This window comes from Gopherus flavomarginatus, chromosome 2, assembly GCF_025201925.1.
Source record: "Gopherus flavomarginatus isolate rGopFla2 chromosome 2, rGopFla2.mat.asm, whole genome shotgun sequence".
NCBI lineage: Eukaryota > Metazoa > Chordata > Testudines > Testudinidae > Gopherus > Gopherus flavomarginatus.
Genome location: NC_066618.1, coordinates 131,148,606 through 131,219,303, shown reverse-complemented (window position 1 = coordinate 131,219,303; position 70,698 = coordinate 131,148,606). Strand labels below are relative to the sequence as shown.

The 70,698-nt window shown below is 50.9% G+C and overlaps 1 protein-coding gene and 1 non-coding gene across 5 annotated transcripts; one reads left to right on the top strand and one right to left on the bottom strand.

Annotated features, from left to right (window-relative positions):
- Positions 1–18,298: 18,298 nt before the first annotated feature.
- Positions 18,299–18,371, bottom strand: TRNAS-GGA (transfer RNA serine (anticodon GGA)). Its single transcript has one exon. It is a non-coding gene; the product is annotated as a tRNA-Ser (tRNA).
- An 18,459-nt stretch (positions 18,372–36,830) lies between these two features.
- On the top strand, positions 36,831–47,698 carry LOC127043975 (zinc finger protein 558-like). 4 transcript variants are annotated; one of them, XM_050938288.1, is made up of 4 exons: positions 36,831–36,881; positions 41,445–41,557; positions 42,227–42,353; positions 47,622–47,698. In XM_050938288.1, the coding sequence occupies exons 1-4, from the start codon at positions 36,851–36,853 to the stop codon at positions 47,633–47,635; spliced, it is 285 nt and encodes a 94-aa protein (XP_050794245.1). In that variant the 5' UTR covers positions 36,831–36,850; the 3' UTR covers positions 47,636–47,698. The 4 variants fall into 4 exon arrangements, 1 of the variants encoding a protein (XP_050794245.1); XR_007772359.1 differs by lacking the exons at positions 36,831–36,881; positions 47,622–47,698 and adding an exon at positions 39,157–39,284 and having other exon boundaries at positions 41,445–41,533; positions 42,227–42,323; XR_007772358.1 differs by lacking the exons at positions 36,831–36,881; positions 47,622–47,698 and adding an exon at positions 39,158–39,284 and having other exon boundaries at positions 41,441–41,533; positions 42,227–42,323.
- The last annotated feature ends 23,000 nt before the right edge of the window (positions 47,699–70,698 follow it).

Sequence of the window (70,698 nt, the reverse complement as noted above, 5' to 3'; positions counted from 1 at the left end):
GAGCAGCTTGGGCTGGGAGATTCTCCCAGAAGTTTCCAATAGCGGGAAAGTATGAAATCCCCATTTGACTGCTGGGGACAGAGCCCTAGAGTGGGGAGCAACTTGCCCAAAGTCCCCCAGGAAAAGGAAAACAACCAGCAGTGGAACCAACAGGAAACCCAGCAATGGAACTCAGGAGTCCTGGGGGTGTGCTAGGGTGACCAGATGTTCCGATTTTATAGGGACAGTCCCAATTTTGGGGTCTTTTTCTTATTTAGGATCCTATTACCCCCCACCCCGTCCCTATTTTTCATATTTGCTGTCTGGTCACCCTAGGGTGTGCACATGTGTGGGTCCCAGCTGCTCCCTGCCCCCATCATTGAAGCAGATGTGCAGGGTTACTGCCCTGGGAACTGCAGGGCACCGGTGGACATGGAATTAGCTGGCGGTAGGGTCTGGCTGCAGGCAGGGCAAGGGGTGCGGGGCTGGCTGGCCTCAGGCGGGGGGTGCATCAGGGGTTGGCTGGAGACAAGGCAGGGGGTGCGGGGCTGGCTGCAGACAGGGCGTGCAGGGCTGGTGCAGGCTGGGGGTGTGTGGGGGCTGGCTGGCTTTGGGCAGGGCCACAGGGGGGTGTGGCAGGAGTTGGCTGGAGACAGGGCAGGGGGTGTGTCGGGCTGGCTGCAGGGCTGACTGCAGGCAGGGCAGGGAGGATGCGGCTGTGTGGGCAGGGCAGAAGGTGCAGGGCTGGCTGGAGACAGAGGCTGGCTGCGGGCAGGGCAGGGCAGGGGGTGCAGGGCTGGCTGTAGGCAGGGCATGGGGCAGGGCCGGTGCGAGGATATTTCATGCCCTAGGCGAAACTTCAATCTTGCGCCCTCCCCTCCTGCACCCCCGCCCTGAGGCGCCCCACCCGTGGCAGCTCCCCCCCTCCACCCTGAGGTGCCCCTCTTGTGGCAACCTCCCCGCTCTGCCCTGTGGCAACCCCCTTGCCCCAGCTCACCCCTGCTCTGAGCATGAGTACCCCGAGTACGCCATGGACGCTTCACTTCTCCTGCCTCCCAAGCTTGCAGTGCCTAAGCCTGCCAGGAGTCAAGCACCCTCCTCTGAGCCACAGCAGCCCTGACAGCTGACAATAGAGGCACCTTAACCCCTGAGTTCCTTCAATGTGTCCCCCTCCGGGATCCAGCTCCGATCTCCAGATACTTGGGGTATGTCTATACCAGCTGCCGAATCGGTGGACAGCGATCGATCCAGCGGGGGTCGATATATTGCGTCTAGTGTAGATGCAGCACATCGAGTGCTCTCCTGCCAACTGCTGTACTCCATCATACCTGACAGGCGTGTCTGGACGGAGGCCTGAGGCTGGGTACTTTAAGGGAACTGCGTGGTTTAAACTTGTAAGTAACCAGTGAGGTACTACAGAAGCTGTTTTGTGCTGGCTTGGTAAATCTAAGTATTGAAATAACCACCAGCGTTTGGGATTTGTCTGCCCTGTTTTGTTTGCAGTTCACCCTGATTGAGTGACCTCAGCTGGCTCCCATGGGCAGCACCGTCACACCTACATCCAGGCTGTAGGGATCTGGGGGATCTTAGCGGCCTTGGGTGCACAGATACCTAAGTCCAGGCCGTACGGGTCCCTGAGGGGCTTAGAGAGTTTTGGGGGGGACACAGATACCAATCTCCAGGCTCTAGGGGTCCTTAGGGGGTTCGTGGGGTGCACATATTCCTACATCCAGGCTGTAGTGGTACCGGGGGGCTTAGGGGTTAGTGGGGCCATAGATACCTACATCTAGGCTGGAGGCATCCTAGGAGTCTTAGGAGATTTGTGGGGGCCCAAGATACCTATGTCCAGGCTGTAGGGGTAGCAGGGGGTCTTAGGAGTTCGGGTGGGCACAGATAGGTATGTCCAGGCTGTATCGGTCCTGTGGGGGTTAGAGGTTTCATGATGGGCGCAGAGATCTATGTCCAGATTGTAGATGTCCCTGGGGGGTTAGGGGAGTTGTGGGGGTACAAATACCTACGTCCAGGCTGTAGGGGTTCCTGGGGGATTAGTGGGTTTCTGAGGGGCACAGATACCTATATGCAAACTGGAGTGTCCTGGGGGGCTTCTGGAGTCTATATGGGGTACAGATACCAATGTCCTGGCTGTTTAGGTCCCTGAGGGGCTTAGGGGGGTTGTGGGGGGAAACAGATACCTAAGTTCAGGCTGGAGGGGTCTCCGGGGGTCTTAGGTGTTTGGTGGCAGGCACAGATAAATACGACCAGGCTGCAGGGGTCCTGGAGGGGCTTAGGGTCTGTCACGGAGTGTGGGGGAGTCTGGTCCTGCACCCCTCTTCCTGGGACTCACAGTGACTCTCAGCCAGCCAGTAAAACAGAAGGTTTTTTTGGCCAGCAGGAGCGAAGGATACAGCAGAGCTTTTGGGCACAACCAGGACCCCTCAATCGAGTCCTTCTGGGGGTTCAGGAAGCTTAGTTCCCAGTTTGGGAATCCCTGAATTCCAACTACCCAGCTCCAAACCAAAACTGAACTCACTCCCTCCAGCCGGCCCCTTCCTGTGTCCAGCCTCCCGGGCAAAGGTGCTGACCCCCTCCCCCCTGCCTAGCTCAGGTTACAGGCTGAGCACGTGTCCGGTCCTAAAGTCACCACCTGCTCTCCCATCCCCCACACAGACAGACCCCACTCCATCACAGTAATGCCCAGAGCATTTCCCGCATGGAGCAACAGTGACACCATGTGGCCACGCAGGGTAAGGCACAGAGCATCACACCTATGTAGAGGCTGTAGAGCTCTCTGGGGGACTTAGGGCTTGTGGGGGCACAGAGAGCTACGTCCAGGCTGGAGGCATTCCGGTGTGGATTAGGGGCTTCATGAGGGACACAAATATCTACGTCTGGGCTGGAGAGGTCCCTGGATGGCTTAGGGAGTTGTGGTGAACACAGATACATACATCCAGGCTGTAATGGTCCCTGGGGGTTTAGGGAGTTGGTGAGGGGCACAGAAACCTACGTATGGTCTGGAGGGGTCCCTGGGGGACATAAGGGGTTGTGGTTGCGCAGATACCTACGTCCCGGTTGGAGGGGGCTCTGGGGAGCTTAGCGGGTTTGTGTGGCATACACACACCTACAACCAGGCTGGTGGGGGCCCTATGGGTCTTAGGGCTTTTGTAGTGGGCAGAGATACCTATGTCCAGGCTGGAGAAGTTCTGGGGAGGGCTTAGGGGGCTCCTGGAGGTCACAAATGTCTACATCCAGGCTGGAGGGGTTCTGGGGGTATTAGTGAGTTGTGGGGGGGCACAGATACCTATTTCGAGGCTGTAGGGGTCCCGGGGTTGCTTTGGGGCATTCTTGGGTACAGATACCTATGTCCATGCTTTAGGGGTTGCTGGGAGGATCAGTGGGTTCATGAGGGTGCACAGATACCTATGTCCAGGATGTAGGGATCTTGTGGGGGGGTTAGGGTTTTGTGGGGGGCACAGATACCTTCATCCAGGCAAGAGGGGTCCTGGGGGCCTTAGGGGTTCGTGTTGGGCACAGATACCTGCGTCTAGGCTGGAGGCATTCCGGGGGGCTTAGGGGGGTTGTGGGGGCACAGATAACTATGTTGAGGCTGGAGAGGTCCCATCGTGGCCTACGGGGGTTGTAGGGGGCACAGATACCTGCGTCTAGGCTGGAGCGGTTTGGGGGGTCTTAGGAGGGTTGTGGGGGCACAGATACCTATGTCCATGCTGGAGGGGTCCCGTTGTAGCTTAGGGGATTCGTGGGGTCGGAGATACCTATGTCTAGGCTGGAGGGGTCCCGTGGGTGATTAGGTGTGTTGGGGGGGAACAGATACCTACGTCCCGATTGTAGGGGGCCCTGGGTAGCTTAGGCGGTTTGTGGGGGTCACAGATACAAACATCCATGCTGTAGGGGTCCCGAGGGTCTTTGTGGGGCTCTGGGGGTCACAGATACCTACCTACAGTCTGGAGGGGTCCTGTGGGTCTTAGGGGGTTTGTGGGGCGTACAGATGCCTACATCTGGGCTTGTGGGTTCCCTGGGGGGCTTAAAGGTTTGTGGGGAGCATAGATACCTTTATCCAGACTAGATGGGTCCCGGTGGGATTAGGGTGTTGTGGAGGTCACAGATACCTATGTAAGCAGAAGTTGGATGAACTCTACCCTGACATCTGGTGGTGAATTATGTCGAGTGTGGAAAAGAATTTCGGGGGCTGATAGTGTTTGCATAGACACACCCACCCCGCCTGACACGGCCACGGCAGCCTGGGATGGTTGCTTTGGTAGCTGTGGTATCCCCAGTTTATTTGTTGTTGGGGCGTGAGATGTGGAGTGTTGTCAACCTGATTGTATGGATGAGGAACTGTGAAACTGCTTTGAGACAGGGATTCTCACCATCAACTGAGTGGCACTCACTAGACAAGGGAGTGGGCTCCTTGGGTGAGCCAAAAATACTAATTGCACCTTTTTCTCTTTTTACAGATGAATAGCAGAGCTGATTTTTGATTCTCTTAAGAATGGGAGTTCCAGGTTCCTGAGCTGAAAGCACTAAAGAGCTGTGCTAACTAATGGGGGAGTCTGAAGCTATATTGCAGAGCAGAGTAGCTAATGGAGAGAAGCAGTTTGTGGGATGGTTGGAGTGGCCCATGGAGTGAGGTGAGCAGAGCAGAGCAGTTTTTGGGGACAGCTAGGGCAGATCACAGGTCGGCTGGAGGAGCAGAGAAGCTGGTGGACCGAGCTGAGCAGTTTGTGGGGAAGGCGGAAGCAGAATCCCACTGAGAGGCAGGGTAGTCGGCAGTGGACCATGTAAGGTGCTCCTTTCTACCCTGGCTGGCAGGGGGAAAAGCCCTGCAGATAGACTCTTGAACTCGGGCTGAGGGACTGTGGGTGATTTTGGGGTTGCTGGACTCTTGAAACATTTGAGGTATTGGACTTTGGAGTCTTGAGGTGGTTTGGGGATTGCTGGACTCAAGAACCCAGGGAAAAGGACACGGCCTAGTTGAGATATTTTCCCAATTTAATGCTATGTTGTTTCTCTCACGTTATTAAACTTTTTCTGCTACACCCAGACTCTTTGCTTGCGAGAGGGGAAGTATTGCGTCTTCGAGGCACCTAGGGGTGTGTATGTAAATTTTTCCCATGTCACTGGTGGGGTCAGGAGCTGACTTGCATTACATTGTAGGGAAGGGACCCCTATGTATTGAACCCAGTCCTTGCTGCTATCAGTTCAGCCTGGCAGAAGGGTTCCTCCTACGTCTAGGCTGTAGGGGTCCCTGGGGGGCTCAGGGGTTTGGTGGGGGGCACAGATACCTAAGTCCAGGCTGCAGGGGTCCCGGAGGAGCTTAGGGGGTGTCACAGAGTGTGGTGGAATCCGGCCCTGCACCCCTTTTCCTGGGACACACAGTGACTCAGCCAGCCAGTAAAACAGAAGGTTTTTTTGACCAACAGGTGCGAAGGATACAGCAGGGCTTTTGGGCACAACCAGGACCCTTCAACTGAGTCCTTGTGGGGGTTCAGGAAGCTTAGTTCCCAGTTTGGGATTCCCTGAATTCCAGCAACCCAGCTCCAAACCAAAACTGAACTCACTCCCTCCAGCCGGCCCCTTTCTTTGTCCAGCTTCCCAGGCAAAGGTGCTGACCCACTCCCCGCTGCATAGCTCGACTTACAGGCTTAGGTCCTGTCCCTCACCTAAAGTCACCCACTGTTCTCCCATCCCCCACACAGACAGTCCCCACTCCATCACAGTGATGCCCAGAGCATTTCCTGCATGGAGCAACAGTGACACCATGTGGCCACGCAGGGTAATGCACAGAGCATTTCTCTCATAGAGGAACAGTGACACCGTGTGGTCGCATAGGGTAATGCACAGAGCATTTCCTGCATAGAGCAACAGTGACACCGTGTGGCCATGCAGGGTAATGCACAGAGCATCACACCTACGTAGAGGCTGTAGAGATCACTGTGGCGGTTTGGGGTCATGGGAGTTACAGATAGCTACGTCTAGGCTGGAGGCAGTCCAGGGAGGCTAAATGAGGTTCGTAGGGTCACAGATACCTACATCCAGGATGGTCAAGACCCCGGGGGAGTTAGGGGGTTTGTGGGGGGCATAGGTACTTGCGTCCAGGCTGTGGAGGTCCTGGTGGGGATTAGGGGCTTCGTGGAGGACACCAATATCTACGTCCGGGCTGGAGGGGTCCCTGGATGGCTTAGGGGGTTGTGGAGAGCACAGTGATTGCTGGGTGTTTAGGGACTTGGTGAGGGGCACAGATAACTATGTATGTCCTGGATGAGGTCCCAGGGGGGGCTTAGTGGTATTGTAGGGGACACAGATAGCTACGTCCAGACTATAGGAATTCTGGGGGGGCTTAGGGAGTCGGGGGGCACAGATATCTACATCCAGGCTGGAGGGGTCCCGGGGGGCTTAGGGGAGTTGTGGGCAGCACAGATATGTACATCCAGGCTGGAGAGGTTCTGGGGAGGATTAGGGGGTTTTGCGGACAGCAGAGATACCTATCTGCAGGCTCTAGGGGTCCCTGGGGGGCTTAGGGTTTTTTTAGGAGGCACAGATATCTATGTCCATGTTGGAGTGGTTCCTGGGGGGGTTAGGGAGTTCCTGGGGAGCACAGATACCTAGGTCCATGCTGTCGGGGTCCCTGGGTGGATTAGGGGTTTTGTGGGGGGCACAGATACATACATCTAGGCTGTAGGGGTCCCTGGGAGGCTTAGGGGGTTTGTGGGGGGCAGAGATACCTACATGCAGGCAATAGGGCTTCCAGGGGGAATTAGTGTGTTGAGGGGGCACAGATACCTAGGTCCAGGCTGGAGGGTTCCGGGAGGGGGGGCTTAAGCAGTTTGTGAGGGGCACAGATACCTGCATCCAGGCTGGAGGGGTTCCTGTGGGGCTAAGAGGGTTTCTGGTGGGCACAGATACCTACCTCCAGGCTGGAGGGGTTCCTCGGCACTTAGGGGTTGTGGGTGGCACAAATACCTCCATCCAGGCTGGAGCGTCCCTGGGGGGCTTAGTGGGTTCAGGGGGGGCACAGATACCTAAGTCCAGGCTGGAGGGGTCCAGGGGGGGTTTATGGGGTTCGGGGGGGCACAGATACTTATCTCTAGACTGTAGGGGTCCCTGGTGGTCTTAGGGGGTTTTGGGGGGCCCCAGATACCTAAGTCCATGCTGTAGGCGTCCCTACAGGTGCTTATGGGTTCGTGGGGTGCACAGATACTTATTTCCAGGCTGGAGGGTTCCCGGGGTGGGTGTTGGGGTTTCGTGGGGGGCACAGATACGAACGTCCAGGCTGTAGGAGTCCCAGGGGGGCTGTGGGGGTACAGATACCTACATCTAGGCTGGAGGGGTCCTGGGGAGTATAGGGGGTTTGTGGGGGACACAGATACCTAGGTCCAGGCTGTCGGTGTCCCGGGGGGCCTTAGGGGATCGTAGGGGGCACAGATACTTAACTTCAGGCTATAGGGGTCCCAAGGGTGCTTAGGAGGTGTGGGGCACAGATACCTATGTCCAGCCTGTAGGGGTCCCTTGGGGGGCTTACAGAGTTGTGGGGGTAAAGATACCTACATCCTGGCTGAAGGAGTCCTCAGGGGGTTCGTGTGGATCAGAGATACCTACGTCCAGGCTGTAGGGATCGTGGGAGTCTTAGGGGGTTTCTGGAGGTCACAGGTACCTCTGTGCAGACTAGATGGGTCCCGAGGGATTAGGAGGTTTATGGGGTGCACAGATGACAACTTCCAGGCTGTACAGGTCCCTGGGGGGCTTAGGGAGTTGTGAGGGGCACAGATACCTATGTCAAGGCTGGAGGGGTCCCTGGAGGGCTTAGTGGTTCATGAGGGCACAGATACCTACATCCAGCTGAGCTTTTCCCTGGGGGCAGCCTGCGCGCAGCTGCGATCAGCTGTTTGCTGGGGAGGCTCTGCTGAACTGCTCCCCTCTCCCTGCTCCTGCGGGGGCTGAGTGATTCCCTCCCCCCAAACAGCCTCAGGGGCCGGGGTGGGCGGGGGTGCGGGTCCAGCAGCAGCACAGCCCGCCCCGCTTCCCTGGGGCTGCCCCGCACCTCTCGGGCTGATGGCTCTGCCATGGCCTCCGCGTGAATCGCTGCTCCCTGCCCGCCAGGTTCGGCTCTGGCCACAGCAGCATCGGGTGCCCCAGGGAGCCCGGCTAGGCTGGGGCTGGGGGCAGTGGGAGGTTGGGGGGAGGAGAAGCTCCAGATACTGGCAGGGGGTGGGGGGGGAGAGGAGCCGAGCTGGAGTGGGGGAGGAGAAGCCCCGGACTGGGCTGGAGCCACGCTGAAGAGGGGCCGGGGGGGAGAAGAAGCCCCGGGCCCCTGCAGGAGCTGCAGTGGGGCGGAGAAGCGCCAAGCTGGGGCAGGGGAGGAGAAGCCAGGCTGGGTTGGGAGGTGGTGGGAGAAGCCCAGATGCCAGCAGGAGCTGCACTAGGGGATGGTGAAGGAGGAGAGGAGCCACCCTGGGGCAGGGAGGAGAAGCCCTGGACCCTGGCAGAAGATGTGGGGTTGAAGTCCCCAGTTCAGGAGCCCCAGCCACCTTATGGCAAAAGGGTCAGGGCTTCAGCCTTGCAACCACTCTGTGTGGAGCTGGCCTGAGCCCCTCTCGCTCCCATCCCCCCTGTGGAGCTGGCTCTCACTCTCCAGTTGTGCAAAAATTCCGCCCCAATCTCCCCATGTTGGGATCTCCATTTCCCCCACCCCCGTCACCCAGCCATGAATGGATTTAGCCCAGGAGGCAGGATCAGCATTGGCCCCATTTGGCAGGTGGGCTCTAGGGCACAAGGAGGTGCTGTGACTTTCCCAAGGCTAAGCAGGGAGTCTGTGGCAGAGCAGAGACTCAAACCCAGAACACCTGAGCCTGAGTCCTGTGCCTTAACCACAAGGCAACCTTCCCACCGAAGGAGAGGGAACCTCCTCTGCCACTTTGAGTGTGTGGGTGGGAGCAGCCACTAGACAGAGCTGCCAGGAAGTGGGGGGGTTGGATAGTTGGGGAGGTGATTAGTGGGTCTGGGAGTCTCTGGAAGGGGCAGTCATGGGACAAGGAGCAGGGGGATTGGATGGGTTGAGGGCTCGGGGGGTGCCTGTCGGGGGGTGGACCAGGGTTGGGGCAGGCAGGGAGCAGAGGGAGTTGGATGAGTTGGGAGTTCTAGGGGTCCTGTCAGGGGGCAGGGAGCGGATGGATAGGAGTGGGAGTTCCAGGGGTCTATCTGGGGGCAGGGGTGTGGATTAGGGTCAGGGGGACAGGTAGGGGGCAGGGTCCTAGGGAGGCAGTTACAGTGGGGGGTCTCAGGAGGGGGACCAAACCCTGGGATAGGTTTTGCAGCAAGACAAGATAGCACAGTAGCCAATGGTTAACAGGTTACATAATGTCTCCACCGTTGATCTCAAGTTAGTAAGTTAACATTTCATTAACACTTTGATAAAACGTTATTAGTATAAAATATATATGTTGAATTCTGATTTGGGGTCCATAGGAATGGAGCAACTCCTTTGACTGTCCAACAGGTACATTCCTAGGGGTTAAAGCAAAGAAACAGTGAAAGTATATGGCAATAAAGATTGTTTTCTGTGTTTTCTGAAGGCAGGCATTTGTCTTTGGGAAGGGAGGTGGAAGGATGCCATATCTTATACTGACATGTGCCAACTTTTCATAAACTCAGGGTTGGATCTGTGGGAAGAACGTCTCCCTACAGAAGAGACTGACACAATAGGAACAGGGATTCTTTGTTCAATCTGCAACTCTGAATAAGACACAATTCTTTAGTTCTTAGCTCCAACACCTGGCAATTTGCTGACCAAGCCTATCTTAGCAAACAAGGCTTTCTGTTAACCCAGCTTTCTTTTAGCTGGTCACTATTTGCTAGGCTTCTCGTCCCTTGACCCTACTCTGGACTTTGGGTCTGGAAAAGAGCTGGCACAATCCATAGACCAGGTTGTTATACAAAATGCACATGAATTTTAACCCTTCACGTACAGTAATGGCAAAGTTCTTGGTTCAGGCTTGTAGCAGTGATGGAATAAACTGCAGGTTCAAATCAAGTCTCTGGAGTCCATCCACAGCTAGGATGGGTCATTCAGTCCTTTGTATAGAGATTCAGTTTGTAGCAATGTCCCTCCAGAGGTATGAAGCAGGATTGGAGACGAGGCATCAACCTTTTATAGTCTCTTGCCATGTGGTCTTTGCTTTCTTTGTCCCAAGGACACTCTATCCAGCACTTGGCATAGAAAAACCTTGGAGTTCTGTCCATAGGCAGGTCCCTGCATACCTTGCTGAGTCACAAGGCGTATCTGCCTTCTCTCAATGGGTCGATTGTATAGCTGATGGTCCTTAATGGGCCATCAGGCAGGCTAGGCAGAACTGACACCAACTTGTCTGGCTGGGGTGTTCCCCGGAAGCAGAGCACAAGTTTGAAATAGGGACAGCATAGAGCCAATATTCATGACATCAACTACAAAAATGATACACATCTAGAGATAGCATCATTATAATCAACCAATCAGAACCTCTCCATAGACCCCTTACACAACAACCTTTCTACAATTTTGGTTACAAATATAGAACAGTGGCTGCAACAGTGATCTATACAGTTACAGATTATGTCAATAACGCCACAGGAGGTGACACGGTGTCAGTGAGACTGATACTGGAATACTGCCTCCAGTTTTGGTGTCCTCATTTGAAACAGATGTTGTGAAATTGGAGCTGAAGCAGCAAAGAGCCACCAAATGTTCTGAGGGCTGGAGAAAAATGCCTTCTAGTGAGCTATTGAAAGAGCTCAACCTTTTTAGCTTCTCAAAAGAAGATTGAAAGGTGATTTCATTGAAGTGTTGAAGTGCCTTAATGGAGAAAAAAGATTGGGTGTTAAAGGGCTCTTTAATCGAGCAGAGAAAGACATAACAAGACCCAATGATTGGAAGGTGAAAAGAGACAAATTCACGTTACAATTAAGCCCCAAATAGTCAACAGTGAGGATGATTCACCACAGGAACAAGCTACCAAGGAAAGTGGTGGATTCAGCATCTCCTGATGTCAGTCAATGAAGACTAGATGCCTTTCTGGAATGTGTTTGCCCCAAAAGTAGCTCTTGTGTCATACAGAAGGCCTGTGATATGCAGGGGGTCAGATCAGATGCTCTACTGGTCTCTTTTGGCCATAAAGTCAACTAATTTCTGAAAAACTGAGTGTAGCATTGGGAGCAGCGTCTGATGTTTTCCTGTCTAACCGGCTTGCTGCCTAGAACGAACGCTCCTTGAGTGGGGTGATCCACAGGGAGTAGCTCAAACCTCCGAAGTGCCTGGCCAGGGGCAGGACATTGGCACAGCAAGGGAGGGGGGTGACAGTGACATCACAAAGGCCTTTTGCAGGACCTCAGACTATTGGTCAAAGGTGGTGGGGAGGTGGTGACCTCACAGAGAGATGCTGACATCAGCCAGGCAGGACAGGGGTGAGGGACCAGGGAAACCTCAGAGACCCCTGTGGCTTTGCTTCAGCAAGTCTCCTTCTCCAGGTCTCTCTTTGAGGACTGAGAGATTATTCGGGTTCACGGACGTGAGCGCCAGGAGGAACCTCTTTCAAGTTTTCTCGTTCCCTTGTAGTGATTTTACTAGAAAACAGCAGTCCCTGTTTAGAAGGTAAGAGCCTCCTCGAGGTTTGAAACCTGTTCAGTCTGATCCATCTGGTGACAGGTGAATTCTAGGCATGGAAAACACGAGCTTAAGGAGGCAGAATTTTATTCCACACCTGGGATTTTGTCCCTTAGAATCACTGGGGACACTAGGGTTTGTCCTTTTTGTTTCACCTTTTCCTCCATCCTTCCCTCCCTCCTTTCTCTTCGTCTCTTGCTTTTCTCCTTTCTCCTGTTCCCCTCCCAACAGCAGGAGAGGTGTGTGTGTGTGTGTGTGTGTGTGTGTGTGTGTGTGTTGCGGGACAGTGCTCTGCAGCTCTCACTGTGGAAGGTCCACCCAAAAATGTGAGGCTGAACTAGTGCTCGGGCAGTGATCCCCACCAGTGACCCTGGGCCATCCTTTGGGCTCTTTGGTGAGAACCCTCAGCCTCCCGTCCTCAGTCTCTACCCTGATTGGCTGAGCAGGGGGTTATTGACAGGGAGGAGACTCAGGTCCTTGTTGTTCTCTTTTAAGACCAAGGAAATAAGTCAGAACCAGTTCTGTGTTTGATGAGTTTTGCTGCTTCTCTGCATTAATTGTCTCTGAGCAGTTCATGATTCTCTCTAACATTGCAGTTCTCCTCAAATACTTGCTGAATAATTACTGTCACTGTCATTGGTCTGGAGCTCATCTGAGAGCACTTTATTCAGGTCATTCAATGTCTGAAATTCAAGATCCGATGCTTAGTTTGAAAATCAGGGCTCTGGGGGCCTATTCCCAACTCTGCCTCTGACTGGCTGTGTGACCTAACACAAGTCAATTCTCCTTTCTCAGCCTTAGCTTCTCCCTCTTTCAAGTAGGGATAATAATGATCCGCTCCTACCTACCTCACGGTGCATGGAGGTAGGGCTGGCTCTAGGTCTTTTGCCGCCCCAAGCAAAACAAATTTTGGCTGCCCCCACCCCAGCCCTGGACCCCCCACACACACTCCCCTGCTGCCCAAGCCCTGGGCTCCCCCCCACCTGCACCCCCTGGCACTCCAATTCTGGGCCTCCTCCCATCCGCATCCCCCTGCCATCCCAGCCCTGGGCTCTCCCCTTCACACAACTGCTGCCCCAGCTCTGGGCTCTCCCCTCCCCGCCCACCAGTGCTCCCCCACCCACACACCCCCTGCCGTCCCAGCCCAGCCTGACTGGCTGTGTGACCTGAGACAAGTCAATTCTCTTTTTCAGCCTGAGTTTCTCCATCTTTCAAGAAGGGATAATAATGATCTACTCCTACCTACCTCACAGTGGGTGGGGGATGGGTATCCATTGGAGAGTGTCACTAGGAGTAGGGCATAATATGAGGTGTCCTATCACGTTTACTCAGAGCAGATTAACACATAGAATAGCTGAAACAGTCTATTTTATTTTTTTTTTATTTTGAAATTGGTAAAAGCAGCAACGACTTAGCTCAGACTGAAGCATCTTATCTAATGTTGGAGCTTTAAGTGTCTCCTCTTTGCGTGTGATGAGACAATTTAACACACTGTGACAAACAGGAGATGCTTTTCTTTTGCAAAGAACTTTCATCCCACTTGTTATGATTTTGAGAAACAAACCGGTTTAGTCTGAATGCGATTTTCTGACAGAAACAGTTTCAATGAAATTTCCCCACCATCTCGATTCCTGGGCTCTATCCCTACCTCTAGGGGGGAGGGGGACGGTTTGTCCTTTAGAACAGGAGTCAGGAGTGTTGGCTTCTCTTTCTGGCTCTGCCACCACCTTTCTGTGTATGCCCTTGGGTAGGTCACTTCCCTTCTCTGTACCTCAGGCTCCTCCTCATCTTTCCAATGGGAACAGGGACAGTTCTCCAACTCTGGGCAGTCATGAGCCTGAGTGAGATAAGGGGCGTTAAAGCCATGTGTGAAGGAGAAAGGGGAGTTTCACAGTGTTTAGCACCAAGGAATTCTAAAGTTTGCTAAAGTGTCTAGTCTGCGGAAACAAGAAATGGTCAGGGCCTAACTTTTTTAAAGCCCATTCAGGGATGTGAGTCCCTGTCTTTTAGGTATCTGGGTTTCTTTGCCAGCAGGAGAGATGAGGTTCCTCCATTTCTGTGGCCTAAACAAACCAGGTGTTGTGCCCCAGTTCTCGTCTGAGATCCCTGAAAAAGAACATCTTCCCATCCTTGAACAAGACAGACCCTAACATGCTAGTTACATTTTAATAACACAAAAGCCTCCTCAAACCCAGTGTCACAATCACTGGAATGATTTTGCCTTGATATTTTACCGGTTGCAGACACAAAGCGAGTCAAATTACAGTTTCTCTTCAGAGTCAGTGCACACACAAGAATCCGGAGGCTTTTCATTCCTTAGGTTCTGCTGCCATTTTATTTCTGTCCTCTTCCAAGATTTATCATTGTGCAAAGCAATGTTTGGCCTTGGGAGTGTCCCCTCTGGTCCTGCCTGCTGCCTATGGGCAATTTAAAATGGCCCAGGGACCCCCGCCACCACCACCACCAGCCCAAGGGGGCTAAGGCAGCTTTCTGCTCGTCCTCGCTCCGTGTGGCACACCACCCTTGGAAGCAGCTGGCATGTCACTGCAACCCCTGGGGTGTGTGTGGGTGGGTCTCCTCGAGTGCCAACTCTGCCTTCTGTGGCAATGGGAGCTGTGGGGTGGAGTCTACTGGCAGCGGTGCACAGAGACACTCCCAGCCCTCCTGCTTAGAGGCTTCCAGAGAGAGGTGCAGGTTGCTTTCGGAAAATGCCCGAGGTAAATGCTGCACCCCTCACCCTCTCCTGCACCCTACACACCCTGCTCCAACTCAAACCCCATATCCGCACCCAAACTCCCTCCAGGACCCTGCCCACCACACCCACTCCTGCACCTCAACCCTCTGACTGAGCCCAGACTCTGCACCCAAAGTCTTTCCTAGAGCCCAACCCCTCTCCCTCCCACACCCAAACTCCATCCCAGAGCCTTACACAGGTGTGGGGTGGGGCAGGACTTGGTCCCATTCTGGGAACCACCAAAAATTATATAAACCTGCCACCCCTGTCCAGCCCAACCTTCTGCTGATGCACCTCAGCCCACACCCGTGCAGGGTTTGAAGCTTTCATTGCTTAAATTCCAGGACACTGAGGGATTTCAGCTCCCCTTTGCCCAGAGGGAACCTTCACCTCACTCCCAACCAGGTTCTTGTCCATGGGATCACTGTAGGGGGGCTGGGTCCCTCTGGGTCTTTTCTCTCTCTAGGACAGGCCAGGGTGCAATAACTGGGGCATCTGAGCACCCAGGACCTTCTGTGGGGCTGCCATTCCCCTTCCCCTTCCCCTTCTGTGGTCCCATCTGTCACTGACTCTAGCCTTTTTTCTATCCATCGTCAGCACCATCTCAAGCCAGCTGCACCCGCCTCAAAAAGTCAGTGTCCCCTGGTGGGTGTAAATCACTGACCACTCTCCTCTCTGAGCACTGACGGCCCCTCTGTTTCCTTGCCTCTCGGGCTGTGCAGATGGGATCTTTCCCTCCAGTGCTGGAGGATTCGCCTTTCTCATCTACCATTGTCCCACGCAGCACAGCGGGTGGGAATCTTAAACATACCAAGGTGACTTAAGAGCAACCCCCTCCCCACCCCCCCAGACCTTCCATGCAATTGTCACTTGCCACTCACTGAACAGGATTGAAACTCGGGCAAGGAGATGCTGGGTCACATCCGAGATGGGCATGAGCAAAGCTGTAGTGTGAAAAAACAAACCTGGAGATTGAACCCAGGGCCTCATATAGGCAAAGCATGTGCTCTACCACTGAGCTACATCCCCACCATTTGCAAGTCCCTGCTCTGAGGGCTGAACCTGCTGTCCTGGATGTTGGTGGCTCATGGGGGACACTTTGCAGCAGGGCCAGATTCTACACAGCAGAGGAGGCGAGAGAGAGTGCATGCCCTGGACCCAGGGTGCAGAGATACAAGACTCAGCCCTCACACTGCATTGGCTGGGTACAGGGCTGAAAGTAACTTACAGGACTTACCGGTACTGCGGGAGTCCTGAGGGGGCGTGGCCTCATCCAGAAGAGGCGTGGCCTCTCAAGAGTTAAAGGCCCTGGGGAACCAGCTGTGGCTGGGAGACCCAGAGCCTTTAAATTAACCAAGGGCTCCCAGCTGCAGAGGTGGCTGGGAGCCCCCTGGGGCTCAGGGGCAAATTAAAGGGCCCAGGGCTCTGGCCACCAGGGGGAACCCCGAGCTTTGCGGGGCCGGGGCAAGGATTTAAAGGGCCCAGAGCTCCTGCCACTGAGGGGAGCCCCAAGACCTTTAAATCCTGGCCCCAGCCCGGCCACCAGAGCCGCAGTCGGGATTCAAAGGACTTTGGGCTGCCCGCAGCAACGGGGAGCTCTGAGCCCTTTAAATCTCAACCACAGCCAGGATTTAAAGGGCTCTGGGCTATCTTCAGCAGGAGGGAGGGAGCCTGGCAGCACCACATAATGTAGCAGGCAATAGCTAACCCAGGTGGGGCACATGACCCCACACACGCCCTCTGCAAGTGTTGTCTCTGAAATTAGGAAAAATCACAAGTTCAGGGCACAGCTGCACACCCAGAAGAAAGCCCAGCACAACACACCCAGGGTGAAGGGGGTGCTAAAGCTTGGCATCAAACCAGAAGCCTTTAGATCTTCAATCCAATGCACTCCCAGCTGAGCTACTTTGGCAAAGACCAGGCCCACCAGGAAGGCTTAATACACGAGCCACAGCACATGCTGGGAAGATTTAAATCTGGATGTCACAAAGCAGGAGACAAGCAGTGGACTTGGCCTGGAGGGGCAGGCTAGGGTTTCCTATATCCCATTCACTCAAGCCAGCACCTGCCCCCTCACAAGCTGTCACTGGCACCCCCAGGTCAGCAAGAAAGGAGCAGCGGTTCTCACTGGAACAACTCCTCTCGCAGGCTTCTCCCAAGCCTAAAACAGAAAACCATCTTGCCAGAAAGCAGCCTACTCGTGTCATAGTATAATTCCCAAATCTGGACCTTAGCGTCCAGGATATGGGTACTAGCATAAAGTCCTCTAAGCGTAATTACCAGCTTAGATTCTGTAGCGCTGCCACCAATCAGGAATTTCTAGGGCCTGATACCCTCTGGTCCCCCCAAAACCTTCCCAGGGGACCCCAAGACCCAGATTCCTTGAGTCTCACAACAAAGGGAAATAAACCATTCCCTCCCATCTCTTTACCTCCTCCCAGATCTTTCCTGCCTGAGTACACTAGGAGATACCATGATTCAATTCCTTGAAACACAACACAGAGAGATCAAGTTTCTCTCTCCCCTTCTCCCAGAGGCAATACAGATTCAAGTTCCGTGAATCTAACACAAAGAGGAAATTTACCTTTCCCTCCCTGCTTCCCCCTCACCCAGAGGCAATACAGATTCAAGCTGCGTGAATCTAACACAAAGAGGAAATTTATTCTTCCCTTCTCCTCACCAATTCCCTGGAATATACAGACTCAATTCCCTAGAGCCTCAACTGGGAAAAAAATCAAACAGGTCTTAAAAAGCAAAACTTTTAATAAAAAAGAAAGAAAAAAGTAAAAGGTTTATCTCTGCACTTTAGATGGTAAAAAGTTACAGGGTCTTTCAACTTATAAACAATAGAAAGAAACTTTCTCCAGCAGAAACACAATTTAAGCTATTCCAGCAAGTACACATATGCAAATAGAAAAAAAAAAACAAATTAAAAGACTATGGCCGCCTTTTCTTACTTACAATTCTGAATAGATAAGAGACTGTAGCAGGGAGATTGGCAGAAACCTGGTTGCACCTCTAGCCCCGTCCAGGACCCAGAGAGAACAAAGCCAAACCCAAAACCCACAAACAAAGGCTTCCCTCCACACGAGATTTGAAAGTATCTTGTCTCCTGATTGGTCCTCTGGTCAGGTGTTTGGGTCCCTGTTTGTTAACCCTTTACAGGTAAAAGAGACATTAACCCTTAACTTGTTTTCCTTCCACCCAGAACCCCACTTCTTTTCCTGGGCTGCAAGTAGCCACCCTGGAATGCCAAGAGGCAGAAACAAGATTCTACCTCCCAGCAGCCAACTGCACTTCCATGGGTTCAACTGGCCTAATTCCTCCAGCTTCCCCAGGCTGACGCCAAGGTATTTTCTCCACTGATATCACCACCCTCTATCGTGCGGAGGTTGGGGTTATCCCAGGGAGAGGCCAGTGGCAGAAGGAGGAGGCCTTGCTGGACAGCAAGGGGAGCTGGGAAAAGGAAGCCACTACGTTTCGGCCTGGTTTTTGGGCTGAGGCCCTTTTGCAGGTTAGGCAAATGTGAGAACCACCACACTACAGAAACTCCATCACAGTGTGCTGCCCTGCCCTGCCCTCAAATTCCCTGCACTTTGGTGGTGCTCACCCTGGCACACACCGAGGGGAGAACCTGGAGAAAATGGTGGCAGCTCTTCAATGGGCCAGCTGGCAGAGCAGAGGACTGGAGCCGGCACTCAGGAAGTCGTCCTTACATCCCCCTCGTGACTCCAGCTTGAGGGGGAGCTTCTTTTCCTTCCTCTTGCTGAGAAAGAGCAAGAGAAGAAAGAAAGTTCAGGAGGGCCAACTGGCTGCAGAAGCCAATGCTGCCTTTTCCCGCAGCAAAGCCTGAAAGAAAGAACTTGCATTAGGTAAAGGGACTGCTGTGTTGCCAGGAAACAGCCCACAGCTGCACAGAGAGGGATCAAAGAGGCTGCTGAAGCCTGGGATTGAACCAGGGACCTTTCAATTTCCAGTCTAAAGCTCTCCCAACTGAGCCACTTCAGCACTTGTAGAGAGCCACTTTGGGCTGCTGCTTCTCACCTTGAAGCTTATTCTCAACAAACCAGCTCTCCAGTCACCACTGGCCAATGCAGGACGGACATCGCTTGCTATTTTAGCACTCGGAAATGTCATCAGCTAGTCTCTGGATCTCTCGAATGCTGCGCTTCAGTTCATGGGGGAAGGCGAGAGACACGACCTTTGAACAAAAGGCCTGGGGTTAACATCCTAACGCTGTCTCCTACTGTAACAGTATTTAATACTGGCCAACCCTGTGCTGGTGACAGTTCCATTTCTAGGTGTTTGTACATTTCAGTTACTGTGAAAATTAAAAAGTTTCCATATGCTTAGAGGAAATGAATTTGATTTATTTTCTTATATATGGCATGAATAAATACAGATTTACACATCCTAGCATGAAAATGTATTGTCTTATATGATAGAGAAAATCATGCGTCCAGATTGTGCATTGAAATCATGACATGAGCTACAAATGCAATAAAAAATAAGGTATTCAATGGTTTAACATATGGAGCAGGGGTAGGGAGCACCGAAGACACTTCTTGCCTTGAGTGGGGAGTAGCTCAGACCTCCAAAGGGCCTGGCCAGGAGCAGGACATTGGCACAGCAAGGGAGGGGTGTGGCAGTGACATCATAAAGGCCTTTTGCAGGACCTCAGACTATTGGTTCAAGGTGGTGGGGAGGTGGTGACCTCACAGAGAGATGCTGACATCAGCCAGGCAGGACGGGGCAAGGGGCCAGGGAATCCTCAGAGACCCCTGTGGCTTTGCTTCGCTTCAGCAAGTCTCCTTCTCCAGGTCTCTCTTTGAGGACTGAGAGAGTATTCAGGTTCATGGACGTGAGCACCAGGAGGAACCTCTTTCGAGTTTTCTCCTTCCCTTTTAGTGATTTTACTAGAAAACAGCAGTCCCTGTTTAGAATGTAAGAGCCTCCTCGAAGGAAGGGGTGTTATGGGGGCGTCACAGTTCAGATGCCAATGCCCCGCCGCCCCCACTGTAAGGAAGCTCCTGCCACCTGCTCTGTGTTTGCAGGGCGGGAGTGAGCAGCATCCACGGCAGAGATTTGCGCCTGGCTGCCGGAGCAGAGCAGCAGACTCAGCTGTCAGAACTTCCTGGAGCTATGAAAGGGGAGAGCCCCATGGCTCTGTAGCAGAATGCAGGGCAGGTGAGTTCATGGAGGGCATTGTGGGATACTGCTGGAGGCCAGTTACAGTTATATAATGAACGGCAGCATCTACACTGGCACTCTGTCACTTTAAGTTTGCTGCAAAAAGCTCTAGGCCTTTCGTCGAGGTGGTTTTATTTTGTCACCAAAACAGGGCAGTTTTGTGGCCAGATGTGGCATTGCAGTGTGTGCACCAGCCAAAAGCTGGTGACCGAGGGAGCGATGTGTGTTTTTCACGCACCTCAGCAATGTAATGATGCTAAAATAACTTTGTAGTGCAGACCTGGTCAAAGATTCACACACACACACACAACTTGCAAGGAAAACCTCATCTGCTCCTCTGCTTTGCAGAATCCAAACACAAGCAAAGCTTTTCAGGGCTTGGTGGAGATGTCAGTGAGTCAGGTGTGGTCAGACAGTGTGTTTAACTACATGCAGGCAGCATGGCTCAGCTGGCTAAAACACTTGCCTGGACGTAGGTATCTGTGCCCGCCCCGACCTCTAAGCACCCCCGGGACCCCTATAGCCTGAAGTTAGGTATCTGTGCTCCCACAACCTCCCTAAGCCCCCCAGCCACCCCTCTAGCCTGGATGTAGGTATCTGTACCACCTACGAACCCTATAAGCCCCCCAGGGACCTCTCGAGCCTGGACGTAGGTATTTGGGCCCCCACAAACCATCTAAGCCTCCCCAGCGACCCCTAAAGATGGGAGATAGTTATCTCTGCCCTCCACAAACCCGTATGGCCCACAGGGACCCGTACAGCCTGGAGATAGGTATTTGTGCACCCCAGAAACTCCCTAATCCTTCCTGGGACATCCCCAACCTGGAAGTAGGTATCTGAGCTCCCCACGAACCCCCTAATCCCCCACGGGACCCCGACAGCCTGGATGTAGGGTTATGTGCGACCACAGCCCCTCTATGTGCCCCAATAACATCTACAGCCAGGACGTTGGTATCTGTGCCCCCCATAAACCCCCTAATCCTCACGGGAACCCCTACAGCCTGGATGTAGGTATCTGTGCCCCCCACGAACCCGCAAAGCCCCCCAGGGACCTTTACAGCCAGGACGTTGGTATCTGTGCCCCCCATAAATCTCCTAAGCCCTCCGGGACCCCTCCAGTCTGCACGTAGGTATCTGTGATCCCCAGAAACCCCCTAATGCCCCAGGAACCCCTACAGCCTGGACGTAGGTATCTGTGACTCCAAGAAACCTCCTATACCACCCAGGACCCTTCCAGCTATGACGTAGGCATCTGTTCCCCCCTCTACCCCAATCCCCTCAGGACCCCTAGACCCTGGACGTAGGTATCTGTGTCTGCCCCGATCCCCTAAGAACCCCCATTACCCCTTTAGACCTGGACATAGGTATCTGTGCTCCCACAACCCCCCTAAATGCCCCAGCCACCCCTTCAGCCTGGATGTACCTATCTGTGACCCTCACGAACCCCCTAAGCCCCCAGGGATCCCTACAGCCTGGACACAGGTGTCTGAGCACCCCACGAATCCCCTAAGCTCCTCGGGACACATCCAGCCTGGATGTATCTGAGCCCCCAGTGAACCGCCTAATCTCCCTGGGACACCGACAGCCTGGACCTAGGTATCTGTGCCCCCTACAGACCCCCTATACCCCTCAGGAGCCCTCCAGCCTAGATGTAGGTATCTGTACCCCCACAAACTCCACCAGAGAGGTCCTTTGGGGCCATCTGCCTGTCCCAAGTCAGGATAAAGGAGGAGGGTTGGGCGTGGGGCTAGCAACTCCACCTCGTAAAAAATCAACGTGCTACAGAAACGGCAACAATAGAGACAACAGAGACTTTTACCCTGGAAAAAGAAGGGTCTTCAATTCGAAGATGCATGACGCTGGGTGGTAAAAGCCATGAGGAAGCCACTAAGCCGATTACCCTTCTTGCAACCAGGAGGATTACCATAGGCACATGGAACGTGAGGCACCAGACAGGCACTGCGGTGGAACCTCCAAGGCAAGCGGAAAAGAGGCCGTCCAAGAAACACCTGGCGACGTGACCTTCAGGCTGATAGCAAAAAAATGGGCTATACCTGGAATCAGTTAGAACGAATGGCCCAGGATAGAGGACTCTGGAGATCTGTTGTTGGTGGCCCATACCCCGACTGGGGTGATGGGCGTGAATGTGAGTGAGTGAGTACCCCCACAGCCCCCCTGGACTCCTACAGCCTGGACATAAGTACCTGTGCACCCCACAAAACCATAAGCACCTGTAGGAACGCCTACAGCATGGACTTAGGTATCTGGGGCCCTCCAAGCCCCCCTAAGCTCACCAGGGAACCCTACAACCTAGAGATAAGTATCTGTATCCCCCGAACCCCATAAGACCTCCCTGGACCCCTCCAGCCTGGACTTAGGTATCTGTGCCCCCCACAAACCCACTAAGCCCCCCAGGGACCCTCCAGCCTGGACGGAGGTATCTGTGCCCACCAGAAACCCCCTTAGCTCCCCAAGGACCCCTCCAGCCTGGATGCAGGTATCTGTGCCCCTCAGAAACTGCCTAAGCCCCCCCACCGGGAACCCTCCAGCCAGGACCTAGGTATCTGTGCCCCCTCAACACACTAATTCCCCCTGGAAGCCCGATTGCCTGCACATAGGTATCTCTGCCCCCCACAAACACCCTAAGCCTCCCAGGAACCCTTACAGCCTAGACTTATGTATCTGTGCCCCCAGAAAACCCCTAATCCATCCGGAGATCCCTACAGCATGGACCTAGGTATCTGTGCCCCCAGGAATCCCTAAACCCCACAGGAACCACTCCAACCTGCACATAGATATCTGTGCCCCCCAAAAAAACCCTAAGCCCCCCAGGGACCCCTAAAGCCTGGAGATAGGTATCTCTGCCATCTGCAAAAGCCCCTAATCCTCCCCAAAACCTCTCCAGCCTGGACGTACATATCTGTGCCCCCACAAACCCCCTAAGCCCCCTGGGACCCTTCCAGCCTGGATGTAGGTATCTGTGCCCCCCGATGCTCTAAGCCCCCCCAGAATACCTATAGCCTGGACTTAGGTATTTGTGTCCCCTACAATACCACTAAGCCTCCCCAGGGACCCCTCCAAGACATACATAGGTATCTGTGCCCCTCACCAAGTCCCTAAAACCCCAGGGACCACTGTGCTCACCACAACTCCCTAAGCCCTCCAGGGACCCCTCCAGCCCGGACGTAGGTATTGGTGTCATCCACGAAGCCCCTAATCCCCACCAGGACCTCTACAGCCTGGACGCAATTATCTATGCCCCCCATAACCCCCCTAACTCCCCCAGGGTCCCGACCATCCTGGACGTAGGTATTTGTGACCCTATGAACCCCCTTAAGCCCCCCCGGAATGCCTCCAGCCTGGACGTAGCTATCTGTACCTCCCATGACCCCTAAGTCCCCCAGGGAACTCTACAGCCTCTACATAGGTGTGATGCTCTGTGCATTACCCTGCTTTACCACACGGTGTCACTGTAGCTCCATGCAGGAAATGCTCTGGGCATTACTGTGATGGAGTGGGGACTGTCTGTGTGGGGGATGGGACGGCAGCGGGTGACTTTAGGTGAGGGACAGGACCTAAGCCTGTAACTCGAGCTAGGCAGGGGGGAGGAGGTCAGCACCTTTGCCCGGGAGGCTGGACACAGGAAGGGGCCGGCTGGAGGGAGTTAGTTCAGTTTTGGTTTGGAGCTGGGTTGTTGGAATTCAGGGAATCCCAAACTGAGAACTAAGCTTCCTGAACCCCCAGAAGGACTCGATTGAGGGGTCCTGGTTGTGCCCAAAAGCTCTGCTGTATCCTTCGTTCCTGTTGGCCAAAAAAACCTTCTGTTTTACTGGCTGGCTGAGTCACTGTGTGTCCCAGGAAGAGGGGTGCACACACTCACCACACTCTGTGACACCCCCTAAGCCCCTCCAGGACCCCTGCAGCCTGGACGTAGGTATATGTGCCCCTCACCAAACTCCTGAGCCCCCCAGGGACCCCTACAGCATGGACCTAAATATCTGTGCCCCCCACGAACCCCCTAAGCCCCCCAGTGACCCCTACAGCCTGGACCTAGGTATCTGTGCCCCCCACGAACCTCCTAAGCCCCCCAGGGACCCCTACAGCCTAGACATAGGTGGAACCCTTCTGCCAGACTGAATTGATAGCAGTAAGTACTGGGTTCAATACATAGGAGTTCCTGCCCTACAACGTAATGCAAACCAGCTCGAGCCCCCACCCAGTGACCTGAGAAAATTTTACATACGCACCCCTAGGTGCCTCAAAGAGACAATACTTCCCCTTTCGCAAGCAGAGAGTTTGGGTGTAGCATAAAACGTTCACTAATGTGAGATAAACAAAATAACATTAAATTGGGAAAACACCTCAACTAGGCTGTGTCCTTTTCCCTGGACTCTTGAGTCCAGCAATCCCCAAATGAACCCCAAGACTCCAAAGTCCGATACCTCAAATGTTTCAAGAGTCCAGCAACCCCAAAATCACCCAAAGTCCCACAGCCCCAGAGTTCAAGAGTCTATCTGCAGGGTTTTCCCCCGCCAGCCTGGGTAGAAAGGGGCTCCTTACGTGATCCACTGCCGACTGCCCTGCCTCTCTATGGGATTCTACTTCAGCTTTCCCCACCAGCTGCTCTGCTCCACCAGCCAACCTGTGATCTGCTGCAGCTGTCCCAGAAAACTGCTCAGCTCACCTCACTCTATGGGCTATTCCCACCATTCCACAAACTACTCCTCTCCATCAGCTGCTCTGCTCCATAATATAGCTTCAGACTCCCCCACTAGCTAGCACAACTCTTCATGAATTTCAGTTCAGGAACCTAGAACTTCAATTCTTAAGAGACTCAAAAATCAGCTCTGCTATTCAACTGTTAAAAAAGAAGAAAGTGCAATTGGTGTTTCTGGCTCACCCAAGGAGCCCTCTCCCTTGTCTAGCGAGTGCCACTAAACTGATGGTGAGGATCACTGTCTCAAAGCAGTATCATAGTTTCTCATCCACACAATCAGGGTGACAACACTCCTCATCTCATGCCCCAACAACAAATGAACTGGGGATACCACAGCTGCCAAATGCAACTATCCCAGGCTGCCGTGGCCGTGTCAGGCGGAGTGAGTGTGCCTATGCAAACACGATCAGCCCTTGAAATTCTTTTCCACACTTGCCATAATTCACCACCAGATGTCAGGGTAGAGTTCATCCTGCTTCTGCTTACATAGGTTGTGCCCCCCACAACTCCCTAATCCCACTGGGACCCATCTAGGCTGGATAAAGGTATCTGTGCTCCCCACAAACCTCTAAGCCCCCCAGGGAACCCACAAGCCCAGATGTAGGCATCTGTATGCCCCACAAACCCCCTAAGACCCAGAGGACCCCTCCAGCCTGTAGGTAGGTATCTGTGACCCCCAGGGCCTCACAAAGACCCTCGGGACCCCTACAGCATGGATGTTTGTATCTATGACCCCCACAACCTCCCTAACCCCCCAGAACCCCTCCAGCCTAGACGCAGGTATCTGAGCCCAACACGAACCTCCTAAGGCCCCCAGGACCCCTCTTGCCTGGATGAAGGTATCTGTGCCCCTCACAAACCCTTAAGCACCCCCAGGATCCCTATAGCCTAGACGTAGGTATCTGTGCACCCTCACAAACATACTGAACCTCCTAGCGACCCCTACAGCATGGACGTAGGTATCTCTACCCCAAAATGCCCAAAAGAAACCCCGGGACCCCTACAGCATCGAAATAGGTATCTGTGCCCCCCCACAACTCACTAATACCCCCAGAACCCCTCCAGCCTGGACGTAGATATTTGTGACCTCCAGGACCCCCCTAAGCCCTCCCCACGACTTCTCCAGCCTGGACATAGGTATCTCTGCCCCCCACAAGCACCCTAAGACCCATAGGGCCCCCACTAGCCTGGTCGTAGTTACGTATATGCCACACAAACCCCCTAAGTTCCCCAGGGAACCCTCCAACCGGGACGTAGGTATCTGCGCAACCACAACATCTTAAGTCCCCCAGGGACCCCTCCAGACCATACATAGGTTTCTGTGCCCCTCATCAACTCCCTAAACCCCTAGGGACCATTACAGCCTTGGACGTATGTATCTGTGCTCACCACAACCCCCTAAGCCGTCCAGGGACCTCTCCACCCAGGATGTAGATATTTGTGTCCCCCATGAATCCCCTAACCCCACTGGAATGCCTCCAGCCTAGATGCAGCTATCTGTGCCCCCCACGACCCCTAACCCCCCAGGGATTTCTACAGCCTCTACATAGGTGTGATGCTCTGTGCATTACCCTGTGTGGCCACATGGTGTCATTGTTCCTCTATGAGAGAAATGCTCTGTGCAATACTCCGTGTGGCCACACAGTGTCACTATATCTCCAGTCAGGAAATCGATAGTGCCTTACCTTGCGTGGCCACAAGGTGTCACTGTTGCACCATGCAGCAAATGTTCTGTGCATTACCCTGTGTGGCCACATGGTGTCACTTATCAGAGGGGTAGCCCGTGTTAGTCTGGATCTGTAAAAGCAGCAAAGAGTTCTGTGGCACCTTACAGACTAACAGACGTTTTGGAGCATGAGCTTTCATGGGTGAATACCCACTTCGTCAGATGCATGTAGTGGAAATTTCCAGGGGCAGGTATATATATGCAGGCAAGCTAGAGATAACGAGGTAGTTCAATCAGGGAGGATGAGGCCCTGTTCTAGCAGTTGAGGTGTGAAAACCAAGGGAGGAGAAACTGGTTCTGTAATTGGCAAGCCATTCACAGTCTTGTTTAATCCTGAGCTGATGGTGTCAAATTTGCAGATTTACTGACGCTCAGCAGTTTCTCTTTGAAGTCTGGTCCTGAAGTTTTTTTGCTGCAGGATGGCCACCTTAAGGTCTGCTATAGTGTGGCCAGGGAGGTTGAAGTGTTCTCCTACAGATTTTTGTATATTGCCATTCCTAATATCTGATTTGTGTCCGTTTACCCTTTTCCGTAGTGACTGTCCAGTTTGGCCTACGTACATAGCAGAGGGGCATTGCTGGCATATGCTGGCTTATATTACATTTGTGGACGTGCAGGTGAATGAACCGGTGGTGGCGTGGCTGATCTGGTTAGGTCCTGTGATGGTGTCGCTGGTGTAGATATGTGGGCAGAGTTGGCATCGAGGTTTGTTGCATGGATTGGTTCCTGAGCTAGAGTTACTATGGTACGATGTGCAGTTACTGGTGAGGATATGTTTCAGGTTGGCAGGTTGCCTGTGGGTGAGGACTGGCCTGCCACTCAAGGCCTGTGAAAGTGTGGGATCATTGTCCAGGATGGGTTGTAGGTCCCTGATGATGCTTTGGAGAGGTTTTAGCTGGTCACTGTATGTGATGGCCAGTGGAGTCCTGTTGGTTTCTTTCTTGGGTTTGTCTTGCAGTAGGAGGCTTCTGGGTACACGTCTGGCTCTGTTGATCTGTTTCCTTATTTCCTCGTGTGGGTATTGAAGTTTTGAGAATGCTTGGTGGAGATTTTGTAGGTGTTGGTCTCTGTCTGAGGGGTTAGAGCTGATGCAGTTGTACCTCAGTGCTTGGCTGTAGACAATGGATCGTGTGATGTGCCCGGGATGGAAGCTGGAGGCATGAAGGTAGGCGTAGCAGTCAGTAGGTTTTCGGTATAGGGTGGTGGTAATGTGACCATCACTTATTTGCACCGTGGTGTCTAGGAAGTGGACCTCCCATGTAGATTGGTCCAGGCTGAGGTTGATGGTGGGGTGGAAGCTGTTGAAATCATGGTGGAATATTTCCAGAAACTCCTTCCCATGGGTCCAGATGATGAAGATGTCATCAATGTAGTGTAGGTAGAGAAGGGGCGTGAGTGGACGAGAGCTGAGGAAGCGTTGTTCCAGGTCGGCCATAAAAATATTGGTATATTGTGGGGCTATGCGGATGCCAATAGCTGTGCCACTGATCTAGAGATATATATTGTCATCAAATTTGAAATAGTTGTGTGTGAGGATAAAGGCACAGATCTCAGAAGCCAGTTGTGCTGTGGCATCATCAGGGATAGTGTTCTTGACAGCTTGTATTCCATCTGTGTGTGGGATGTTCGTATAGAGAGCCTCTACATCCATGGTGGCTAGGATGGTGTTTTCTGGAGGGTCAATGCGTTGTAGTTTCCTCAGGAAATCAGTGGTGTCACGGAGATAGCTGGGAGTGCTGATGGCATAGAGTCTGAGCAGAGAGTCCACATATCCAGACAGTCCTTCAGTGAGAGTGCCAATGCCCCAGATGATGGGGCATCCAGGATTTCTGGGTTTGTGGATCTTGGGTAGTAGATAGAATAACCCTGGTTGGGGCTCAAAGGGGATGTTGATTTGTTCCGGTGTTAGTGTAGGGAGTGTCCTGAGTAGATTGTGCAGTTTGTTCGTGTATTCCTCAGTGGGATCTGAGGGAAGTGGCCTGTAGAATTTGGTGTTGGAGAGTTGTCTGGCAGTCTCCTTTTGGTAGTCAGACCTGTTCATGATGACTACACCACCTCCTTTGTCAGCCTCTTTTATGATAATGTCAGGGTGGTTTCTGAGGCTGTGGATGGCATTGCGTTCTGCAGGGCTTAGGTAATGAGGCAAGCGATGTTCTTTTTCCACAATTTCTGCCTGTGCACGTTGCAGAAACATTGAATGTAGAGGTCCAGACTGTCATTTCGACCCTCAAAAAAACTCCATGTGGGTATTCATCCACGAAAGCTCATGCTCCAAAACGTCTGTTAGTCTATAAAGTGTCACAGGATTCTTTGCTACTTTTACAGAAAAGACTAACATGGCTACTCCTCTGATACAGTGTCACTGTTGCTCCATGCAGAAAATGCTCTGTGTATTACCCTGTGTGGCCACACGGTCTCACTGTTGCTCCATGCAGGAAATGCTTTATGCATTACCATGCATGGCCACACGGTGACACTGTTGCTCCATGCAGGAAATACTCTGTGCATTACCCTTCATAGCCTCAGGGTGTCACTGTTGCTCCATGAGGGAAATGCTCTGTGCATTACCCTGTGTGGTCACACAGTGTCACTGTTGCTACATGCGGGAAATGCTCTGTGTATTACCATGCATGGCCACACAGTGTCACTGTAGCTCCATGCAGGAAATGCTCTGTGCATTAACCCTGCATGGCCAAATGATGTCACTGTTGCTCCGTGAGGGAAATGCTCTGCGCATTACCCTGCGTGGCCACACGGAGTCACTGTTGCTTCATGCAGCAAATGCTCTGTGCATTACTGTGATGGAGTAGGGACTGTCTGTGTGGCAGATGGGAGAGCAGGTGGTGACTTTAGGACCGGACATGTGCTCAGCCTGCAACTCGAGCTAGGCAAGGGGAAGAGGGTCAGAAACCTTGCCCGGGAAGCTGGACACAGGAAGGTGCAGGCAGGAGGGAGTTGGGTTAGTTCAGTTTCGGTTTTTGTCTGGGTGGTTGGAATTCAGGGATTCCCAAACTGGGAACTATGTTTCCTAAACCCCCAGAAGGATTCGATTGTGGGGTCCTGCTTGTGCCTCCAAACTCTGCTGTATCCTTCACTCCTGTTGTCCAATAAACCTTCTGTTTTACTGGCTGGCTGCGAGTCACCGTGAGTCCCAGAAAGAGGGGTGGCAAACCGGACTCCCCCACACTCCGTGACAGACCCTAAGCCCCTCCGGGACCCCTGCAGCCTGGACGTATGTATCTGTGCCCCCCACCAAACACCCAAGACCCCTGGAGACCCCTCCAGCCTGAACTTAGGTATCTGCCCCCCACAAACCCCGTAAGCCCCTCAGGGACTTATACAGCCAGGACATTGGTATCTGTGCCCCATATAGACTCCAGAAGCCCCCTGGGACACTCCAGTGTGCATGTAGGTATATGTGCCCCTCAGAAACACCCTAACCCCCCAGGAACCCCTACAGCCTGGATGTAGGTATTTGTACCCCCACAACCCCCTCCCGGGACATCTACAATCTGGATGTAGATATCTGTGCCCCTCATGAAACCTCTAACCCGACCCCATGGGACTGATACATCCTGGACAAACGTATCTGTGCCCACCCGAACCCCTAAGACCCCCTGGTACCCCTACAGTCTTGACATAGGTATCTTGGGCCACCAAAAATCCCCTAAGACTCCCAGGATGCCTCCAGCCTGGATGTAGGTATCTATGCCCCCCACTAAGCCTCTAAGCCCCCCTGGTACCACAACAGCCTGGATTTAGGAATATGTACACCCCACGAACCCCCTAAGCCCCCTTGGGACCGCTAAAGCCTAGAGATTGGTGTTTGTGTCCCCCCAAAAACTCTTTAAACCGCCCTGGGACCCCTACGGCCTGGACATAGGTATCTGTGCACCCCAAGGCCCCTAAGATCCCCCGGACCCCTACAGCCTGGATGTAAGTGTGATGGTGCTGCCTGTGGGAGCCAGCTGAGATCACTCAATCAGGGTGAACTGTAAACAAAACAGGGCAGACAAATCCCAAATGCTGGTGGTGATTTCAATACTTAGATTTAAAATGCCAGCAGAAAACAGCTTCTGTAGTACCTCACTGGTTACTTAGAAGTTTAAACCACGCAGTTCCCTTAAAGTACGCTGCCTCAGGCCTCCGTCCAGACACACCTGTCAGATATGATGATGATTTCAGAAAATCTTACTTCATCATATAACAGAAAAGATTCTTCCGATCCCAATGGATCAGCCACATACCCAGGTTCAATTATAACTTAGATCTCACCCAAAATACATGCTATAGCCAATTCTTATTAATTAAGCTAAAATTTATTAGAAAAGAAAAGAGAGAGAGTGTTGGTTAAAAGATTAATATACATATAGACTTGAATTCAATTCTTGAGGTTTAGATACATAGTAGAGGTGAGCTTATAGTTGCCAAAAGTCCTTTTAGAAATAGTCCATAGATTATAGTCCAGTGTCCATATTCAGGGTTGCTCCAGTCAATGACTGGGGATCTCAATCCTTGTGGCTTAAGGTTTCCCCCTCTTGAAACCCAAAGCAGATCTGAGATAAAGAAGGATCGTGTCCCAGGCTTCCTATACATTTCCAGCAGCCTTTCGGCCTGAGAAAACAATAGGCTTAACTCTCCTTCCAAACATCCTGGCAATTTGAACAGGGTAATTTATTCATCAAACAGTTCAAATACATGTTACCACAATCTTCAAAGAGACACATAGACAATAATACTATTTCACTCGGAATCATCATAAATGCTAATATTCCTTTTTTGATCTTTGAATTAAAACTACAGCAATAGACAAGACTTGTTTGCTTACATCACAAGACCTGAGCAAACACCTCCCCTTCTACCTCTAACAATGCAGACTTGCATTTCAAAGCTCTGTTCATTTACATATCTTGCTAACCAGTTCTTAAGGTTCACCCATGGATCAGGTCAGTCGGTGAGGTGAGTTACTTAACTCTTTCTGGCCCTGTCACCTTTCAATGAGATATTAGATTATACTTACAATGTCACAGTCACGGTGAGTTGACTGCTGCAGCTCCCCGTAGACTCTGCCTGCATCTCTCACCGAGCTGGAGTACAGCAGTCGAGGGGAGAGCACTCGATGTGTTGCATCTACACTAGACGTGATATATCAACCCCCGCTGGATTGATTGCTGTCCACCGATTCGGTAGGTGCTATAGACATACCCTGAGTATCTGATGGTCGGAACTGGACCCCGGAGGGGGACACATTGAAGGAACTCAGGGGTTAAGGTGCCTCTATTGTCAACTGTCAGGGCTGCTGTGGCTCAGAGAAGGATGCTTGACTGCCTGGCAGGCTTAGGCGCCGCAAGCCTGGGAGGTGGGAGAAGTGAAGTGGCCACGGTGCGCTCAGGGTGCTTGTGCTAAGAGCAGGGGTGAGCTAGGGCAAGGGGGGTGCCACAGGGCAGAGCGGGAGAGTTGCCACAAGAGGGATGCCTCAGGGTAGAGGAGGGGAGCTGCCACGGGTGGGGCGCATCAGGGCGAGGGCGCAGGAGGGGACGGCGCAAGGTGGAAGTTTCGCCTAGGGCAAGAAACATCCTTGCACCGGCCCTGCCCCATGCCCTGCCCCGCCCACAACCAGTCTCTGTCTCCAGCCAGCCCTGCACCTTCTGCCCTGCCCGCACCAGGCGCATCCTCCCTGCCCTGCCTGCAGCCAGCCCTGCAACCAGCTCCTGACACACCCCCTGCCCTGTCTCCAGCCAACTCCTGCCGCACCCCCCTGTGGCCCTGCCCAAAGCCAGCCAACCCCCACACCTCTCCAGCCTGCACCAGCGCTGCACCCCCTGTCTGCAGCCAGCTCCATACCCCCTGCCCTGTCTCCAGCCAACCTCTGATGCACCCCCCTGCCTGAAGCCAGCCAGCCCCGCATCCCTTGCCCTGGCTGAAGCCAGATCCTACCATGTCCGCTGGTGCCCTGCAGTTCCCAGGGCAGTAACCCTGCACATCTGTCTAAATGAGGGGGGCAGGGAGCAGTTGGGATCCACACATGCACACTCTAGGGTGACCAGACAGAAAGTGTGAAAAATCGGGATGGGATGGGGGGTAATAGGATCCTAGATAAGAAAAAGACCCCAAAATTCGGACTGTCCCTATTAAATCAGGACATCTGGTCAGCCTAGCACACCCCGAGGTTTCCTGAGTTCTATTGCTGGGTTTCCTACTTGTTCCACTGCTAGTTGTTTTCCTTTTCCTGGGGGACTTTGGGCACGAAAACTGGAGACAGTACAAAGGTTGTATAAAGGTAAAATTAAATAGGTTGCAGAGGAGTTTTTTTTTAAACTTATGCTTTTGTTGTTAAAAATTTTGTCGCTCAAGGGTGAGAAAAAACACTCCCCGAATGCCAAAATTTGAGCCATGCAAAGCAGCAGTGTGAACAGCGCTTTGTAGGTGGAGCTGTGCTCCCGGTGACGAAGCTCCTGCCCCTCGTTGGAGGTGGTTTGGTTTTGTTGCTGGGGAAGCTCTCTCCCAGCGATAAGGATGGCCACACAGCGCACCTTACAACGGCACAGTTAGAGTGGCACAGCTGCGCCGTGGTAAGGTGTGCAGTGTAGACACAGCCTCAGAGCTGGGGGAAAGCCGACAGGCGCTGAGGAGCACAGGGTTCAGACAGAGACATCCATCAGGAGAGGAACTATTCACAGGGATTCTCTATAGCCTAGTAAGAAGGAGAGGATGGAAGATGATAATGTAAAGGTAGGATCTGATGAGAAACAGTGAAATGAAAGAGTCTCCCTCAATTACATCACATAATAGACAACTTAAATGGGACACATTTTATAAATGCTTAAATACAAATGCTATATGTCTAAGTACTAAGACGGGTGAATTTGAGTGCCTGGTATTGAGTGACGATATTGATAGAATAGGCATCACAGAAACTCCTGCACCCCCTCCTGCGCCCATGTGGGGACACTGACCTGTGTGCCTGGAGCAGCTGGCATTGCTGCCCCCCACTCCTCCCTGGAACGCTGCTTCTCCTGGCACCCCTACGGGCTGTGGGATGTGGGGGCAAGAAGCGAGATCATCCGAGCTCCCTGCATCCAGGTCACTTTCCTCAGCTGGGCTGCATAAGGGGAGAGCAGAGAGCAGCAGCTTCTGATGCTCCCCTCACAGCACAGCCCAGGTGGGGAAAGTGACCAGGACACATGGAGCACATAGTGTTGCTCCTTGCTCCCCCCAACCCTCTATGGGCTCATGGAAGAGCATTGGGGCAGGGGATAGCAGTGAGCACCTTTACACTGCCACACGGTGCCCTTTGACCTCCTGGAGCCCTGGGCGACTACTGGGGGGTCCCACCCCTAGTGCTGGCTAGGCTCCCCAGAACAAGCAGCAGAAAACACAGAGAGACGGGCCACCTACTGAGCAGTGGTAGCCTGGGCGGCTCATAATGGAGGCTCAGGGGGGCTCAGCCTCTCCAAACCTTGCGTTGCCAAGGGAACAGTAGAGCCCATGACTAGGGTCCCTAGCCAAATTGAGTCCCCCTGGAAAAGTCTCCCCCATGTCAGCTTCAGGGCCGGAGGAGCTCCCACTCCCTGCTAGGGCCCGGGGGCTGCAGCAGGGGCACAGAGCTTCTCTGGTTTCAGGGCCGCAGCGGGGCAGGGGTAAAGGAGTGATAGAGTGGGGTCAGTGTGGGAAGGGGTAGAACAGAGGGGATAGTGCATGGGGCCATGGGTGGAAGGGGGCAGAGCCAGAGACAGAAGGGGGGGCATGGTTCCGGTGCTGGGCCCCCCACATTTGTTCTCCCTTTCCCTGGGTTTTGGCATCACTAGCCCCTGCTTAGCGAGTAGGGGTCAGTGGTCCCCATAATGTGGGGCATGACTTCTAGGGGGACACAGAGGAAGATTAATCGGGGCACCTCAGGGCCTGAGCCAACCCCCATGGAGGGCAGGGAGGGAGCAAAACTCAGCCCCACTCTGTCCCAGCTCTTCCCCAACCCCACCCTCAGCCTAGGCTTCTGGCTTCCAGCTTGGCCACAACCCCCTACCCCTGTCTGCACCCCACTCCCCAGCAAGCAACAGCCCCACTCCCAGCCACGGTTCTCGACAGTGACTTCGGAGAGGCCACAGCCATGGCTAAGAGGGCACAGTGTGAAATGTTTGGGGACCATTGGTTTAGGGTGACATCCTCAATCACTTCTCTGCAGTACAATAAAAGCTATTCCTCACCCACCTACCCCTCCATCAGGATGGACTAGGTATGTTCTGCTGCCCTTCACTCATACAGGAAGGAGAATAACATTTCATTCCACTCAATTCTAAAGTGATTTGTAACTCACCACCATCCAAACTGGTCATTTTGGGGAAGCGGCCCCACCATGCTGCATACCTGGGCAGAGTAGATGTGTCTGTGCAAACACGGTCTGTTCCTGAAGTCTTTCCCAGCTCCTCACTAGATGTGAGGGGGGAGCTCATTCAGACCCTGCTTCCGCTTAGTATTTAAAAACTCCTTAGTGTCCCTATCTCTGCCGGCCTTAGATTTCTCCTCCTGTCCCTTTCCTGATAGCTCAGGTGAGGTGGCCAAGTGGTTAAAATGATGGACTGCTAATCCATTGTGCTCTACACACATGGCTTCAAATCCCATCCTCAGGAGATGCATTTAACCTTCACCTTCCTTTACAGACAACTCTCTTCCCCTTTAGTACAATAACAGATCAAACAATGTTACTTCTGTAACCCAAAATTGGGTCAGCTAGTAAGCTTAGGGAGGACTAATGACCCCCCAGAGTTTGGTAGAAAACAGCACATGTATTATATTGATAGCTAAGCTCAAAAGAAGGGAGGAGGGAGGGTGTCACACTCACATACTCACACTCCCAGGATAGGCCAAAGAAGATGGATAGGGGGGTGTCACACTCACACTCCCATATTCATGCTCCCAGGACAGGCCTGGCAGTGGAGATGTCAGGATCCTTTAAGGTAAGTGTCCCATAGCGCAGTGATGGACAGTGCGATGAAGGTAAGTCTCCCCGAGGCATGATGGAATGTAACACAGGGAACCACTGGCCAGACGGGCCGGGCAAAGGGCATTCACTGGATGTACAAAGGAGAGGGGGAAAGCCACTTCATAGGCATTCAAAGAGGGAGAGGAGACAAGGGCGGGGGGGTGTGTAACAGACCTTTTGAGAATACAGGTTATACAGAGCTCACAGATCACTGCTGTTCCTACAACAGGGTAAGTTCTCAAGCAGCATGTTTCTTACTTTGCCCATCTGTCAATTTTGATGATTATCGATGGAAATATTTTGCCATTGGGTTGTGTGTTTACACAGAAATTGACATTTACCAACAAATAGATAATTCTTCCAAGCCTGCTTAGTCTGCAGTTGATGGGTTTAGAGGGACACATTCACTCTTCCAGGTCCCCATGCCAGGCCTGTGGTCTCCAGGCTGTCAACTTCCCACACTGCTGGGATCCGTCCCTCATCTCCCCCCAGACCACTGCCCCACCTCCACTTCTGGGGTCCCCTCCCCACACTGTCTAACTCCCCTGCTGGCAGGATCCCTTTCCATTCCTGTCTCCACTCTGGGCAAAAGCTCTGCACTGTTCCCACACCAGAAGTTGAACCCAGGCCACCCGGATGAAAACCAGAAATCCTGACTAGCCCATATGGGACTACTGTTGCATCTGACGAAGTGGGTATTCACCCACGAAAGCTCATGCTCCAATACGTCTTCTAGTCTATAAGGTGCCACAGGAATCTTTGCTGCTTTTATTACTATAACTCAGGCCTTGGCTACACTGGAGAGTTTCAGCGCTGGTGGTGGCTTTACAGAGCTGTAACTTACTTCCCGTCCACACTGGCAAAGCACATACAGCGCTGTATCTCCCTGGCTACAGTGCTGCATGTGCTCCTCCTCGACGAGAGGAATAAAGAGAACAGAGCTGGTGCTGCAGAGCTGGGGTGCCAGTGTAAACAGTGATTAATCTTACTACGCTGTCACTGACCTCCGGAACCTTCCCATAATGCTTTTAAGTAGAGATAACGCTCTTTGTTTTGGTGTGATGCCTCTGTTTGTTTTGTTGTGAGTTCGGGGCTCCCGGAGCTGCTTAGCTAAAAACCAAACACAGTTACTGTTTGCAGTGAATGAGCAGAGGCAGGGGGATTCCTTTGGAACGCTCACAGCTGGTGTTTGCTTGAGGAGAGAAGCAGCCCGGTGGTCACGGGGGGGGGGTCTGTTTTGGAGCAGCTGCTTATCTGGTCTGTGACGAAAAAAACAGAGGCAGCTATTTGCATTTAGTGAATGAGAGAGGGGTGGGGAAAGGGGTTGGAACTTGCAAGGCAGGGAGCTGACACAGTGTCAGCTCCAAAAATCCACTCGCTCTGTCTCTCCTACGCTCCCTGTCACACTCTGCCCCACCCTTCTCTTTTGAAAGCACATTGCAGCCACTTGAACGCTGGGACAGCTGCCCATAATACACCACTCCCAACAGCGCTGCAAATGTGGCCACACTGCAGTGCTGGTAGCTGTCAATGTGTCCACACTGCAGCGCTTTCCCTACACAGCTGTAGGAAGACAGCTTTAACTTCCAGCGCTGTACAGCTGCAAGCGTAGCCAAACCCTCTCTAAGCTGACCCCTTATGAGAGCAGCAAGGACTAGTGTGACTGGATGTCCTGATTTTTGGGTCATTTTTCTTATATAGCTGCTTATTACCCCCACCCCCTGTCTGAGTTTTTCACATTTGCTGTCCAGTCACCCTAGCAGGGATTGCACACAGGGCTGCATTAACCTTCAGGTGCTGAGGTTTCCCTCTCTCCATTCCCAGAGCCTGTGATCAGGAAACAGACATCAGGGCTCCCAGGTGCTGCACAGACCATGACTGAGATCAGACCCCATATTGTGCAAGGTGCTGTATAAACCCTGGCCAACATTGGGACACCCAGGGGGTGCCCAACTTCTTCTGACTCCCTCTGGATCACCCCCCGACGCAAAAAACCACCTTTCCAAACAGTCCTTCTTTCCCTGCCCCCTGATTCTGCTTTCACACCCTGGGACCATCTCCTCTCTTCATCTCTCCCTCTCTAGGTGAAGCAGAGATGGAGGCAACTTCAGCCACTGGAGACAGCCCCAGCGAGTGCTGCAGCCAGCCCCGGGGGAGCGGGTGTTTGCAGACACAGGAAGGGAGCAGCTGGGAGATGGGGGGGCGCTGTGCTGGGAAGAAGGAGGCAGGAGAACAAAGCCCAGAGACCCAACACTGGGCAGCTCCTGGGGGCGGGACTCTGGCTCAGCTCAGGGGAGGGGCAGCTCCTGGGGGCGGGGTTCTGGCTCAGCTCGGGGGCGGGGCAGCTCCTGGGGGCGGGGCTCTGGCACATTGTGACGTGGAACCCGGGCTGAGCAGCTGCTGCCTGGTTCTCCACGTGCTGCCAGCAGCGCTGGAGCAGCCCGAGCCGGAGTGGAGCCGCTGTTCACAGCTGCAGCCAGGATCTGCCCCCGGCCCCGCTGGGATCCAGATTGGGACAGAGACTGGGGCCCGGGGGTTTCCCTTGCTGTGGCTGGCGGGGGAGGGAGGGGAGGGGACAAGCCGGAGCTGCAGGTGGGGGAAGGGCGCTGGGACATTGTGACCCGGAGCCCCCGAGGAGTAAGAGACCTCGGGGGAAGGGATAGTGACTCTGCCCCGGGGAGCATGGGAGGAGTCTCGGAGCCGCCTCGGCCCCAGTGGAGCTGCAGCAGGATCCGGCCGCCCCGCTGGGATGCGGGGGCTGGGGCCCGGCGGGGGGGCAGAGGCTGGGGCCCGGCCGTCGTGGGGGGAGGCAGACCCCGGGGCCCGGCCCGGGGGGGGCGGAGCCTAGGGCAGAGCCTGAGGCCCGGCTGGGGGGGCCGAGAGGGAGCCCGGGGCACTGCAGCGGGGGCGGTGTATTAAATCACTCCCCATAGCAATGTGCTACTCCCGGGCACTGCGCATGCCCAGTAACAGCCGCTGAAGCCGCTGCCCTTATCCCTGCCCGGACCAGCTGTAACGTTCCACCGGGCGCTGGGGGCGGGGCTGGAGCGAGGCGGGGGAGTAACAGGGAGCGGGGGGGTCGCTGAGCAGGAAATTGATGGGCGGGGGGGTGGTCAGGCAGCTGGAGGCAGGGTCGCGGGGGGGCTAAAGGGCACAATCCGGGCTGGGGGGAGGAGCAAGAGTTGAGCTCAGGGGGAGGTGCTGGCAGAACCCCCCCCCTTTGGTGTGTGTGGGGTGTCAGGGCGGGGAGAAACCAGAGTTGCAGGGAGGGGGAGGTCACTGGGGTGGAGGGGGTAGATCTGTCTCTGTGCAGCCAGGACATTCCCGGGGTGGTGGGGGGAGCTGAGTTAACTGGATCATGTCCCTGTTTTTGCCACTTCCTCCCACACACACATTCTCTCAAGATTTCCCCTTTTCTCTCTCATTATCACACGTGGCTATAAAATCGAGGGAGATTCTCCTCCTCCTCCCAATGATCAGCTCTCTAATTGACTTTAATTTTCCCTTTTCTCTCCATACTTCTCAAATGTCAATTTAAAATCTCTCCGATGGGGGGTGGATTTTCCTACACATTTTATCTATAGCGATTTGTCCTTGTTTGGCTGGGAAATTGTTGCCTTGGGTAATTCCCCAGAACATGGCTCCCCTTGGAGTGGGGATGGGATGGGATGAGGTGCCTGTTCTCTGCCAGGAAAGGGAAGGGAGGAGCACATCCCCCGTGGAGACTGCCCAGACCCCATTTCCCAATCCCCCTGCTGCCCCCTTCCATTGTCCAGGGAGCCTTCCAGCTCCCCCCCCCCTTAAATCAGCTGCTCAAAGGGCTCTGAGCTGCTTACGTGAAAGGTTGCCCTGGGTCTGGGGGGGACCATCACATTCTGTTTATATATTGGACAGTCATATAAAATCCAGTCCAACAGTCCCCCTTTTCCACTAGTTATTTAATAGCAACATCAAATCCCCTCCGATCTTGGTGGTTTTCACTCATGTTATCAAATGTCGTTTGTGACAGGGTTCTCTCTGCGTATCTCAAAGATTGATATAAAATACCCCAAACATTTGCCCCACTTCTCTCTAGTTGTTTTATTTCTAATTGAATATGATGGGTTGTTTCCCAATGTGCTAAGATGCAGCCACCTCTGGGGTGGATCCATGGTGGCCATTATTTGCTAGTGACAGCCCGTGGACCTTTCTTGCCCTCCAGGCCTTCCATTCTCCTGTTAAAGAAGCACCCCCCAGGCTCCCTCTGCCTGTGTGACTGGCCAGCAGGAGGTGGTGTTAACTTTCTAGCCACTTCTCACACTCTGTGAGGTAACACTTGCAGGGGCAGGGAAGGTGTCTGTGTGGGGACATTGCAGCTGAAGGGGCGTTGTGGTAGGGGGAGGCCTCTGGGTGGCTGGGCAGGGGGTACCCTAGTCAGGTTGGTGGGTTGTGGAGGTTTGGGGTTTTCGGGGGTGGTGGTTCTGATGTGCCCATCCCTGAGGCTATGAGTCCTGGAGCTGGGTATCGCTGGGGGCCTGGTGGCTGCAGAACAGTGGGGGTGGGTGTCTCTTGGGGGGGCGGGACAGAGGGTTAGAGGAAGCCTGGTTCTGTGCCAGGGGCTCTGTCTGTGCTTCCCCTGCTGGTTCCTGGTTTTGTTGCCATGCCCAGTGCACAGAGCTCGGGGAGGGGATCCCTGGCACTAGGTCAGGGCATACCGGGGAAGCAGAGTGAGGGGTCCCACTGTAAAGCATCAGGGGGTCACACTGGGCAGAGGAAGGGGTCCCAGGCAAATATCTGGGTAGATCGTTCTGGAAGGTGGGGAAGTTCCTAGGCAGGCAGTGAGGGACTGAGTTCCCAGTGGGGGGGTCCCTTGAGGGGGTCCCTGGCTGCTGGGGACTCTTGGTGGGGGTAACTCTTTGGGATTCCCAACCTGGCAATCATGGTGTGGTGGGGGTTCTCTGGCTGGTGGGGTTATGAGGGATATCTGGGGTCCCTGGCCAGGGACTCTGGGGGCTGCATCCCAGGGAATATCTGATGGGAGCCTGGCTGGGGGGTGTCTGGGGCCCCTGGCTGGGGGGTCTGGGCTCTGGGTACTAGGGGGTGTCTGGGGGCTGCTGTTAACCATGATCCTTCTCTTTGGTCAACTTGTGCCAGAGTCCTGGCTCCAAGCACTGCCCGGCATTCCCCAGTCACGTGCCGTCACTGTGATAACTTTCTGTCCACTTATCAAACACTGTTAGTGTGAAATCACAGATTTTGCTTTTCTCCTCTTTTGAAAACTGCAGGAACTTCCGGTTCCGTTTGGAAAATTTGTGCCCCCAGTCCTTGTCCTAGATCTGCGGGGGTGAGGGAGGTGGGAAGGGAGTCAGCACTGCTACACGATGGTCTTTTCCACAGCATTCTGGACTCATTCTTTTTGAAATCTAGTGTCATTGAGACAATTGTTAATCCAGAGTAACTGTATGGAAAGACAAGGATTGATTCCAGATGGACAGTGGGGCAAATGAGATCAGCAATTCTCCCTGTGAGTAGGGGCTCCCATTAGCTGCTCTCCCCAGAGAGCTAAAGGAGGGAAGCTGCTCAAAAGCTCTGTCCCTCTCTGCTCAGGATATTGGGGTTCGGCTTCCTGGGTCAGAGTCTGCAGCCTCCATTGTGATCTGGGAGACCAGGCTTGGCAGCTGCTGCTCCCCCAGTGGGGCTCTCTGCTGGGAAGTGACCTTAATTAAAGCTTCTTCTCTGCCCGGCACAGGGGATGACTTTCTGCAGCTGGTCCTAGCCCCCTAGGGCAGCCCTGGGCCCTGTTACTACTAAATTCTGAGCCAGAGTCTCCAGGTAACTGAAAGACCTCCGGGAATGTCCTAGGGTCTGGCAAGAAAGTGACTCTGCACAAACAACCCCACCTCATTTCTCCTCCCATTAGCGGTTGCCAGGAGGAAATCCAGCCATGGGAGAGCAAAGCCCCCAGGAATGGGACTGTCCCAGCCAGAGGGGCAGGGAGAGAGGACAGGGGAAGGAGAGACTTAAAGAGACAGTGGGAGAAATGAATGTGGGGGAGAGATTTCCAGCTCTCTAATCCACCCAGACACATGTATTGCTGCATCCTGGGGCAGAACCACTTTCCAGTGAACAAAACAAGTATCAGACAGAGCAAAAGCCAGTTCCTGACTCCATATTCCCCCTGCTGGGGTGTGGCTGCCGTGGGGTCAGTGTCTGAGGGAATCCCCCACAGTGACTCCTTTGGTTCTGCTCTTTTCTAGCCTCGTGTTCAGAGAAGGGGTGAGGGGAGGGAGAAGGGAGGTTAAAAATGTGTCTGTGGACTTAGCCTGGCAGGAGGGGCCAGGTCTAAATTGTAATAAACAGATTGAGCATTTCCCAGCATGACAGAATCTAGAGCGTCTGTCTGCAGGGAAAGGGCCTGCGGGAATTGTGATGTGAAATTAACTAAAACCGGTTCTGAAACGCCCACAACTGCCCTTCTCCCCCAGACAGGCTGCAGAATGACGTCCATGTTTTGCTCCAGCTCATCCCAACCTGGCGTGGGACAGGGAAGAGAAATGGCTGCAGTGGAGTCAGTCCAGGTGGAGATTATCAGGGGGTTGCTGGTGGGTTCCTGCTGGAGGAAAGGGAGAGCAAATACACCAGAGGTGGGAAGGTTTGCAGAGTCTGGTTTGGAGGTTGGAGCGGGGCAGGAAATTCACAGCGTGGGGAAAGGAGGAGGCCAGGGTGTGGCAGACCTGCTGGGAGTTATTTACTAAGTGGCCTAGATTCTAGGAACAGACCCAGGAGATTTGGAGGTGGAAATGCCCTAATTTGTGAAGAAAGAAAATAGCCCATCTACATGGAGCACGTCAAACTGACCAGACTCCTAGTACTGGAGCCTGACCTCACTAACCAGCAGCTGCTGTGAGATATGGAGGGGGCACCCATGAATCAGGCTTATTGGAGCTGCCTCTCCCTTCATATCCCGCTCCTCACAATGAGGAGGGTGTTGGGCGTCCTACCAGCGAGCTCTCCCTGGACCCTGCTAGGGGCTCCATCTCCTGTATCAGTCAGTGGCTAGTAGGGGGGTGATGGATCTGCTGGGAGAGACAAGGGGCTCTCTCTTCATCCCCTCACCCTGGTATTTGCTGGATACTCTGAGCGAGGTCTAGGTGGGACTCTCCTGACTATGATCCATCCAGAGCTTCCATTTGATTCACTCCTCTCTGTCACAAATAGTGGGGCTGTGAGTGGGGCAGCAAGTCCTTAGTGTTGGACTCTTGCTCTTTCAGAGGCCGGTGACCTTCGAAGAGGTGGCTGTGTATTTCACCAGGGAAGAGTGGGCTCTGCTGGACCCCGCTCAGAGAGCCCTCTACTGCTATGTCATGCAGGAGAACTATGAGACGGTGGTCTTGCTGGGTAAGGGTTCCTGTCCCTTCTGTTCTTGGAAGGGGAAATGAAGAGTGAAGGTTCATGCCGCCCCCACAATGCCATCTGTACCCTGTCCTGTTTCAGCATCACCCCAATAGACCAGTGACACACATACTACCAGAGACCCTCCTCTGCTGCAGAACACTTTGGGAACAGAGCACAGGAGCCGTATTGCACAGTGTCAAATAGCTCCTGTTTGCTCAAGTGAAACTGGGGGTTAGATCTGGCATAACTGTCCCATACCCCTAATCATTTTTGTTGCCCTTTTCTGAACCTTTTCCAAATCCAATATATCTATTTTTGAGATGGGGTGACATCTGCATGCAGTATTCAAGATGTGGGTGTATCATGGATTTATTTGCTGTTTTTACAAATATGATCTATGAGATATTCTGTCATATCTATCCCTTTCTTAATTATTTCCTACATTGTTCACTTTTTTTCACTGCTGCTGCACATTGAGTGGATGTTTTCAGAGAACTATCCACAGTGACTCCAAGATCCATCTCTTGTGTGGAAACAACTAATTTATACCCCATCATTTTGTATGTAAAGTTGGGATTGTGTTTTCCAATGGGCTGCACTACGTGCTATCCTATCATCTAGCACTGCTGAGATCCTGGATTCAGTAATATCCCTGCCCTTCCTGTTCCCTTTCTCCACCGAACCCCACCAGCCCATGCTTCCTGTTCCCAGCTTCCCCAGGATTCTCACACTGTCTCTGAACCTCTCTATCAGCAAGAAGCAGTGCCAGGGTGTCATAAACAGATAGCTAAGGGTTAATGTCTCTTTCACCTGAAGCACCTGACCAGAGGACCAATCAGGAAACCGGATTTTTTCAACTTTGGGTGGAGGGATTTGAGTGTCTGAGTCTTTTGTCGTCTGCCTGCTTTCTCTGAGCTTTGGAGAAGTAGTTCTACTTTCTAATCTTCTGTTTCTAAGTGTAAGGACAAAGAGATCAGATAGTAAGTTCTATGGTTTCTTTTCTTTGGTATTTGCATGAATATAAGTGCTGGAGTGCTTTGATTTGTCTTCTTTTTGAATAAGGCTGTTTATTCAATATTCTTTTAAGCAATTAACCCTGTGTTGTATCATCTTAATACAGAGAGCACATTTGTATGTATTTTTCTTTCTTTTTATATAAAGCTTTCTTTTAAGACCTGTTGAAGTTTTCTTTACTTCAGGGAAATTGAGTCTGTACTCACCAGGGAATTGGTGGGAGGAAGAAATCGGGGAGATCTGTGTGTTGGATTGCTAGCCTAATTTTGCATTCCCTCTGGGGGAATAGGAAAGTACTTTTTGTTTCCAGGATTGGGAACAGAGAGGGGGGAGTCTCTGTGTAGTTTCACAGAGCTTGTGTCTGTGTATCTCTCCAGGAGCACCTGGAGGGGGGAAGGGGAAAAGGATTATTTCCCTTTGTTGTGAGACTCAAGGGATTTGGGTCTTGGGGTCCCCAGGGAAGGTTTTTCAGGGGGACCAGAGTGCCCCAAAACACTCTAATTTTTTGGGTGGTGGCAGCAGGTACCAGGTCCAAGCTGGTAACTAAGCTTGGAGGTTTTCATACTAACCCCCATATTTTGGACGCTAAGGTCCAAATCTGGGATAAGGTTATTACACAGGGACACTTGCCCTCTGTCTGAGTCTTCGATTTCTGGGACATGGATTTACTTTCTCTGTGTTGTAAGAGGCTCTGTCATAATGAATGTCTGTGACGTTACCCAGAGTACAATCTGGACTGTTAAATAGCTGTGTCCCCTCAGTTCTCCAGCCTGGGGTGCCTTTTCCACTGTTTTCCCGCGAGAACAGCCCCTCTTGGCCACTTAACACACAGTCTCCAGCATGTAACTCACTCCCAGCTACACAGTATTGAGTGCTGCTAGACAGCCACTCATGAATTACACCTCAGGAGAAAACCAGCAAATTCTCAAGTGCCCAACTTTCCCCCAGAAATGTGCATCTTGCACTGTCCAGCACGCTACTGAACGACACAAGCTCATATGAAGTCTGTCATTTCATCAGTGGAAAATGACAATGCGGCAGCTTGTTATCCCAAACAGAGTTTCCAACACACTTCAATCCACACATACTGGTTAGATGAACAATAAACCAAGATTGTTAACTACCAAAAACTAAAACTAGGCCCAGTCCATGAAACGGGCACTCTCAGGAGAGACTGTATAAAGGCTGAACACAAAACACCTTTGTAAACCTGAGACAGCTGCCTTGGGGACAATGACAGGGAGAATCCCCCAAAGTGACTCCTTTGTTTCTGCTCTTCTCTGGCCTCCGATTGTTCCTTCTAACGTGGAGTACTTTGCACTTGTCTCTACTGAATTTCATCCTATTTACTTCAGATTATTTCTCCAGTTTGTCCAGATCATTTTGAATTTTAATCCAATCCTCCAAAGCACTTACAACCTCTCCCAGCTTGGTGTTGTCAGCAAACTTGACACGTGTAAGAGAGAGACTGTTACTGGGAGGGTTTCCCCATGTGTCAGAGGGTTACACCCTGGTGGGAGAGGACTAGGCCTGTACTGGAATAAGGTTACTTTGTGCTTCACAGTGTGTCAGAACCTAGAATGTGCATTAGCAGGGGAAAAGCTGGGGGAAATCGGCTTGGGGAATGGACAAAAGCCTAGTCTGAATTCTCACACCTTGCCCTTTTCACCCCGGCGGGCCAGAGAATAACATCCATGTTTCGCTGCAGATCATCTCGTCCTCCCAGGGGCAAGGAAATGGCTGCAATGGAGCTGGCTCAGGTAAGAGATTATCTGGGAGGTGGTGGTGAGCTCTGCTTGGAGGTTGAGGAGCAGTAAATGCATAAGAGGGTGGGAATTGCTAGAGGTGGTGGGAAGCAGGAAATATCTCGTGTGGAGAAAGGGAGGGGACAGCATGTGACAAACCTGCTGAGACTTGTGTAGTGTAGGGCATGATGGGTTGTCACCCCCAGGCAGCAGTCTGTGGAGCTTCTGGGAACTGCTGTGTCCTCTAACCCTCACGCTGGGCTGGCCCTTCTCACACTGCTTTGCTGGAGATTTCACCAGCCTCCCCAGGGCCTGTTATCACCCAACGCAACAGCAGGTGGCGCCATGTTGCTAACTAAGCTACCTGAGTGCTTTACCTAAGCCACTCAAGGACAGATAGAAGACAAGAGCCAATTTCCCACTCCCCAACCTTGCACACTTGCTGTAGTATAAATCCAGAATTATACCATCTTATAGTGCACGGGGATCTCTATAATGCAAGCTCATTAATATAGTTCCCCTTCCCCTCGATATGGGACAAATGTGCACAACAAGCTGAGATTTTCCCCAGACACTTCACTCAAAATACGCTGGTTAAGATAAAGCATCAAACAAGTTTATTAACTGCAGAAAGATAGATTAAATGATTATAAGTGATAACAAACAGATCAAAGCAGATTATTTAGCAAATAACCAAAACTCAGACTAAGCCTAACATACTAGATGGATAGAATTTGAATTAGCAATTTCTCACCCTGACTGATGGTACAAGCAGTCCCCCAAGTTTCCATACACAAGCTAGAAATCTCTTGATCCTGGGAGCAGCACTTCCCCCACATCCGTTTTTGTTTCTCAGGTGTTTCCAGGAGTTCTCTTGTGTGGGTAATGAGGCCAAGAGATGATGTCACACCCCACCTTATGTAGCTTTTCCATATGGTGGGAACTTTTTGTTCGAAACTCAGTTCCTAGTCCAGTTTGTGGAAAAATACAGGTACTAAAATGGAGTTTAGTGTCATGTGATCTGGTCATAGGCCCTGCTGAGTCATAGTAGCCATGAATCTTAGGCTGGCTGAAACATTCACAGGAAGGCTAAGCTCTTCCACAGTCCATTGTCTTTGTTGAGCCATCAGCACTGTCTGGCTTCTTCACTGTTGTACCTGAAAGGCTCGTTGTGGATGTTACCCAGAGTAAGCACATTTGAAATACAGATGCAGAGTCAATATCCATAACTTCAGATACGAACATGATATGTGCACACAAATAGGATAATCATATTCAGCAAATCAGAACTTTTCCAGTGAGACCACACATGATGCATCTTGTACAAAATAGATCATAATTATGTCCTAATCATATTATAATCACACCACTATGATGAATATGAGGGTGTAGTGTCAGGTCCTAATTTCAAGGCACAGGAGTTGGGATGGAACTTCCCCTCTTTGTGGAACAGGAAATAACCCTCCAGCCAGGGCTGGGACAACTTCCCAGACTCTCAGTGATGGAGCCTGAATATCCTGGCATTTCATTAATTACCACCAACCCCAATTTTTGTGGCAACTGTAAACTTTATCAATGATGATTTTGTACTCTCTTCTAAGTCATGGATAAGAATGTTAAATAGCACAGGGCCAAGAAACAATCCCTGCAGGAACCTGCTAGAAAGAAATCCACTCGACCATGGTTCCCCATTTACTATCAGAGTTTTTAATCTATTTAATGTATGCCGTGTTTATTTTGTATCATTCTAGTTTTTTTAGTAAAAATATTGTGGTGATCAAGTCATGTCCCTTACGGAAGTTTAGCTATATTACATCAATACTATTAGCTGCAAGCAAACTTTTGATCTCATCCAATAAGAATATCCCGTTAGTTTGATAGGCTCTATTTTCTCTAAACCTTTGTTAATGGGCACTACAATTCTGACCTTCTAACTTCTATTCTTTACTATTGACTTCCCCTTTCTTCCATATATTTTATTTGGAGAGTGCTGGGATTCCTACCAGGAAGCCACTAACAGGGTCCAGAGACAGCCCCATCTGCAATATTTACCTCTGGCTAGTAGCTATGTGATAAATGTGAAGACCCTGCTTCTATCTGTCAGCTGGGAGACACAAAGGTTCTCTCTTTCTACCCTCTGATGCCTCCTGGCTGCTGTAAGCAAGGTGGGGTGGGACTCTGTTAACACGTGCCTCCCGGAGCTTCCATTTCCCTGGTGCTGCTGTTCCGTGAACAGTGGGGTTGTGAGTGGGTCAGCAGGTACTGAGTGTTGGACTCTTGCTCTTTCAGGGGCCTATGACCTTCGAGGAGGTGGCTGTGTATTTCTCCAGGGAAGAGGGGACTCTGCTGGACCTCACTCAGAGAGCCCTCTATAGGGATGTCATGCAGGAGAACTATGAGACGGCGGTCTTGCTGGGTTAGGATTCCTGTCCCTTCTGTTCTTGGAAGAGGAAATGAAGAGTGAAAGTTCATGCCACCTCTACAATGCCATCTATACCCTGTCCTGTTTCAGCATCACCCCAATAGGCCAGTGACACACATACTACCGGAGACCCTCCTCTGCTGCAGAACACTTTGGGAACAGAGCACAGGAGAGCATCACACAATGTCAAATATCTCCTCTTTATTCAAGTAAAACTGGGGGTTACGTCCAGCATAATGAACAGAAGCTTCCTACCTCCAGCCTTCTCTCAAGTCCTGAGCCTTCTCTACCCAAACCAGAATGTGCTTGGGGTGTAACAAGCAGACGGCTGGAATCAGAGCTGCTGGTCCAGGGTTACTTATCATACAGACACTCAGTGCGTCCTTGAACGCTGGCTGGAAGTATCCAGACAGGGGAGCTCCAGCAGCAGAACTCTGAATCTCACCCAGGATTACAGATAATGCAACTCCTCACTGATCTAGATTGTACCCTAGCATGTGAAAATGGCCTAGGTTGGTAGTGACATTTCTTGAGACATGGAGAGTCTTGCTCCCACATCACCAGGTGTAATAAAAATAACAGGAAAGGCCAAATATGGAAATCTGATTGTTCAGCTTGCTTTTGACCTGCATCATATTTTGCAATATATTCCAAATAAGGAAATTAATGTGCAACGTATGTGTCATTGTTTGTGGTTTTAAGTTGTAAAAGGCTTGTGTGATTTTTAGCTCGGGGTCAGTATTCCAATAGCTGTCGTCCCTGCGTCCTTGTAGCCAAGAATAGAGCCTCAGGCTGAGCTGATTCAAAATCAATCCTGTGGTTGTTTTCCACAACAGCCTTAATAGGTCCCTGTGATGGAATGTAAGGCTACGTCTAGACTACCCACCGTATCGGCGGGTTAAAATCGATTGCTCGGGGATAGATATATCGCGTCTCATCTAGACGCCATATATCGATCCCCGAGCGCGCTTATATCGATTCCAGAACTCCACCAACCCCAACCGAGTTGCGGATTCGATAGGGGGAGCCGCGGACATCGATCCCGCGCGGTGAGGATGGGTGAGTAATCTGATCTTAGATATTCTAATTCAGCTACGTTATTCACGTAGCTGAAGTTGTGTATCTAATATCGATTTCCCCCCGTACTGTAGACCAGCCCTTAATGTCTTCACACCTTCCCCCTGCAGGAGAATGGCTATTGGACCAGCTGTTTGCCTTGCTGTCTCCGAGGAACTGGTCTGTGTGTGTTCCCCAGAACTGAAACTTTTTCAGTAATATCATACTGTAAAATCTCACAATTTTACATACAGTGTTACTACACATTTTAACAGGAGGATAATATTCACTAGGTTATGTGTTTTCTAATGATACCTCACAAGCCATACTGGGTACAAAATTGATCATAATTTTCTAGAAGAGTGAACACAGGGGTATAGACTGACACAGTGTCTGTGTGTGTGTTCCCAGCAGATATGTGGGTATTTCAATCCCTCATAAGCACAATGTTTGGCATCTTCAAGGACCTGGGGAACTGGTCCTGGGAATTCACTAGTTTAGTAAGTGTGAGACTGCATGAAATTGTGAGACCCTTTGGTATTAATAATAAAATAATATAATCTGATAAAATTGCAATGAATCATGCTAGGTATGCCATGTAAAGTGGCAATGAAAATGTTATGATTTGCCAAGTATGATAATTTTGTTTCTGTGTTTCTATCACCCTTGTATTGTGAGTTACAGATATGTAGGGTATATCTGTATTTCCAGACTTGTGCAGTGTTTCTGGGTAACACCCCCAGACATATTGGCATCAACACTACCTAGCCTGTTTGATGGCCCATTGGGGGTCATCAGCTGTACAATGAGTCCATGGACCAAGGGGATACACCTATTGAGTCAGCAAGACATGCTGGGGTATGCCTGTGTAATGAGACCTCCAAAGCTTTTCCATGCCATGTACTGTGAAGCTTGTGTTTGGGACACAGGAAGTACAAGCCACATGGCAAAAGGAATATAAAGTGCAGCTGCATCATCTCCATCTTGTCTTCAATCCCCCTTCCTACCTCTGGAGCAACTTCTCTACAAATTGAACCCTGGAACAAAGGACTGAATGACCCATCCAAGCTGTGGATGCGTTCCAGACAGACTTTCAAGCCAGCAGCTCACCAATACTGCTAAGAACCTGATATATCCATTTTGGAATGTATCTGACTGCTTTTCCATTTAACTTCTTTCTGTCTTTCTTTCGTTTAAACCTTTAGTTTAGAAGTTAAGAATAGTCTGGAAGGATGGAATTTAACTTCATTCTTTCATTTGTTCTTTCTTCTAAACATTTAGTTTAACATTTAGTTTAACTGCTAAAGGATTGGCTGGCAGCATGGTATTTTGAATGAGATCCAAACCTATAGTGACTGGATAATGTGGCTGACCTTCCACCCACCCACTTCCTGGATCCAATTAGGATCACTCTCCTGCTGCCCTCTGGCCATGCTGTATCACAGTGAGCAGAGTTTTTAAATAACCTCTCACTGTATGGGACCTAGTTGCTGATTAGGAGTCAGAAAACTGTCATGCAATAAAGGGGGCCGTGTGATTTCTTTTTTCAGAGTCTCGTTAACCAGTGTTTGGGATCAGAAGCACAGTTTGTGACTGGTCAGTGAGTTTAACTTCAGTGTTAACCACCAGTTTGGGGAGCATCTGCTCTCCCTTTTTCAGCCTGCTCTGACCTTGGCATTTTCACTGAGGACTGCCCCAGGCACACCAGGTCACATTAAGCACTGAAGATAAATTAATAGAATTTTTTTTATGATTAAGTTTTATGAAATCAACTGAACTCCTTTGTTTTCTTTCATCTGAGCAGAGTTTCTGGTTTTCCAATGTGATGTGATCTCCCAGCTGGAACAAGGGGAAGAGCCATGGGTCCCAGAGCTGCAGGGTTCAGAGGAAAGAGAGATCCTGATATCTCCCTGCACAGACGAGGAAACATTAAACCAACTCAGAATCTGTAAGTGCCTGAAAGAAACATCTGGGATGCCCTACAAAGGTCTCGGGAAGTCTCTCAGTTCATTATTGTCCATAGCAGGGGTCGCATCCGCAGGGTAAATATAGCTCAAGGCTTCCTATAGATGCTAGCAGACACCGGCAGTAGCTTTCTCCCTTCCCCCTGTGAAGCTGGATGAGATGTGAAGGCTGAATTGATCCCCTCCTCTCTCCTGTTGGGAGGAGCTGAGTTCCTGATCTTTATTTGACCTCTCTCCAGCACTTGTTTTGGTTTGGCCTTCCCCTTTCCATCCCTGTTTGAGGTTTCTGTCTCTATCACAGCAGGTGATGCAATGACATGTGAGAAAGAGGAGCAGAATTCTCAGCAGGAAAATGTTGAGCAAATGAATAAACACAGAGCATTATCGCAAAGAATGAAAAGGAATGTGTCCAGCAGTCACGAGCAAGGAAGATCCTGTGAGGTTCAGCACAGATCAGAGCAGGGAAACCAGCCAGGGGAGAAAATGGATAAATTTATTTCCTGTTAGGGAACTCAGAAGGGCCTTAAGGAAACCAGAATACAGCAGGAAATCTGCAGGGAGAAGCAAAAAAATACATGCGCTGAGTGTGGGAAAAACTTCACTTACAGATCAGGCCTTTCTCAACATCAGAGAATCCACACAGGAGAGAGGCCCTATGAATGCCATGAGTGTGCAAAACTCTTCACTCAAAGATCAGCCCTTATTAGGCATCAGAGAATCCACACAGGGGAGCGGCCCTATGAATGCCGTGAGTGTGGGAAATGCTTCAGTAACAGATCTGTCCTTATTAGGTATCAGAGAATCCACACAATGGGGGAGGCCCTATGAATGCCGTGAGTGCGGGAAAACCTTCAGTCACTGCTGAAACCTTATTACCCATCAGAGAATCCACACAAGAGACAGACCCTACGAATGCCGTGAGTGTGAGAAAACCTTCAATCGCAGCTCAAACCTTATTACCCATCAGAGAATCCACACAAGCGAGAGGCCCGGCGAATGCTGTCAGCCTGCCTGCACAACTCGAAAATAGGCGAGGGCCGCATTACTCTAAAGAAAACAGCTAAGGGCGGAAACCCCCCGGCCCTGGGGAACCATCCCCACCTCAGGACTTCCCGGCCCGGTGGAAACACCCCGCCCAGCCCTGCAGAAACAAACCCTCTTTCCCCAGCACCGCCCCACCAAAACAGCTGTGGGTCAAAAAGGAAGGTTGGGGGTGGGGTGGTGATACTTGATTTTAAATCAGCCAGGGGCTCCCAGCTGAAGAGATGGCTGGGAGCCCTCAGAGTCAAATTAAAGGACCCGGGGCTCGGTGGCTGGGGGAACCCGGAGCTTTGTGGGGCTGGGGCAGTGATTTAAAAGGCCCAGAGCTGTTGCAGAGAGGAGCCTAAGCCCTTGAAATCCCAGCCCCACTCCATCCGCTGGAGCTGTGGCCAGGATTCAAAGGGCTCTGGGCTGCCTTCAGCCGCAGGGATCTCTGAGCCCTTAAAATCTCAGCCGCTGCTGGGATTCAAAGGGCTCTGGGCTGCCCGTGGTGGCAGAGATTGAGGATGTCTCCCTAAACCAGTGGTCCCCAAACATTTCACACTGTGCCCTCTTATCCATGGCTGTGGCCCCTCAGAAGCCACAGTTGAGAACTGGGGCTGGGAGTGGGGCTGTTTCTTGCTGGGGATAGGGGTGTGGACAGTGGTAAAGGGGTCGACGCCGGGCTGGGAGCCAGAGTCTCAGGCTGAGGGTGGGGTTGGGGAAGAGCTGGGACAGAGTGCTGCTGAGTAGTGCTCCCTCCCTGCCCTCCATAGGGGCTGGCTTAGGCCCTGAGGTGCCTACCCCTCCATCAGGACGCAATAGGTATGTTCTGCTGCCCTTCACTCATACAGGAAGGAGAATAACATTTCATTCCACTCAATCCTAAAGTGATTTGTAACCCACCACCATCCCAAACTGGTCATTTTGGGAAAGCGGTCCCACCATGCTGCATAGCTAGGAAGAGTAGGTGTGTCTATGCAAACAGGGTCTGTTCCTGAAGTCTTTCCCCCAGTTCCTCACTAGATGTGAGTGGGGAGCTCATTCAGCCCCTGCTTATGCTTAGTATTTAAAAACTCGATCATATCCCTATCTCTGCCGGCCTTAAATTTCTCTTCCTGTCCATTTCCTGACAGCTCAGGTGAGGTAACTGAGTGGTTAAGGTGATGGACTGCTTATCCATTGTGCTCTGCACGCATAGGTTTGAATCCCATCCTCATTGGAGGCATTTGGTCTTCACCCCTCCTTTATAGACAACCATCTCCCCCTTTGGTACAATAACAGCTCTAGCAATGTTGCTTCCTACAAACAAAAACCTTCTGAGAAATTCAGACCCCCTCATTGCTTTAAATAAAATGTCTAAATCCCACATTTCTAAAACGTTTTTCTCTAGTCCTGTATTTCTTAGCTTTTCTCTCAAAAGGTAACATCCTCATAATCTCCCCCAAACACCCTGTGACCTGCCCAAATTCTTAAAATACTCCCATCCTGAGCAAGGCCTCAACAGTGAACCAGAGCTAGTGTCTAGGCCAAGCTGTTCTGAAGGAGGCAACTCAAACATTTTCTCTCTGCTTCCCTTGGCAAAGTCTGACTGGGAAAAGAAAATCCCCCAAACTGAAAATTTTCTGCTGAAAAACCAATACTAGTCTGTTTGAGGACTTTGATTTGAATGCATTATTATTATTCTCTTCTGATTTCTGAATCAGTTTTGTCATCCAGGTGTGTTTCCAGCTGTTGAGTTGTGGGGAGAGAGGCCAAGTCATGATGTCTCTACCCTTCTCTCATAGTTCCTTCCAACTTTCTAGAAAGCTCCTTTGCTAGGATGTGAGTCAAGCAGTGCCCATTGTTGCTGTGTTATCTCGGAGAAGTCTGCATTGTAGACTTCACGGTTCCTGGGATAGACCTTGGGAGTGTGGATCCCTTTCATGGGCCAGCAGCCAGTCTGGTTCCTCCATTGTCACACCTGAAAGGCTGGTGGTGGGCATTTCCCAATCTCATAACATATCTCAGTAACACACACAGAGCAAACTTCATAACTTCCCAGCCAATGCTACACACAGACCAACACAATATTAATGTTCAACAGATCAAGACTTTTGAAATGATACCTCACCAGGCAGACTTTGTACAAACCATGTTATCATTATATGAGATTGGTGAATATGGGGCTTCGAGGTGCTACTCTGAGCACAGCGTGCCACATCTGGGCTGACATTGCAATGGAGATGTACCCATAGAGTCCATCTCTGCTAGGATAAAGATGGCAGCATGGCTGGCCTGGGTCATCTGACTTGGGCTCATGGAGCTAACGCTGAGGGGCTAAAAACTGTGGTGCAGATATTTGTGTTCACGCTGAAGCCTGGGTTCAGAAACCCTCTGTCATAAACAGATAGCTAAGGGTTAATGTCTCTTTCACCTGAAGCACCTGACCAGAGGACCAATCAGGAAACCAGATTTTTTCAACTCTGGGTGGAGGGAAGTTTGTGTCTGAGTCTTTGTTTTCTGTCTGCCTGCTTTCTCTGAGCTTTGGAGAAGTAGTTTCTGTTTTCTAATCTTCTGGTTCTAAGTGTATGGACAAAGAGATCAGATAGTAAGTTATATGGTTTCTTTTCTTTGGTATTTGCATGAATATAAGTGCTGGAGTGTTTTGATTTGTATTCTTTTTGAAAAAGGCTGTTTATTCAATATTCTTTTAAGCAATCGACCCTGTATTTTGTCACCTTAATACAGAGAGACCATTTGTATGTATTTTTCTTTCTTTTTTATATAAAGCTTTCTTTTAAGACCTGTTGGAGTTTTCTTTTCTGGGAAATTTCAGGGAATTTGAGTCTGTACTCACCAGGGAATTGGTGGGAGGAAGAAATCAGGGGGAGATCTGTGTGTGTTGGATTTGCTAGCCTGATTTTGCATTCCCTCTGGGTGAAGAGGAAAGTGCTTTTGTTTCCAGGACTGGGAGCGAAGAGGGGGAGTCACTCTGTTTGGATTCACAGAGCTTGTGTCTGTGTATCTCTCCAGGAGCACCTGGAGGGGGGAAGGGAAAAAGGATTATTTCCCTTTGTTGTGAGACTCAAGGGATTTGGGTCTTGGGGTCCCCAGGGAAGGTTTTTCAGGGGGACCAGAGTGCCCCAAAACACTCTAATTTTTTGGGTGGTGGCAGCAGGTACCAGGTCCAAGCTGGTAGCTAAGCTTGGAGGTTTTCATGCTAACCCCCATATTTTGGATGCTAAGGTCCAAATATGGGACTAAGGTTATGATACCCTCACCCTCCTGGGGTGTCTGAGGTTGGGCGCAAGCCCATCTGTCTGCACTGTAATGTTATAGTCTTGCAGCCCAAGCCCCATAACCCCGAGTCAGCTGGCCGGGCTTTGAGACAGGTGCTCTGCGTGTTTTAATCACAGTGTAGACATAACATTAGGATACATCTACAGTGCAATGAAACACCATGGCTGGCCCATGTCAGATTATTCAGGGTCATGCGGCTTGGTCTGTGAAGTTGCATTGTACGTATCTCGGCTCAGGCTCTGTACCCTGCTCTAGGAGCCCAGATGGTTGAGAAGGAGTTTAGCGAGTGGAAATGGTAAAACTGCAGTGAAGTATTACCCTGGACTCATGGCATTTCTCCATCGGTCTGTCTGCTTTGGGAGAGGGACATAAAAATGTCCTGCTGCAGTCGTTATTTCAAAGGGTGGTTTAGGATTTTCATTCTCAAACATGGTGCACAAAGTAGGACTCAATCCTCAGTGTAAATAAACAAGCTACCAACACATCAGGGATTCCAATAACAGCAGCAGGTATTCTCTGGGCACTGAGATTTTTCAAGGAGTTGGTGGCTCCTTTCTTTCCTCTTCCTGGAGTAAACTCAACTTTTTATTCCATCCTTGATGATTCATGGAATAACAGCAGCAGCCTGAAGAAGGAGGAGAGGGAATATCTCACTGCCAGGGGTGAAGGTGGCCACGTCCCCTCTGTTTGACCATTGCCATTGCAGGAGAGAAGGTTTCAGTGGAATTGAGTGCCCTTGCTCAGACAAGTGACACTGGAAGATTTTACTGTTCATGGATCCATGCAAAGGAAATTGTGTCTCTGAGTGAAAATGGGGAGGGAAATGAAACACCCACTTGGTGGCATCTAAGGCAGAAGGGACCCCTATAGGATTAGAACAGAATAAATTCTCAAGCAGCATGTTTCTTACTTTGCCCATCTGTCAATTTTGATTATTATCAATGGAAATATTTTGCCATTGGGTTGTGTGTTTACACAGAAATTGACATTTACTAACAAATAAGTAATTCTTCCAAGCCTGCCTAGTCTGCCAGTGCTGAGTTTAGAAGGACAGAGTCACTCTTCCCCGTCCCCATGCCAGGCCTGGGCTCTCCATGCTGCCCACTTTCCGCAATGTTGGGATCCATCCCTGATCTCCCCTCAGACCTCTGTCCCCCACCCCCACTTCTGGGATCCCCTCCCCACACTGTCCAAATGCCCTGCTTCTAGGATCCCTCCCCCTTGCCCTTCCTCCCCTCTGAGCAAAAGCTCTGCACTATTCCCACACTGGGAATTGAACCCCAGATCACCTGGATGAAAAACCAGGAATCCAAATCACTAGACCACATGGGACTGGGATTGTGCTGTTGGTCTACTAAGCCAACCCCTCATGAGAGCAGCAGCACCACCCAGCAGGGATTGCACACAGGGCTGCATTAACCCTTCAGGTGCTGAGGTTTTCCCTCTGTCCATTCCCAGTATCTGTGATCAGGAAATAGACATCAGGGCTCCCAGGTGCTGCACAGACCATGACTGAGATCAGGACCCCACGTTGCTCTATGTGCTGTTCAATCCCTGGCCAACACTGGGACTCCCAGGGGGTTACCCTCAATTTCCGTGAGCCTCTGCTGCCCAACTTCTTCTGACTCCCTCTGGCTCACCCCCCCCCGCAAAAAACACACCTTTCCAAGCAGTCCTCCTTTCCCTGCCCCCTAATTTTGCTTTCACACCCTGGGACCATCTCCTCTCTTCGTCCCTACTCTCCCCCCGAGGTGAGCAGAGATGGAGGCTACTTCAGCCAGCAGAGTCAGCCCCAGCGACCCGCCCGGGGCAGTGTTTACAGACACAGGGAGGGAGAAGCTGGGAGTGGGGGGTACTGGGAAGAAGGAGGCAGGAGAACAAAGCCCAGAGCCTGGAGGCGGGGCTCTGGCACTACCTGGGGCAGGGCAGCTCCTTGTGGCGGGGCTCTGGCACAGGCAATGGGCGGGGCAGCTCCTGGGGGAGGAGCTCTGGCACAGGCAAGGGGTGGGGCAGATCTTGGGGGCGGGGCAGCTCCTGGGGCGGGGCTCTGGCACAGGCAAGGGGTGGGGCAGCTCCTGGGGGCGGGGCTCTGGGGGCAGTGGGATGTTAGGTCAGCTGCTCCCCCCTCCCTGCTCCTGCGGGGGCTGAGTGAGTCCCCCCACAAACAGCCTCAGGGGTCGGGGTGGGCGGGAGTGCGGGGCCAGCAGCAGCACAGCCCACCCCGCTTCCCTGGGCTGCCCCGCACACCTCGGGCTGATGGCTCTGCCATGGCGTCCTCATGAATCGCTGCTCCCTGCCCACCAGGCTCGGCTTCAGCCACAGCAGCATCGGGTGCCCCAGGGAGCCCAGCTAGGCTGGGGCTGGGGGTAGTGGAAGGTTATGGGAAGAGGAAGCTCCAGATAGTGGCAGAAGGGGCGAGGGAGGGGAGAGAAGCGGAGCTGGAGTGGGGGAGGAGAAGCCCCGGAATGGACTGGAGCCACGCTGGGGAGGGGAGGAGGGAGGAGAAGCCCTGGGCCCCTGCAAGAGCTGCAGTTGGGGGAGAGAAGGGGAGAAGCACCAAGCTGGGGAAGAGGAGGAGAAGCCACGCTGGGTTGGTGTTATATCCTTGGGGGCAGCCAGTTTAGGAAGAAATCACTTGAGGCCAGACAGCAGACAGTTAACAAAACTACCATTTATTTACAGACACAGAGCTCGCCTAACAGGCTGAAGCTGGCTGGGCTATCCCTAATAATCTAACTCAGTTGCCATAGGAATAAAAGCCATGACAACAAAATACACAACATTTTCCTCCCCCGCTGATAAGAACACCTCCCATAAATAAAACACACACTAGACTAGAGGCAGCAAATGATCCTGTGGCACCTTATAGACTAACAGACGTTTTGGAGCATAAGCTTTCGTGGGTGAATACCCACTTCGTCAGATGCATTTAGTGAAAAGTTCCAGGGGCAGGTATATATATGCAGGCAAGCTAGAGATAATGAGGCAGTTCAGTCAGGGAGGATGAGGCCCTGTTCCAGCAGTTGAGGTGTGAAAACCAAGGAAGGAGAAACTGGTTTTGTAATTGGCAAGCCATTCACAGTCTTTGTTTAATCCTGAGCTGATGGTGTCAAATTTGCAGATGAACTGAAGCTCAGCAGTTTCTCTTTGAAGTCTGGTCCTGAAGTTTTTTTGCTGCAGGAAGGCCACCTTAAGGTCTGCTATAGTGTGGCCAGGGAGGTTGAAGTGCTCTCCTACAGGTTTTTGTATATTGCCACTCCTAATATCTGAATTGAGTCCGTTCACCCTTTTCCGAAGCAACTGTCCAGTTTGGCCTACGTACATAGCAGAGGGGCATTGCTGGCATATGATGGCAGGTGAATGAACCGGTGATGGTGTGACTGATCTGGTTAGGTCCTGTGATGGTGTCACTGGTGTAGATATGTGGGCAGAGTTGGCATTGAGGTTTGTTGCATGGATTGGTTCCTGAGCTAGAGTTACTATGGAGCAGTGTGCGGTTACTGGTGAGAATATGTTTCAGGTTGGCAGGTTGCCTGTGAGCGAGGACTGGCCTGCCACCAAAGGCCTGTGAAAGTGTGCGATCATTGTCCAGGATGGGTTGTAGATCCCTGATGATGCGTCAGAGAGGTTTTAGCTGGGGACTGTATGTGATGGCCAGTGGAGTCCTGCTGGTTTCTTTCTTGGGTTTGTCTTGCAGTAGGAGGCTGCTGGGTACAGCAGAGAAACTGCTGAGCTTCAGTTCATCTGCAAATTTGACACCATCAGCTCAGGATTAAACAAAGACTGTGAATGGCTTGCCAATTACAAAACCAGTTTCTCCTCCCTTGGTTTTCACACCTCAACTGCTAGAACAGGGCCTCATCCTCCCTGATTGAACTGCCTCATTATCTCTAGCTTTCCTGCATATATATACCTGCCCCTGGAACTTTCCACTACATGCATCTGATGAAGTGGGTATTCACCCACGAAAGCTTATGCTCCAAAACGTCTGTTAGTCTATAAGGTGCCACAGGATTCTTTGCTGCTTTTACAGTTCCAGACTAACACGGTTACCCCTCTGATACTAGACAAGAGAAGGAGGGTAGACTGCCTCCATTCCAGGCTAAACCCCGGGGATTATTTTGTCCCATAACTGTGGGTTCACTCTAGCTAAAGATCCAGCCGATGAGGAGGCCTTCTGTCTTTAGGTGGATTACGGCAAACTTCTGGTGTTGTTGCACCCAAAAGTACCATGGGCTTAGGGTCTGCAGCACGAACAGGTGAGGAGGTGGTATCAGCTCATGCTGGGCAAGGGGGTATCTCAGCCGCTGGCAGTAAGGGAGGAGAACAGTCAGGAACAGGTGATTCGTGAGTCAGTGTCTGACCAGAAGAGGTGAAGTCACACCACTCAACTGCAGATGTGTCTGAGGACTGGCATGAACTGGCAACAGCTGATCTACATGTCGCCGCCAGGTAAGATTCTCTGCAGTCCGAACTGTGTAGGAAACAGGTCCTGTTTGAATGATGATCGTGGCAGGGACCCATTTAGCTACAGAAGTATAATTCCGAGCCAAAACTGGCTGTCCCGGGCTAAAGGCTGGGTCTTTTGCTCTGGGTGCACGTCTGATGACTTGATGTTGCTGCTGATGTTGCACAATTTGTCAGGGTTCAGAAGGTTTCAGCAGATCAAAGCAAGTGCGCAGCTGTCATCTCATCATTAGAAAGGCTGGGGATGCCTGGGTGGTAGCATGAGGTGTGTTTCTGTAGGAAAGTAAGAAGGTATCCAGACGCTTTTGAATGGAGTGTTGTCCCCTTGCTGATTTCAAAGCGTGTTTCATTGTCTGCACAAATCTTTCAGCTAATCCATTGGTAGATGGATGATATGGTGCTGACGTGATGTAGTGTATCCCATTTGCCTTCATAAAATTTTGAAACTCCTGAGAGACGAACTGCAGTCCGTTGTCACTCACAAGTTGTTCTGGGAGACCAAAACGACTAAAGAGTCCCCGTAGTTTTTGGACAGTACTTTCTGCAGTAGTGGACTGCATTATAGAGGCTTCTGGCCATTTAGAATGGGCATCTACTGCCACCAAGAACATGCTTCCTTCAAGAGGGCCAGCAAAGTCAATGTGAATACGTTGCCACGGGTTTTCAGGCCAGTCTCATGGGTGTAGGGGTGCCCACTGGGGTGCATTCCTCATATCCTGACATGACATACAAACTTTTGCTTTCTCTTCAATAGCACTGTCCAATCCAGGCCACCAAAAATAGCTTTGTGCAATTTCCTTCATGTGCACTATTCCACAGTGACTGGAATGTAGCTGTTCTAACATCTGTGATCTCAGTGGTGGTGGAATAATGACACGTCTCCCCCACAACAAACAACCGGATTGGACCGATAACTCCGTCCTCCTGGACATATAGGTAACAAGGTCGGATGAGACCGGAAAGGTTTGTCGAGATTTTCCATGCATCACCATGTCCATAACTTGGGACAATACTGGGCCAACGCGAGTTGCCTTCTTTATCTGAGTAGCAGTGATGGGTGTATTCTTTACCTGATCAAAGTAGAGATTTCCTTTGGGGCACTATCTTGATGTTTGATCGGCAAAGGCAACCTTGAGAGGCCATCTGCATTGCCGTGCAGAGTGGATTTCCGATATTTAATTTTATAAGTGTGTGCTGAAAGTAACAATGCCCAGCGTTGCATACAACAAGCAGCTAATGGGGGAATGCCTGTGTAGGGTCCAAAAATTGACGTCAGAGGTCGATGGTCTGTGAGAAGAGTAAACTTTCGCCCAAACAGGTACTGATGAAACTTCCGAATTCCAGAAACAATTCCTAATGCCTCACGTTCGATTTGGGAGTAGTTAGTTTTTGCTTTGCTTAGAGTGCATGAAGCAAAAGCAATAGGTCTCTCTTCTCCAGAAGGCATAATGTGTGACACGACTGCTCCCACTTCATAAGGGGAGGCATCACAGGCCAATTGTAGGGGTAAGGATGGATCAAAGTGCGTTAGAACTTCAGAATTTAGCAGTGCATCCTTAGCTTTGTTAAATGCAACATCACAGGCTTCAGTCCACTTCCAGGTCTTGTTCTGCCCCAGGAGCTCATGAAGTGCTTTTAGCAGTGTGGCTAACTGTGAGATGAACTTTCCATAATAGTTCAGTAGTCCTAGAAACGAGTGCAGCTGGCTTACATTTCAAGGTGGGGGAGCCTCTACCATAGATTTAACTTTTGCAGGGGCCTTATGAAGACCTGAAGAATCAATGATGTGTCCCAAATATTCAACAGAAGGCTTGAAGAATTCACACTTGTCTTTGCAAACTCATAGGCCACACTCTTCCAGTCTTTGTAGGGTAGCATCTAAATTCTTTAAGTGATCCTCTTCATTCCTTCCAGTGACCAGGATATCATCCAGATAGCACTGAACTCCTGACAAGTCACACAAGATCTGGTCCATAGCCCTCTGGAACAGGGCGGGAGCAGACATTATTCCGAAGGGTAGGCGACAGTATCGATAAAGCCCCTTATGAGTCACAATAGTCAACAGATCTTAGGACTTGTAATCAATGTGCATCTGTAAATATGCTTGACTCAGATCAATCTTACTGAACTTTTGTCCCCCTGCCAGGCCTGCAAAGAGGTCATCTATACAGGGAAGCGGGTATTGCTCTGCACACAACACTGGGTTGACAGTGACTTTAAAATCACTGCAAATCTGGAGAGAGCCATCTTTCTTCACTATTGGAACGATAGGAGTGGCCCATGAGCTATGGGTAACTGGTGTTAGGACTCCATTGGTGACCAGGCACTCCAGGTCTGTTTCGACTTTTGGTCTGATGGCATATGGCACTGTACAAGCTTTCAGATATTTTGGTGGACTATCAAGTTTAATGTTCAATGTCACAGTGTTTCGCTTCATACGTCCCAAATCATCTCGAAAAACAGCAGCATGTTTCCTTAGTATAGGGGTTAGACTGGTTTCTTCTTTAGTCATCCGGTGCACTTCTGCCCAGGTCAGCTGAATCTGCCCAAGCCAAGACCTACCCATTAAGGCTGGGTAGTTACCTCTCACCACAAAGAGTGGCAATTTAGCAGCCTGCCCATTGAGCTCCACCTTAACATCAATAGTGCCCAACATGGGCACAGCTTCTCCCGTATACTTCTTCAGAACAGTTTTTGTTGCCTTAAGCGAAAGATGCTGTAGCTTTTCTTTATATACAGTTTCGGAGACCAGTGAGACAGCTGCACCGGTGTCCAGTTCCATGCGTATAGTTTTGCCATCCAATTACGGGGTTACCCCGTATTCATGTGAGCCCACTGCCAAAGACAAAACCTGCAGTGGCACTTCCGCTTGGGATGAGGTGTCACTTTGACCATCCTGGGTCTGCTCTAGGGTATGCAGGGTTCCTCTCTTTCTTGGCCAGACCACAGGCCTCTTTTTCTTTTGTTTACAGGCACACTCAATGTGTCCCTTTTTGCCACAGTGTCGACACACCAGGTCCTTACACCAGCATTCTGATGCCTGGTGACCTGGCTTACCACAGCAGTAACATTCCTGACTCTGCACAGTTTTGTGGGTAGGTTCTTGTGACACTTTTTGCAGACTAGGGGATACACCGATGTATTGTGCCACCCTTGTAGCCAGTTCCATGGATACAGCAATATCAACAGCCTTCTGTAATGTAAGCTGAGCCTCTGTCAGTAGGCGCATCCATATAGCTTCTCTGTAGAGGCCACACACTAACCTGTCACGCAGGGCATCATTTAACATTCTTTAAATTCACAGTATTCTGCTAGCTTTTTTAAAATTGCTACAAATTGTACAACTCTTTCATCTTCTTTTTGGTCTGTTTTGTGGAACCGATATCTTTCAGCAACTACCAGTGGTTTTGGGGAAAAATGGGACCCCAGGATTTCCACCATGTCACTGCAAGATTTAGTCTCAGGCTTAACAGGGTGTAGTAAGCTGCGTAGCAGGGAGTAGATTTTTGCTCCTACAACACTTAAGAATATGGGCACCTTCTTCTCTTCTGTAATGTCATTTGCAATAACAAAAAGCTCAAAACACTCAGTATGCGCAGACCACTGCTCTATATTCTCATCAAAAGGTTCCAGTGGCCCGGTCAGAGTAGCCATGATTTTTAGTTTCACTTTCTGTATCTTGACTTCTACTTCCTTCTGTTGCTGGAGCAGCACAGGAATCTCATCCTCGTCGCCACTTGTTATATTCTTGGGGGCAGCCGGTTTAGGAAGAAATCACTTGAGGCCAGACAGCAGACAGCTAACAAAACTACCATTTATTTACAGACACAGAGCTCACCCAACCGGCCGAAGCTGGCTGGGCTAACCCCTAATAATCTAACTCAGTTGCCATGGGAACAAAAACCATGAAAACCAAATACGCAACAGTGGGCACCCTGCTGTGTGGGAGGGATTGCGGTAACCCAGACTCAGGGCTGGAACAGGCCCCTGATTGAGGGGGTGGCTGCATGGTTTACAGCGCTCTGATGTCTCAGACAATGTGTCTCTCCCAAAGCCTCAGATCTGCATCCCCAGAAGGCTTCTGTGCTGCCTCCGCTCCTTTCACCTTCTACAGCAAGAAGCAGCAGCAAGGGTCAGGGATGAGCCATAGACACTAGGTGGGGGGCAGAGGCTTCAGGAGCCCAGAGTGTTTGCCAGTCTGGGCATTTTGGCTGTGACCTCAGGGACACATTGTGAGGCAGAATCCCAGGCATCTGTATGAAAGGAGCATAGGGACGTAAGAGCAGCCAGACTGGGTCAGACTGGGTCCATCTCGCCCAGTGTCCTGTCTTCCCATAGTGGCCAAAGCCAGGTGCCCCAGAGAGAATGAACAGGACAGGGAATCATCAAGTGATCTATCCCCTGTCACCCACTCCTAGCAAACAGAGACTAGGGACACCTTCCCTGCCCATCCTGGCTCAGAGCATGTCCTCCATGAATAGATTTAGCTCTTTTTCTGAGCCCTGTTATAGTCTTGGACTTCACAATATCCTCTGGCAAGGAGTTCCGCAGGTTGACTGTGCATTGTGTGAAAAAATACTTCCTTCTGTTTGTTTTAAACGTGCTGCCTATTAATTTCATTTGGTGACCCCAAGTTCTTGTGTTATGAGAAGGAATAAGTAACACTTCCTTATTTACTTTCTCCACACCAGTCATGATTTTCTAGACCTCTATCATATTTCCCCTCAGTCATTTTTCTCCAAGCTGAAAAGTCCCAGTCTTATTATTCTCTCCTCATATGGCAGACACTCCATACCCCTTTTCTAAACCTTTTCCAATTCCAATACATCTTTTTTAAGATGAGGTGACCATATCTGCATGCAGTATTCAATATATGGGCGTACCATGGATTTATACAGTGGCAATAAGATTTTCTCTTATTATCTATCCCTTTCTTAATGATTCCCAATATTCTGTTCGCTTTTTGCCAGCTGCTGCACATTGAGTGGATGTTTGCAGAGAACTATCCACAGTGACTCCAAGATCTCTCACTTGAGTGGCAACAGCTATTTCCCATCCCATCGTTTTATATGTATATGTTGGGGCTGTCCCCCTCCCCCTGCCTCAGGACTGGTTGCTTACAGCAGCTGTCTGAACTTAGAGACAGTGTGCCCACACATTCTTCTCTAACACACACACAGAAACACACTCTCTGCCCCACCAGGCACATTGCAGTTGAAAAGCAGCTGGCAATCTAGTAGGATTCCCACAGAACAATGGGATAGAGAAACCTGCATCATGTGATGCTGTACCAGCCCAGGAGGCATTGCAAACCCTTCCCAAAGCACCTGCAGCCAGTTGCACAGCTACCCACAATGCACTGCTCTCTGTGGCCATCAATAGTCTAGCCTGGATATGCTCTGGTGACACAAGAGGCATAGTGTGGACATGCAACAGCTGTTTAATTAAAACACTTTAAAGCCACATTACCTGATAGTGTAGACATAGCTTAAGAGTAAGACAAGACTCAGCTCTGTTGACACTAAAGGACCACAACTTCATCCATAGTTGACAGGATTTGAACCTGCACAGGGAGACCCCAGGGGATTTCTAGCCCAGTGCCTTAACCACTTGGCCACAACTAATTGCTCAAGACGGGGCTTTCACTACACTCTAGTTCTGTTCTCACTGAGTGATCAATTCCAGTTGTTTCCTCAGACCAGCTTCCACAACACACACACTGCTGTGCCATTGTGTAAGTGTGTCCATGGCTGAACTGCAAGAATTCCTGCTCATTTCCCTTCTGACTGGAGCATGAGGAGAGTGTGTTTGTGGTCAATGACGTTCCTGTAGATTCTTGTCCATTTCCTGCCTTGATCATTCAGACAGTTCCTTTACCATCATATTCCCAGCACATCAGGGATTGCAATAGCAGGGGCAGGTTTTCTCTGGGGCACTGAGCTTTGCCAGGGGGTTGGTGGCTCCTTTCTTTCCTCACCCTGGAGTAAACTCGGCTTTTTATTCCATCCTTGATGTTTCAAGGAATAACAAGAGATGACTGAGGAAAGAGGTGGACAGGGCGAGTCTCACGGGAGCGGCAGAGAGGTTTGGGCAGGGTGAGTCTCAGGGGAAGGGTAGAGAGATGGGGGAGCAGGCAGACCTTGGGGTAGGGGGTGGAGAGGCACAAGGAGGCCTTCGGGGAGGAAAGGAGTGAGCAAAAGGTGGACCAGCAGGCCTCAGGTAAAGAGGAAGAGCAGGGGTGGGAAATGGCCAAATGGGAGTGAGGGCAGAGCACAGGTGGGGCCTCAGAGGGAGGAGAATGAGTCAAGGAGGTGGAGTGGGCAGGGCCACCCAGAGGATTCAGGGGGCCTGGGGCAAAACAATTTGGGGGCCCCTTCCATAAAAAAATGTTGCAATATTCTAGAATACTATATTCTCATGGGGGCCTTGCAGGGCCTGGGGCAAATTGCCCCACTTGTCCCCCCTATGGATGGCCCTGCCTATAGTCTCTCCTCATAAGTCCCCTGCCCCCTAATAATTTTTGTTGCCCTCCCCTAGACTCTTTCCAATTTGTTTCTGTAGTGGAGGGGCAAAAACTGGACGTAATGCTCCAGAGATGGCCTCACCAGTGCCGAATAGAGGGGAATAATCACTTCCCTCGATCTGCTGGCAATGTTCCTACTAATCCAGCCCAATATGACCAGTTACCCATATTGAATGCAGACCCAGCAATATTTGATCAATTGGTTACTGTCCATTCAGGAGGTTATTTCCTACCTGTTCATAAAGAATGAAGATGCTCTAAGCAGAGGAGAGAGAGCTGTCCCATCCGTGTAGTTAACCCATCTCCCCAAGAGGTGGTAGCTACATCACTGGGGGAAGCTATGTGGGTGGGTGTGCAAGCTGTGGTATCTCCATGTATCTATAAGTTTAATCAAACCCCATTTTTAACAGCACTGTGATCTGGGAAGAGAACAGGAGATCTCTGAGGCAGAGCCTGTCCTTCAAAATGTTTAAGATTACTGACTTACCTCTGCAACAGTCATGGGGGTATAGCTCAGTGGTAGAGTGTTTGACTACAGATCAAGTGGTCCTTGGCTCTAAACCTAGTAACCCCTTATAAACCTCTTCTTTCAACCGAAATAATGGCATTTCCGTTATGTTGAGGAGTTCCACTGAATAGGGATCCCTGAAATAAATGGAAACACTCAATGTTTTCCTGTGCAAATGCATGAAAATCTAGCAAACATGTGCCTTCACTGAAATAAGTTCCAATCCTCTAAAGGATTAGAGAATCCTTATTGAAGTTGCAGGAAAAAAACATCCTGATGTGTAGAAAGAATAGTAAATATGGCAGGCGACCAGATTGGCTTAACAGTGAAATCTTTGTTGATCTTAAACACAAAAAAGAAACTTACAAGAAGTGGAAGATTGGACAAATGGCCAGGGAGGAGTATAAAAATATTGCTCAGGCATCCAGGAGTGAAATCAGGAAGGACAAATCACACTTGGAGTTGAAGCTAGCAAGAGATGTTGAGAGGAACAAGAAGGGTTTCTTCAGGTATGTTAGTAACATGAAGAAAGTCAAGGAAAGTGTGGGCCCTTTGCTGAATGAGGGAGGTAACTTAGTGGACAGAGGATGTGGAAAAAGCTAATGTACTCAATGCTTTTTTTGCCCCTGTCTTCACAAACAATGTCAGCTCCCTGATTGCTGCACTGGGCAGCACAGTGTGAGGAGAAGGTGAACAACCCTCTGTGGAGAAAGAAGTGGTTTGAGACTATTTAGAAAACTGGAGACGAGCACATGTCCATGGGGCTGGATGTCCTGCATCCGAGGGTGCTAAAGGAGTTGGCGGATGTGATTGCAGAGCCATTGGCCATTATCTTTGAAAACTCATGGTGATCGGGGGAGGTCCTGGATAACTGGAAAAAGGCTACTGTAGTGCCCATCTTTAAAAAGGAAAGAAGGAGGATCCGGGTAACTACAGGCCAGTCAGTCTCACCTCAGTCCCTGGAAGAATCATGGAGCAGGTCCTCAAGGAATCACTTCTGAAGCACTTAGGGGAGAGAAAAGTGATCAGGAACAGTCAGCATGGATTTACCAAGGGCAAGTCATGCCTGACTAACCTAATTGCCTTCTATGAGGAGATAACTAGGTCTGTGGATGAAGGAAAAGCAGTGGATGTGTTATTCCTTGACTTTAGCAAAACTTTTGATACAGTCTCCCACAGTATTCTTGCCAGCAAGTTAAAGAAGTATGGGCTGGAAGATTGGTCTATATGGTGGATAGAAAGCTGGCTAGATTGTTGGGCTCAATGGATCCATGTCTAGTTGGCAGCCCGTTTCAAGCGCAGTGCCCCAAGGGTCGGTCTTGGGGCCGGTTTTGTTCAATATCTTCATTAATGATCTGGAGGATGGTGTGGACTGCATCTTCAGCAACTTTTCAGATGACACTAAACTGAGAGGAGTGGTAGATACGCTGGATGGTAGGGATAGGATACAGAGGGACCTAGACAAATTAGAGGGCTGAGGCAAAAAAAAACTAATGAGGTTCAACAAGGACAAGTGCAGAATCCTGCTCTTAGGACGGAAGAATCCCATTCACTGCTACAGACTAGGGACCTAATGTCTAGGTAGCAGTTCTGCAGAAAAGGACCTAGGGGTTACAGTAGATGAGAAGCTGGCTATGAGTCAACAGTGTGCCCTTGTTGTGAAGAAGACTAACAGCATTTTGGGCTGTATAAGTAGGGGCATTGCCAGGAGATCGAGGGATGTGATCATTCCCCTCTATTCGACACTGGTGAGGCCTCATCAGGAGTAGTGTGTCCAGTTTTGGGCCCCACACTACAAGAAGGATGTGGAAAAATTGGAAAGAGTCCAGCAGAGGGCAAAAAAAATGATTAGGGGGCTGGAGCACATGACTTACGAGGAAAGGCTGAGGGAACTGGGCTTGTTTAGTATGCAGAAGAGAAGACTTAGGGGGGATTTGATAGCTGCTTTCAAGTACCTGAAAGGGGTTTCCAAAGAGGATGGATCTAGACTGTTCCCTGTGGTACCTGATGACAGAACAAGGAGTAATGGTCTCAAGTTGCAATGGGGGAGGTTCAGGTTGGATATTAGGAAAAAACTTTTTCACTAGGAGGTGATGCACTGGAATGGGTTCCCTAGGGAGGTGAAGGAATCTCCTTCCTTAGAGGTATTTAAGCTCAGGCTTGACAAAGCCCTGGCTGGGATGATTTAGTTGGGGATTGGTCCTGCTTTGAGCAGCGAATTAGACTAGATACCTCCTGAGGTCCCTTCCAACCCTGATATTTTTTGATTATATGATTAGCTGCTCTGATGGTCTCTCCTGGCCATAAAGTCGACTAATTTCTGAAAAACTGAGTGTAGCATTGGCAGCAGCATCTGATGTTTTCCTGTCTAGCCGGCTTGCTGCCTAGAACGAACGTTTCTTGAGTGGAGTGATCCACAGGGAGTAGCTCAAACCTCCAAAGTGCCTGGCCAGGGGCAGGACATTAGCACAGCAAGGGATGGGTGTGGCAGTGACATCACAAAGGTCTTTTGCAGGACCTCAGACTATTGGTCAGAGGTGGTGTGGAAGTGGTGACCTCACAGAGAGATGCTGACATCAGCCAGGCAGGAGAGGGGCGAGGGGCTGGGAAACCTCAGAGACCCCTGTGGCTTTGCGTTAGCAAATCTCCTTCTCCAGGTCTCTCTTTTAGGACTGAGAGAGTATTCGGGTTCACAGACGTGAGCACCAGGAGGAACCTCTCTTGAGTTTTCTACTTCCCTTCTAGTGATTTTTCTAGAGACCAGCCGTCCCTGTTTAGAAGGTAAGAGCCTCCTGGAGGTTTGAAACCTTTTCAGTCTGATCCCTCTGGTGACAGTTGAATTCTAGGCATGGAAAACACGAGCTAAAGGAGGCAGATTTTTTTTCCACACCTGGGATTTTGTCCCTTAGAATCACTGGGGACATTAGGGCTTGTCCTTTTTGTTTCACCTTTTCCTCCATCCCTCCCCCCTCTTTTTCTCTTGCTCCTTTTGTCCTTTCTCCTGTTCCCCTCCCAACACCAGGAGGGGTGTGTGTGTGTGTGTGTGTGTGTGTGTGTGTGTGTGTGTGGTGGGGCAGTGCTCTGCAGCTCTCACTGTGGGAGGTCCACCCAAAAATGTGGGGCTGAACTAGTGCTCGGGCAGTGATCCCCACCAGTGACTTGTTGTCAGATAACCTAGTCCCAGATTTGGACCTTAGCCTCCAAAATATGGGGTTTAGCATGAAACTCCAAGCTTAGTTACCAGCTTGGACCTGGTACTGCTGCCACCACCCAAAAAATTAGAGTGTTTTGGGGCACTCTGGTCCCCCCGAAAACCTTCCCTGGGGACCCCAAGACCCAAATCCCTTGAGTCTCACAACAAAGGGAAATAATCCTTTTTCCCTTCTCCCCTCCAGGTGCTCCTGGAGAGATACACAGACACAAGCTCTGTGAATCTAAACAGAGAGACTCCCCCCTCCCCGTTCCCAGTCCTGGAGAACAGAATTACCGAGAGTTAATCTCTCTTTACCCCCTCACCCAGAGGGTATGCAAAGTCAGGCAAATAAATCTAACACACACAGATCTCCCTCTGACTTCTTCCTCCCACCAATTCCCTGGTGAGCTGCAGATCCAATCCCCTGGAATTTCCCACTAAAGAAAAACTCCAACAGGTCTTAAAAAGAAAGATTTATATAAAAAAGAAAGAAAAATACATACAAATGGTCTCTCTGTATTAAAGTGACAAATACAGGGTCAATTGCTGAAAAGAAATATGAATAAACAGCCTTATTCAAAAGAATACAATTTAAAGCACTCCAGCAACTATATTCATGTAAATACAAAACAAAAAAAAAGTTTGTACTTACAACTTGGAAACAGAAGATTAGAAAGCAGGAAATAGAAATCACTCCTCCTCCGAGAGAGCATACAGGCAGACAGAAAACAAAGAACTCAGACACAACCTTCCCTCCACCCAGAGTTGAAAAAATCCGGTTTCCTGATTGGTCCTCTGGTCAGGTGGTTCAGATTACTTCTTTCCAGGTGAAAGAGACATTAACCCTTAGCTATCTGTTTATGACACGCCCCCCAAATTGCAGACAGTGGGGAAGCTCACTGGCAGCGATTTCCTTCTAGAACTTTAAAATAAACAGATTACTACAACACATGCACCTTTACATATACCACTAAGTATATAACTAACAGACTTCAACATTTTAAGAACACTTTTTAACTACTAGATTCTGGGAAACTCTCACAGGAGAGTGCATCCGCTACTTTGTTAGAAGCTCCTGTGATGTGCAGAATTTCAAAATCAAAATCTTGGAGAGCTAAACTCCAACGAAGAAGTTTCTTCTTGTTCCCCTTGGC

Excerpts from the sequence above, each read along its gene's own strand:
- LOC127043975 (XM_050938288.1), top strand. The coding sequence starts at position 36,851 with ATGACTGAGATCAGACCCCATATTGTGCAAG. Across the intron at positions 36,882-41,444 it reads CAGACCCCATATTGTGCAAG|GCTGCAGAATGACGTCCATG; the intron begins GTGCTGTATAAA and ends TCCCCCAGACAG. Across the intron at positions 41,558-42,226 it reads AGATTATCAGGGGGTTGCTG|AGGCCGGTGACCTTCGAAGA; the intron begins GTGGGTTCCTGC and ends TTGCTCTTTCAG.